General features: G+C 35.3%; 2 protein-coding genes across 6 annotated transcripts; both read right to left on the bottom strand.

The window, feature by feature from the left end:
- Nucleotides 1-754: 754 nt before the first annotated feature.
- Nucleotides 755-10,461, bottom strand: LOC138307131 (uncharacterized). The gene is made up of 5 exons (XM_069247761.1): nt 10,411-10,461; nt 4,578-4,832; nt 3,126-3,286; nt 2,194-2,384; nt 755-1,387 (listed from the first exon to the last, which is right to left on the bottom strand). The coding sequence occupies exons 1-5, from the start codon at nt 10,459-10,461 to the stop codon at nt 1,344-1,346; spliced, it is 702 nt and encodes a 233-aa protein (XP_069103862.1). The 3' UTR covers nt 755-1,343.
- Nucleotides 10,462-16,555: 6,094 nt separating this feature from the next.
- On the bottom strand, nt 16,556-68,974 carry LOC138308053 (cytosolic phospholipase A2-like). Of its 5 annotated transcripts, none has more exons than XM_069248999.1 (19): nt 68,723-68,974; nt 44,487-44,543; nt 37,450-37,587; nt 30,353-30,377; nt 27,129-27,207; nt 26,483-26,629; nt 25,884-26,002; nt 25,611-25,648; nt 25,127-25,259; nt 24,797-24,933; nt 24,035-24,257; nt 23,521-23,635; nt 23,010-23,147; nt 22,640-22,732; nt 22,052-22,307; nt 21,560-21,699; nt 20,916-21,094; nt 20,054-20,240; nt 16,556-19,197 (listed from the first exon to the last, which is right to left on the bottom strand). In XM_069248999.1, the coding sequence occupies exons 1-19, from the start codon at nt 68,749-68,751 to the stop codon at nt 18,494-18,496; spliced, it is 2,937 nt and encodes a 978-aa protein (XP_069105100.1). In that variant the 5' UTR covers nt 68,752-68,974; the 3' UTR covers nt 16,556-18,493. The 5 variants fall into 5 exon arrangements, with proteins under 5 accessions (XP_069105100.1, XP_069105103.1, XP_069105101.1 ...); XM_069249002.1 differs by lacking the exon at nt 68,723-68,974 and adding an exon at nt 57,449-57,576; XM_069249000.1 differs by lacking the exon at nt 68,723-68,974 and adding an exon at nt 46,129-46,229.
- Between the last annotated feature and the right edge of the window lie 3,115 nt (nt 68,975-72,089).

The following is a 72,089-nucleotide window of genomic DNA, read 5'->3' as shown; positions in this document are numbered from 1 at the left end:
GGGCGGATGATATTTGCCATTTTCCATGACCTCAGAGTGTTTCTGAGATGTTTGCGTTTAATGTTATTATCACTAAGACAATCAATTAAGTTTCCGTTCCGTATGGATCAGTTTTAATATTAGCAATGGTATGTATATGTAAGAATGGTATGTCAGCTTTAACTCTTCATTTGTTATTATAAAACTGTGTAGCAACAAACAGGAAAATTATATAAAATTATCATGAAGATCATGAAGCATTTTTCACCCCACGAAACACACCCGTACCCGTTATAAAAATACATGATGTGTATTGTGTTACTCTGTAGTCTTCGTAATAAGAGTAGGCCCTAGTAGCCGCTACAGAGACGCCTACTGCTACTGGCGATTGACAACGCAGTAAATAAATAAAAGTAAATAAAAAAATAAATAAAGATTGAATTGACCTTTGATAATCGAATGATTCGTATAGTCTCATAGTCTTAAGAGTCTCTTTAGATGTATCCGCCATAGTCTCTGCAATGAAATAAATTTAAAAATTAAAAAAAAAAAACAAAAACAAAACATTTGAATCAACGTCAACATACCTTAACAACACTTGAATCATTGCTAAAAACGATGTAAAAAAGATACACAGTTGACTGGCACCTAATTGTAAATAATTTAGTAATCGATGCAGTAAGTCGAAAAGGGGGATAAGCTGCACCAGATGGTATCATTTCGTCCATTTAGGACTCATCTGACAATCCGCACTCATAAAACCTTCTTTATCCCAACCGCAACAATCAATGACGTTACTTTTTTACTTTACATTTTCCGCAACCACGAAAAACTACTTTATGTCAACCGCAATAATGACGTTACTTTTACCGACACATTTTCAAAATCGTATCTCTCAATCATCCGGTATTAGATTTAGAAAATCTTTTGAGAGGCTGTTTACAAGGGTTCGAAATTATAATATAATCAGTTGATATTGGTCTAGACTCGATTTGTAAAGCAGCATGAGATCATGAACTTGACAATTGGCGAAAAGTGGCAAAAATTATGCACTGTACGTAGGTGTTTGAAATACTGGGGCCATACAGAAACAGGTTACCGCTTCCCGAATTTGGATATATGATCTCTGTTCTCCGTGCACACTTCAGATTTCTGAAAAAAGTTTCCTGATGAGAAATATGACATTTTCTCTTCCGACTTACCTCCGTTTTCCGGCTCATAACCGCAAACTCTGCGTTACTTCAACCGCAATCTCCAAAGTACGGTTGGACACGGTGGTTGAGGAATGTGTTATTTTTGAGTCAATGTTCTGACCCATTTCCCAACGCAACATCCACAACTAAATTGCTGTTTGTAAACACGGCTCAATTTTTAATAAATACAGCCAAGACATCTGCCAGTCCGTAATCTGTAAAGAAAATTAAGTCGGCTTAGATTTCATCTTAAACAGAAATTTCCCTTTCAAACTGATACATTAATATAAATCTATGCCGATTAATTATTAGGATGTACAAAAGATACATTTTGATCAGAAATAAGCTTTGATAATATTTTACTATCAAATATAACCATTTCTTTTCAGGAATTGTTATTTAAAAAAATATTTTGTTAGGATTGATTTATATAGGGGTATTGCTATTGATAGTAAATCGAGTAAAAAAGTGTAAAAGCAGACTTTCGAGGAATTTCTGAAGAAAATTAGTACAAAAATATCATGTGTTCGTGCATATTATAGCAATAATAACCTTTTACTGGAGATGTTTGCATTTAAATATAGCTGCGTGGTTTTTTTTCAATCTTACATGTCACTAAATGAGCATTACTTCGAAAATGTGAATCATTAATAGCGCAAATATATAGAAAATATACGTCTAAATGACTCCAACTATTGTTAGATTCGATATCACCTACTGTATTTTCATTATTAGTTCATATATATTTTGTATTTTATTTCGTTAATTAAATATTATTTTATGAATTAATATATTAAGCTAAATCTTTCTTTTTTAACCCTAGCTTCCAGTTTATCTGTATGTGGATGTATATGAGAGTATATTGAATAAAAAATATTGTTGAAAATAAACTTAAATGAAATTAAATTTGACGAAGGTGGTTTTTTTTTTTTTTTTTTTTATTTATTTTCTATATAGAATCGTTCTATATACGTAAAATATGAATGTTTTGACAAAAAATTAATTCCCGTTTTAACCTTACCAAATGTAGGATCTTGCCACAGCATGACATCCTCCCCTGGAGCATACAGAAATGCTGGAAAACCAGTATGATTATTGTCATAGTCACAGAACCACCTGGCAGTTGCATTGACATCAGCCACCATCATCCAGCCGCGATCAAGAGCACAGCCGCGGAATCTCTGGTTCATGTAAAACGTCCGCTCCCCTGCGCTAAACAGATAAAAATACTTCCTTTAGTCTAATTTTAAGATCTTTCCTCGCTGAGTATAATGTTTAAACGACACTCATTATTTGAACTAATGTTTAGTCTTGTATAATCAATGGAACCCACTTAATTTGAAATCGGCTACACTGAAATACTGCTTACAATTAATTTGAAAGGAATTATGATCGGTGCTATCACATATCCATAATGTTTCTCCTTATTGAAATCTGGATAATTTGAAAAGATTTCGGATTCCCCAAGGACTTCAATTTAACCGTGTTCCACTGTATGTGTCTAATTAAAATAATTAACACAAAAATATATTAAAATAATGCATTTTGTTTTTGGTACAAGGGTATTCAGTTTTTCGGTTTCCTAGCAACCACGAAAGCAACGACAGTTTCTACACAACACGCATTTCAAGTTATAGCATATGAACAAATATATAATTATATAATTTTGTGTAATGTAAGAATTGAATTCCATGCATTCCTTTAATACTTTGTAATGATGTATGTGATATTGTAGAATGAAACTACAAGAGAAATCATCAAAGAGATCAGGTCTTCAACATCATGAACGGTTTTAAGTTTAAACTTAGCCAATCACAGACGACGCTACAAAACGTTAGGTAATTTCTGAGGAGCTATTGCTGTTTCGTGATCTTAGGACCGTGTTTAAAGAATAAACAAAGCCAAAAGATTAACATTGACAACCTAAACTCAAAATGGCGTCGTTATACCTACCCACGAAGTTCAAAGAAATTAAACGTGCTGTTTTTATTCAGCTTACTCCAGCCACTGTCAATGAGCCTGCTAATGTCAAACCAATCGTCTATTGTCGATCCTATTCCGTCAAATCGAATATTAACAACACGTTGGCCATCTTTGTACATCTCCAGTTGGACCTGCAATTAAGAAAATTCTGTGACCAAACTTTTCCATCTTATGGCACTCACGGGTGTATTATAGATGCTACATGTAATGATATGTATTTCCTTTTATTGTTTAAAATTGCTGTATGGGCGGATTATATGCGAAATGTATAACGATGCCATTATTTTTAGATTAGTTACACAAAACCTCAAATCTGGAGTTTCTGCAGATACAATCAAAGTAGCATTATGCAAGTTACACGAATATCGGAGTTTTGTACGTAGTAATATCAGGACAGATGACCGGCGATAAATCACCACCAATATCGACTTGGTATCGCGAAATCGGCGTTAGCCTGACTACCCGCAGAAGACAACTATGCATTTATTTTTTTAAAACATCAAGACTAGATAAGAACTCATACTTATCGCCTGAAGTGGCCTGAAATGACGTAAAATATCATTCTAAAATTAATAAATGAACATTATGAAGAGTACATTATGTAGAGCATGGGTGACATTTGCATACGAATACTTCAACGAATTTTAAAGGCCAACATCATTTCCGAAAAGTCTTTATATTTTTTAAAAATGGAAATGCAAAACGAGATTGATAATTTTGTAGGTCGCAAAAGTTATTAACTTACCGCTAATACTACACTCATCATCACGTTCTGAACAATTAAATTAAGATATGTTTAGTTAATGTTTGTTTTCATAACGCGGGTCGTCTTATGTTTCCCGCCGTCATCCTAATTACCGCGTATTAGTTGACTATTACTGCGCAAGACGGTAAAACAGCGAAATGAATCTTCTGTCGTCCTTATCGGAGGGATAGATTTTGAAATAAAAATATATTAAGTGAAAATATTACCTTGAGGAGCATACTGGTTATAAAATAGCTCTCTCCATCTCCCTCTCATTCTCTATATTTCCCCTCTCTCTCCCTCTCTCTGTGTATAAAATACAACTTTATATATAGATACATTAATTATTTCTAATATTGTAAATGCCATCTTGTGTATGTAATTTGAAAGTTTTACTTTTGGGAACGGGAGTTATACAAGTTGTACAACTTGTGCCCAATCCCATTGCACATTTGGCAATAAAATATGTTTAAATAAAATCATTCTCACTGTAAGCATAGATTACGGAGATAATTTTGCATTATTTAGTTTTGAAATCTCATCCTAGGTCATCAATTTACATTTTCTCTTTATTTTTAAGAAAATTTAAATGTATGTTTCGGAAATGTAGTGGGCCTTTAAGTTCGTTAAACGTAAAAGCTAAGTATGAGTGTCATTTCATTAATTTGTTAACGTGCCTCAGACAAACTTTCTGACTCCCACAAATCCAGAATACCACTTCTATATATGGTAGTGCACGTGGACGTATTTGTCATGAGACGACACCCGTCCTCAGCAGGGGTAGGTAGAGACAGAGTTCCCATCCAAGCGTTGTATGGACTCAGATTATTGTAGGCCTGTGCTCTGAACACAAGTTCCCAGTCACTATCTGTGAATAGATTATAACATTTATATTGACAATTGGTATATTTGACAATAATGAAATAAATTTTCTATTGACTTCATTACATCTGTTTTAAATGCTAGTCTTACAATAAAAAGAATGATTATCCATATAGCTTTGCTTCCTGTAGTGTTATCAACATTCGATCAGCGTTCATCAGTTAATGAACTAAGTTATTGGACAACAGACGGTAACTTTATTAGTTCACTCTTAAAACTAACAGTTAATAATTATACACATGTTTTTACTATGCTACTAATATGCCTATTATATAGTATTCATCTATGCAATTTCGTTGCAATCTTCATTGTTAAAGATGCTTCTCCGCCGATAGAGCATTACAGGATACTAATTATTTTAAGAAGAATTAATGTTTAATTATTTTGTTTATATATATATATATGTGTGTGTGTCTAATTAACACAAAAAATGATATGATATATTTCTTTTGCTTTTGGTACATGAACAACCAGTACTGCATTCCATATAGTGCCACGGATTTTTTCGGGATGCAACTAAATATATATATATATTTTTAATCTTGAAGTAAAATTAGAAGATCAAACTTTTCAAATGTGGTAATAATGTAAAGTAAGTAACTTTTGTAACTGAAGTAAAATACTTATTCATCTGATCCTGTTTTTGATAGAGAAAAATTAGCATTGGTCAGCGGTGGATCATCTTTAATAGTGAGCTGGTATGTTTATTGTAAAACAAAATATATACACTGTCTTTGGTTGATTGATTGGGCGGTATATTTGCTTTTTTGTGTTTCATCATTCAATATTCTTTAGGGGCATTTGTGCTACCTCACTACAGCATGCCGATCAGGTACATATGTGACGTCACAAACCGAAGATTAGCGATCATCCGCTATCTTTTAGCAGCATATATCATTGCAGGTATCTCTGACGCCGCCTGCAGATTATAACCTACCTCTTTTTAGAGGTAAGATTGTCCTCTCTGACGCCTCCTGTCGATTTTCCCTTACCTCTTTGTAGATGGTATTTTGCCCACTATGACGCGTCCTGTAGATTGTTACCTACCTCTATATAGATCATAGATTACCCACTCTGACGCGTCCCGTAGATTGTTACCTACCTCTATATAGATCATAGATTGCCCACTCTGACGCCTCCTGTAGATTGTTACCTACCTCTATATAGATGGTAGATAGACTGCCCACTCTGACGCCACTTGTATATGGTATTACCTATCTCTATATAGATGGTTGATTGCCCACTCTGACGCCTCCTGTAGATTGTTACCTACCTCTATATAGATGGTAGATTGCCCACTCTGACGCCTCCTGTAGATTGTTACCTACCTCTATATAGATGGTAGATTGCCCACTCTGACGCCTCCTGTAGATTGTTACTACCTCTATATAGATGGTAGATTGCCCACTCTGACGCCTCCTGTAGATTGTGACCTATCTACATATAGATGGTAGATTGCCCACTCTGACGCCTCCTGTAGATTGTTACCTACCTCTATATAGATGGTAGATTGCCCACTCTGACGCCTCCTGTAGATTGTTACCTACCTCTATATAGATGAGTAGATTGCCCACTCTGACGCCTCCTAGATAGCCTCTATTGATGGTTACCTACCTCTATATATATGATGGTAGATTAGATTGCCCACTCTGACGCCTCCTGTAGATTGTTACCTACCTCTATATAGATGGTAGATTGCCCACTCTGACGCCTCCTGTAGATTGTAACCTACCTCTATATAGATGGTAGATTGCCCACTCTGACGCCTCCTGTAGATTGTAACCTACCTCTATATAGATGGTAGATTGCCCACTCTGACGCCTCCTGTAGATTGTTACTACCTATATAGATGTTACCCTCTGACGCCTCCTGTACCCTACCTATATATAGATGGTAGATTGCCCACTCTGACGCCTCCTGTAGATTGTTACCTACCTCTATATAGATGGTAGATTGCCCACTCTGACGCCTCCTGTAGATTGTAACCTACCTCTATATAGATGGTAGATTGCCCACTCTGACGCCTCTTGTAGATTGTTACCTACCTCTATATAGATGGTAGATTGCCCACTCTGACGCCTCCTGTAGATTGTAACCTACCTCTATATAGATGGTAGATTGCCCACTCTGACGCCTCCTGTAGATTGTTACCTACCTCTATATAGATGGTAGATTGCCCACTCTGACGCCTCCTGTAGATTGTTACCTACCTCTATATAGATGGTAGATTGCCCACTCTCATTGACGCCTCCTGTAGATTAGTAACCTCTGACCTCTATATAGCCTGGTAGATTGCTTTCCACTTTGACGCTCTCCTGTGATTGTAACTACCTCAATAGGATGGTAGATTGTTACCTGCTGTAAGATTGTTACTACCTCTATCTATAGATGGGGGTAGATTGCCCACTCTGACGCCTCCTGTAGATTGTAACCTACCTCTATATAGATGGTAGATTGCCCACTCTGACGCCTCCTGTAGATTGTTACCTACCTCTATATAGATGGTAGATTGCCCACTCTGACGCCTCCTGTAGATTGTTACCTACCTCTATATAGATGTTAGATTGCCCACTCTGACGCCTCCTGTAGATTGTTACCTACCTCTATATAGATGGTAGATTGCCCACTCTGACGCCTCCTGTAGATTGTAACCTACCTCTATATAGATGGTAGATTGCCCACTCTGACGCCTCCTGTAGATTGTTACCTACCTCTATATAGATGGTAGATTGCCCACTCTGACGCCTCCTGTAGATTGTAACCTACCTCTATATAGATGGTAGATTGCCCACTCTGACGCCTCCTGTAGATTGTTAACCTACCTCTTATATAGATGGTAGATTGCCCACTCTGACGCCTCCGGTAGATTGTTACCTACCTCTATATAGATGGTAGATTGCCCACTCTGACGCCTCCTGTAGATTGTTACCTACCTCTATATAGATGGTAGATTGCCCACTCTGACGCCTCCGGTAGATTGTTACCTACCTCTATATAGATGGTAGATTGCCCACTCTGACGCCTCCTGTAGATTGTTACCTACCTCTATATAGATGGTAGATTGCCCACTCTGACGCCTCCTGTAGATTGTTACCTACCTCTATATAGATGGTAGATTGCCCACTCTGACGCCTCCTGTAGATTGTTACCTACCTCTATATAGATGGTAGATTGCCCACTCTGACGCCTCCTGTAGATTGTTACCTACCTCTATATAGATGGTAGATTTCCCACTCTGACGCCTCCTGTAGATTGTAACCTACCTCTATATAGATGGTAGATTGCCCACTCTGACGCCTCCTGTAGATTGTTACCTACCTCTATATAGATGGTAGATTGCCCACTCTGACGCCTCCTGTAGATTGTTACCTACCTCTATATAGATGATAGATTGCCCACTCTGACGCCTCCTGTAGATTGTTACCTACCTCTATATAGATGGAGGATTGCCCACTCTGACGCCTCCTGTAGATTGTTACCTACCTCTATATAGATGGTAGATTGCCCACTCTGACGCCTCCTGTAGATTGTTACCTACCTCTATATAGATGGTAGATTGCCCACTCTGACGCCTCCTGTAGATTGTTACCTACCTCTATATAGATGGTAGATTGCCCACTCTGACGCCTCCTGTAGATTGTTACCTACCTCTATATAGATGGTAGATTGCCCACTCTGACGCCTCCTGTAGATTGTTACCTACCTCTATATATGTATGAAGATTGTAACCTGACCCTCCTGTAGATTGTACTTAAGATGTAATGCCACTCTGACGCCTCTGTAGATTGTTACCTACCTCTATTTATATTGTAGATTGACCCACTCTGACGCCTCCTGTAGATTGTAACCTACCTCTATATAGATGATGATAGATTGCCCATATCCCACTCTGACGCCTCTGTAGATTGTTACCTACCTCTATATAGATGGTAGATTGCCCACTCTGACGCCTCCTGTAGATTGTTACCTACCTCTATATAGATGGTAGATTGCCCACTCTGACGCCTCCTGTAGATTGTTACCTACCTCTATATAGATGGTAGATTGCCCACTCTGACGCCTCCTGTAGATTGTTTACCTACCTCTATATAGATGGTAAGATTGCCCACTCTGACGCCTCCTGTAGATTGTTACCTACCTCTATATAGATGGTAGATTGCCCACTCTGACGCCTCCTGTAGATTGTTACCTACCTCTATATAGATGGTAGATTGCCCACTCTGACGCCTCCTGTAGATTGTTACCTACTCTACGCCTCTGTAGATTGTACTCTATATAGATGGTAGATTGCCCACTCTGACGCCTCCTGTAGATTGTAACCTACCTCTATATAGATGGTAGATTGCCCACTCTGACGCCTCCTGTAGATTGTTACCGTACCTCTATATAGATGGTAGATTGCCCACTCTGACGCCTCCTGTAGATTGTTACCTACCTCTATATAGATGGTAGATTGCCCACTCTGACGCCTCCTGTAGATTGTAACCTACCTCTATATAGATGGTAGATTGCCCACTCTGACGCCTCCTCTGTAGATTGTAGATTTTACCTACCTCTATATAGATGGTAGATTGCCACTCTGACGCCTCCTGTAGATTGTTACCTACCTCTATATAGATGGTAGATTGCCCACTCTGACGCCTCCTGTAGATTGTTACCTACCTCTATATAGATGGTAGATTGTCCACTCTGACGCCTCCTGTAGATTGTTACCTACCTCTATATAGATGGTAGATTGCCCACTCTGACGCCTCCTGTAGATTGTTACCTACCTCTATATAGGATGGTAGATTGCCCACCTCTGACGCCTCCTGTAGATTGTAACCTACCTCTATATAGAAGGTAGATTGCCCACTCTGACGCCTCCTGTAGATTGTTACCTACCTCTAAATAGATGGTAGATTACCCACTCTTGACGCCTCCTGTAGATTGTTACCTACCTCTATATAGATGGTAGATTGCCCACTCTGACGCCTCGTGTAGATTGTTACCTACCTCTATATAGATGGTAGATTGCCCACTCTGACGCCTCCTGTAGATTGTTACCTACCTCTATATAGATGGTAGATTGCCCACTCTGACGCCTCCTGTAGATTGTACCTACCTCTATATAGATGGTAGATTGCCCACTCTGACGCCTCCTGTAGATTGTTACCTACCTCTATATAGATGGTAGATTGCCCACTCTGACGCCTCCTGTAGATTGTTACCTACCTCTATATACGATGGTTAGGATTGCCCACTCTGACGCCTCCTGTAGATTGTTACCTAACCTCTATATATATGATAGATTATCCACTCTGACAACCCTCCTGTAGATTGTAACCTACCTCTATATAGAATGGTAGGATTGCCCACACAGTCTGACGCCCTCCTGTAGATTGTTAACCTACCTCTAACAAAGAGAGATAGAATTTTCCACTCATGACCCTCCTGTAGATTGTTACCTACCTCTATATAAGATGGTAGATTGCCCACTCTGACGCCTGCTCTAAATTGTTTACCTACCTCTATATAGCGTGGTAGATATAGCCAACTCTGACGCCTTCCTGTATTGTAACCCTACCTCTATATAGATGGTAGAATATTCCCCCACTCTGACGGACTCCTGAAGATTGCGTTACCTACCTCTAATAAAGATGATAGATTTTCCACGTCTGACATGACGAAGAACACCATCCTGTAGATTGTTACTACCTCTATATTCGATGTAGATTGTCCACCTAACGCCCTACTGTAGATAACCTACCTACGTATATAGATGGAGTAGATTGCCGTCCCGCTCTGACGCCACCTCTACCTAACCTCCTATACTAATAATAGATTACCCCACTTGCGACGCCTCATTTTTCTACCTAACCTCTATATAAGATTGGTAGATTGCACACTTCTGACGCCTCCCGTCCGTAGAATGTACCCTACCTCCTAGTGTACTAGGGTAGATGACCCACACCTCTTAATACGTCCTCCCGAAATCTTGTTGCCCTACCATTTTTGTATAATAACAGATTGCCCACCTTTCTGAAGCGACTGTAGACTCACTTACCTACCTCTTTGTAGGATGGTAGATTTGCCCACCCAGACGACTCAGTACAGCTTAATGTGACTCAACTATGGGCGAATCTGCATCAACTGACATTCCTGATTCGCTGTTTTTGTAGTTAAAAATACACATCTTGCGATTTGAACAGCACATCAACGCACCATTTTCTGCAGAAAAATCATGAATTCAAAAAAAACCGCTCCACTTCCTTGCAAAAAAACAGCCATTTATGCGAATGAATTTTCCCGGTAGAACAACCAGAAAGCCCAAAAATATTGACATAACAGAAAGGTTCTTATTAGCAAAACACCATACTCCACACCCGCATACTATAGGACAGATCGGAACTTATGTGAAGATATCTCTGTATTTACCGATATGTAAAAAGACGATCGTTTTAATAACCAACATGAACCAACAAAAGCGTCTATCAAAGCATTTTACTAGCTTGGCCTGTTTTTAAGTGTCGAACGGCATGTCAGACCAAATACTGGGCCGAACACAATGAGATGGTACTATTTTGCCTGTAGTAAATATGATTGAAGACCCGGAGTAGGTGACGAAATTTTGCTTTTTGCTATGACTATCTTGCAGCTGATTTAACATGAATCGCCATGGTGTCGAGACCCCCCATAGATACCTGTCATTTTCTGCCAATATTACTCAACTCATCATGTTGAGCTGTCTTATTATTTGTTACATATAACACAAATTATGCTTTCGAAATGTTGGGTTCCCGAAATCCCACCCATGTGGGGAGCTTGGCCAAGGTACTGGCTCAGCTGGCCGCTGGGCCGGGAAACTCCGGCTTTTGTACCTCCACCTAAACAACTCTGTTTAAGAAGGTCCTTACATGTCCACTGCGGGCAGTCAAGTCGGATGCTGTAAATCTAGCAACAACACAAACGAATTTTGGGTGTAGTTTTTCCCAATCTTGAAAACTGTATTAGTGTCATAATCGTCAAAATTTTACGCGCATATACTACTCTTTAAAACAACAACATATTTTATTGTGAGAATTAAAACCATTAGGAATGTTTGTAAGGAATTGTTAATTATAAGAATAGACAATTTAACAGAACATTTACTTCAAAATGCTCCCCATAGCTCTCTAAAAATTGCCATAGCTACAGAACTGCTCTAATGACATGTCTCAAGTTTCAAAGTGAGAATGGTAGACACCGGACGCGCGTTCTAGTGTCATAACAGCTTGTTAATTTTTAAGGCCAACCATCTAACTAACTATAAGGTCCGAGTTGTCTTACGACTGCTATCTCACGTTAACCTTAATTAATCTTTTATAAAATCTAAACGCCCATACTCCTCCATAAACTTAAGAACTCGATCTCTGAGTCTATTTTTTTTTCTTTCTACATCTTTATTTTTACTCATGCTTTTTACTATTGTGTCTAGCTAATCCATTCAGACTTATAATATATGCACTTAGAGATTTTTGCGATAATTCAAATTTAACAGAGAAACACTTCAAAACAGTTTTTGGATTTTGGGGATATTTTTTGGAAGCTACTATCTGTTTCTAATCAGAAAATTTCATAAAAACTAAACATAAAAAATCACAAGAAAGCACGTGAAAATAACGTAGTATTTATCTGCGAAGTTTTTAAGTTCCTATGGAACCTGTTGTTATCATTTGCTCGATGCTACCATTTTTCGCGGAATTTCTTCGTGCAAAATTCAAACGCAAATAAATAATACACAAACTTGTACTGTCTTTAGGTATGTTTTGCGCACAAACGGTCAGTGGGTAGTGACTTCGCGATAGTATGGACTCACTGTTGAACATACTAGGAATACTGCACACTGGATTGGCAATCCGCATGTAACTGTAGTCTAGGCACAACCTACACTTAACCTCCAGAATTAATTACAACAGAATCCAATTTTCTCGTTAAAAAAGTATTTAATTATCTGACACCCAAATAAGGACAAATCACTCATTTGAAATCGAAATAAATTGACCCATCAATCGACAATGAGGGGATACATTGCATACTGAATTTTTTATATGAAATAAATTAATTTTTACCATAATCTTACATTGTGACTGAAACAACTCTACCGTCACTACACACAGATCAAATCTAAAACTTCGCCTTTTTTTTATATACCCTCACAAAGCAGAATAATCTATGAGACCATTGAGTGTTTGTTTATATCCATTAATTATTATAAATAAAAGTATTCTTCATCCATTAGACGCCATTTGAGTCGTATCCTTGAAAATCAATTTCAATATTAGTACTGAGCAGTGCATTATACATTGTATCAGAGTTTCCCCCGTGTATTGATCCTGAAACTGACCAATCTGATCCTACTCGATTATTCAACGCATGGTGAAGCGTGGTTAAGTCGCTCACGACAGCCTTTCACCTAAGCCGACCGGGGTTTCGGTACCCCGAGCACGGACGGTGAAAAAAAGGTCAAAAAAGTTAGGTAATCCACTATACCCGACTCACATCATAGTGTTATCTTTCTTTGGATCACTCCGGTTTTCCTCCGACAGACCCCTCACCAAAACGCGCTAACATCCGGGCCAGCGAGAGTGATTTATATAAGTTTTATAACTTGTTGTCCCTCTATCGATGTAAAATATAATAAAAGTTTATATTCTCTATATTCATCGATTTTTCTAGGTTTTAAAATAAATAAAATCTGTGTAAGTAAATAAGTATATATTCCAGTTGTATATTCGTTTGTTAATTAAACAGTCTCCACCCTGTTCTTTGCAACAGGACTACATTTTTTATTTTTTTTATTATAATGGTAACCCACTTTATTATTTTCACGCTTTAGGTACTCATCAATAACTTCAGTAGAAAAGATGATGGAGTTGTTATAAACAGTCTGTTTAACTCATTTAAAAGGTAACACTTATTCATCTGATCCAAAAAAAAACAAGAATCATTTATGATGTGTTACCAACCCAAACTTTACCACAAAACGCACGCCCTTTTTAATCGCAATATTGCATTTCAGCATGTTTCGATACCCATATTCCTGGTACACTAATTTTCATCGACAGTGTATGTCTAATTTTCATCCAATGGAGACTTGATATTATGTTTATAACGCAGCTAGTTGGGGGGTTTATAAATTCCATAATGACGTAGTCAAAATGGGTATTTGTGTGACACGTGCGGGTTGGTTTATAGATTCCATAGGCGTAGTAAGTGGGTATTTGTAGGAAGATGAAACGTAATAGGGGGAGGGGGTTTCAAATGTCCTCACAATTTCCTAACAACGCCCCCCCCCCCCCCCCACCCCCCTGCTCATACCGCTTCCTACGCCCCTGCATATTTGTATGAAAAGTATGGTCAGCCTGGGTGCTAATCTGGTCGATTATTTCAGACCCAAGTAAGTAATTCGTATTTTGCATTTATCACTTCACTCATATTAATAAATAAACATATTTGTCAAATACATCAACAAAGGATATGTCTTTTTTATCAGTCTGCCCTCTATCTACTCTTCTTACGTCAATTACGCGAATTGCAGTTCATGCACTGAACAATGCCAACTACGTTTGGTAATGTTACATAGTGGGATTGAATAGGAAATGCAAAATATTTTTTTTTTTTCAAATATCACATTATATTCATCATTTATTCCTAAGATATCCCCATGCATCCTTGGTGGCGCTTTTTAATGGAGCGACGACAAAATAACGGTTTTAGTTTAGTTTCAATTTGCACTACAATTTCACCCCACCAACATTGATTTCACTGTTTTGTCAAAATGGTCTGAACCAGATTTACTATATTTTAGTCTTATTTCTGCATGATTTTTTATTTAATTCGCCCCTCATTAGTGTCTTAATTATGACATATTTAAACACAAATATGCAATTGTGCCATAGCAAAATTCGCACCTGTGTTCATACCATTCTGTGAACTAATAATAAACTGTTTTTCAATTTAACAGAGAGCTTAAGAGAACAATTAACAGCCCAGACAGAAGCTTATGGCAAAACAGCGCTAACACACATCACTGTAATATAAGTGAGAGATAATGCTAAGACCACGATAAACAAACACACGTGGGTCACTATGGATTTATCTTTTGTTGTGTATTAATATCACCTCATTAATTTTAGTTCATCACATGATAATTAACAAGGAATGCGATTGGATAACAGCCATGGTCTATTTTGCGACAGTTCCATGTCCTTCTTGACTACGGGAGACTAAACCTGACTACGGGAACTATAGTAAAGTATATTCCCCCAGGACAGGAATGAGCACGCGACCAAATATATGACGTCATAATGAATGTCATGTGACGTACTAAATCTATTATGGCCCTTTCGATCGGGGAATTACCTCGCCAGACAACACTATATAGTAGAACAGTACACTTTGGAGAGTACCATAATAGAATAAAAGTATTTTCTAATAATATTTTCAAACAATTTAGCAAGAGTTAAAGTAAGGCGACTGTATCACAGTTTGCATTAAACCATGTATCACAGCAGTTTCGTAAATAATTGTTTCAGTGAGAGCCCATCGAAAAATAAGTTTGAGATATTTAAGTTCAGCGAGTTGTCTCCCGTATTACATGTGCATAAACCATGGGTTATATAGCAGGGGAGATAATTACGACACACATATGCCATTATTCTAAAATGACAATGGACAGGATTCATACCGAGGAGATTACCTATTCTTTATTTGCAAATTACAGAATTATCTGCCGTTGTGGGTAGCCTGTAACGTCAATATTTTCTTGAGTGAAACGTTATACATTTTAATAGGGACGACGCTTTTTTATTAATGAAATATAGATATATATAAGGGCAGCTAACTCTGTAATATGCAAAAACATAATATGGTTATCAAAATTAACAAGGTACGAATTGATTATTATTTTTATTTTACTTTATTTTTTTTATCTTATTTTTTTTTTTTTTTTGGGGGGGGGGATTGATAATCTTCGTTTAACATAAAGTCAAAGAATTTTCGTAATTTTTTAATTAAAACAATAGTGGCACCTTTTTTTCTCGGGATCCATTTAATTAGTTTTAAAATTTTTATCTTGAAGTAAAGTTACAAGCTCAAGCTTTTTTATTGAGAAAACTACTATTTGTTAGCGGTAGAGCATCTTTAAAGAATTTGTCAATTCTGCAAATAGCCATACGTATCATAGAACCAACTTGATTGAAACATATCGCTTTTAAAATGGGCTTTTTACGTGTATGGTCACTATAGTGATTTTTATTTTGTAAAAAAACATACGTCATGTCAAATAATTATCTTTGTATGACGATATTTAGAAATCAAACACGCCACATTGTGACCCCTCCCCAATTTTACCTCTGCTATTATCTCAAATTTCCATAGATATAAATTATCATAGAATAGTTCTGACATGTCAGAAGTTAAAATCCTTATTGTCTATTTGACTTGATTGTGACATATAGTCTGTATTGTTTCAAAATGTGTAATGTCTTCAGTACCATTTTCAATCTTAGCTACATCACATACATTTTAGGGTCAGTGTTAGGGTTAGGGTTAGTGTTAGGGTTAGAGTTAGGGTTAGGGTAAGGGTTAGGGTTAGGGTAAGGGTTAGAGTTAGGGTTAGGGTAAGGGTTAGAAATAAAGAAGTAAATGTATCCATTAATACTGGAGTTCATTAAAAGTTCATTGAAACACAAAGTTAAATACTTAAATACACTCAGTAAAATTTGAAAATAAACCAGACGACTAAACAAAATAATGTTTAGCTTCATGTTTATTTGAGAACATTGGTAATAAATGTAAATTGTAAATACAAAACGAAATGTTTTTACGACATACAAATGTATATTTATGAAAATAACTTAATGATTAAAGGAATATTCTTGTCATTTGGTTCTTTTTCTCGATTGTGTAATAACTTCTATGTAATCTATATCACTAGAGCTATTATCTTTTGATCGATCTTGTCCTTTCTATCTTTGACAGGTTACTGCAGACATATCCCAATTTGCTCTTTTTTTCAACCTCTCTCTCAGATACAATTTATGCATACTTGTTGACAACTATACTTAGGTTACACATACTTAATCCAATCACTTTCACGGAACTAACAATTCTTAAAACCTAAAGCCTCAAAGACACATGTACCCCAATCCGTCCTCCATTCCGCTTCTATTGATATTGGTACAACCAAACCTGACTTAGCGACCACCTCTGTGTAAAGGCCACATGATTACCTGATTATGAAGACAACTTCCTCGGGGTATCTCTGGGTCATTTATAACTCAATTTGACCTGTGTATAACGACCACTTGGGTGAAGAGACCACTTCCCCTTGTTTCCTTGGTGGCCTTTATAGACAGGGTTGACTGTTTGTTCCTATCCATATACACTGTGCTCCGTACATCATATCATCCGACAGACTCTCTTACTCTCAAACCAAATAACATACTTCCCTTATTACATACTCTCTAAACAAAAGCTGACATACATAAATGGATGATATTCCGCGTGTTTTTATAACGGTTTTGTACGAGTTTGTGAAACTAGTACAATCGTGCAATTAACATCATGTCTTTTTATACAAGTGTATAAAATAAACAAAGTTTGACTAGGCAAGTAAACATATACATTTTTGTAGACACTCTACAAAAATCCAAAATAAAATCAAAACATAAGCTCTTCCACATCAATCGCCACGTGCAGTGAGCAATACACTTTACTATCCTAAAATACTGCAGTATTCATGCCTCTGAAATCTCCATGCAGTCCAACCTGCTTTAACGATCACATCTGTGTAAAGATCCCCTGCGTATAAAGACTGTTTCTTACGGTATCAAATGGCCATATACATATATTACTCAATTTGACCTCAGTATAATGGCCACTTGACTATAAGGACAAATTGCCCTTTGCTCCCTGTGTGGTTTTTATTGACAGGGTTGACTGTACAATTCTTTAATGTTCACATTTCGTAGTTCCAAGCCAGTTTGTGTAAAGAAGTTAAAGCACTTCTCCATTTCATTACTTGAAGGCACAGGCAAAACATATAATTTCTTCTGTCCTTTAACAAATACTTCCAAAAGGCATCTAACAGTGATAATGGAACACATTTTTCAATAGCAGTTCAAGTGTACCAGCGATTGACAAATCTATGATGGAAAACGTACAGATCAGCGATGAAGAGAATGGCAAAAATGAACTCCTATATGTGTTACTGACTAGGAACAAAGTATTCTAATCCACATCTCAACCATTCCACAACACGTGTGTGCATCTTCATAATGTTGGAAACGATGTCTAGTTAATGAAGGCAATACTAATTGTATTCCTTTAGGCAAATGCAATAAATCAAATGGAAGTAGAATGACCTTCATATAAATATTCCATCGCCTGGTCCCAATGAGTGTTGTCCTTTCGTAAAATCACAAAGCTTATAGCAAATGCAGAGTAAAATGTCCCTTTCCTCCTCAAACGAACGGGTAGATTCTTTGGAATGAAATCGTGTGTTATGTTGGTGATTTCATGATGATCTGAGACAACGTCAGAAGTCTCCTGCAGTGGCGTACTTTGATTTCAGCTGAATGGAATTTCTCGTTGAAACGGTGCCCATTCATAATTGGTGTTTCGGGAAAAACACAGAACTGCTTAATGCAATTTCGGATTGTCAATGGTGTACAATGCTAGAGAACTTTCAGAGTGGTTCTGACCTGACAGAGAAAAATTGCTCATCGTCACTGTCCTCATCTATAGAATCACATGTAGCATCCTCCCACTGTTCTTCACCTTCCGCTCTCGTGTTTGTTTTCACGAGTCGTCCCGGTCTACTCCTTAGCGTTGCGTCTTTCGGTTTTCCGTCGTATTCGTCGTCTTCCAGGGGAGACGACAAACCTCCGAGCGCCGCGAAGTCATTGCGTCGTGTTCCCGCGAGCTTTCGTTTGCTTTTAGTCATTGGTTTCCTTTCTGGCACGTTTCTGCGGAAGCCTGACTCGCTTTCAGATTTAGATAGGTTCATATGTGGACTCGGACTAGAAGGAGAACCACCACTACTTGATAGAACTTCCCCAGAGCTTGTGACACGTGACCGTCTCGTGCCTAACTGTGACAAGTACCTGCTGAGCCTCTGTCTGTTTTTCACACTCACGCGTCTTAGGTTGTTTACTTCTTTAAGAGAGCAGGGTAATTTTGTGGGATTTTCTCTCTTTTTCTGGACCTGTTCTGCGATAACAGTTTTTATGTCTTCAATATGAAGTAACGTGTTGAATTCGGTAAGCTTTGACAACTTCATAAATGCATCATGGGAATATTTGAAATTGAATGTTGAATATGGAGTTGCGGCATCGTCGAATATGTCAAAGTTTGCAAATTCTAGTTCCTCTTCCGTGACTCTTGGTACGCCTAGTAAAGAAAGAACATAATAGTTAAAATAAGTTGCTTTAAAACCCCAGAAAAGACGTATCCAAGTAATCTTGTTCGTAGTTTTCGTAGTTTCCCAAGCATAAATCTTTCAGTTGTGTTAAATTAATCTTGCTTGTCAAAGTTTTGAGACAAAGGTTAATTTGTAAAGAAGCTCGCAACACCAGAATTGTTTGTAAGTTTTCAAAGATAGATAAATCAATTAAATGAAAATAAAAATCCATATAATAAAACAGCATGTTCACAGCTAGATAACATTTTCAGATAGATTTCGCTTGTTATGTTAATGCTATTTTATCCAACGTCAGATTAAACGGCATACATCGATTTTTTCAGAAGTTACAAATGAAAGTTACACTGAATTGCACAATAAAAAGGGGACTTGTTGTCTAATATGACTCTTGTTCTAAAAAAATCAGAAAATATGAGGAGCCTGTTACCCGTATCATATAATATATCACAAAGATATCCAGTCAAACATACGCCTGAATATGACATCAATTTCATAACATATTTTCGTATTTTACTGATAATATTGACACCAATTTCATAGCATATTTTTCGTATTTTACTGATAGTATTGACATCAATTTCATAGCATATTTTTCGTATTTTACTGATAGTATTGACATCAATTTCATAGCATATTTTTCGTATTTTACTGATAGTATTGACATCAATTTCATAGCATATTTTCGTATTTTACTGATAGTATTGATATCAATTTCAAAGCATATTTTCATATTTTATTGATAGTATTGATATTTTCGTATTTTATTGATAGTATTGATATCAATTTAAAAGCATATTTTCATATTTTACTTATGGTATACCTTACCTGGACTGATGAATTGTCTGAACTCGATGTTGACCAGAACGAAGTGAAGGACGACTGGGCAGTACGGGTCGTTTGGATGCTTGAAGATGTAAAGTTCTTTCATGCCTTCTCTATCAAATACGGTAGTGTCGATGGGTGGAAAAGACAACTTGTTCAGCTTGGCCCATTTCTCCGCTAACAGAAGTTCCTACAGAATAAAACACGTATCTTAGATGTAAATAGTTTTTTGAATTACATTACAATATCTTTTTTATTTATGCATTCATGACATAAGAATATATTATGTCTGTTTTATGTCGAGAAAAATATCAAATCCCACATATTATGTTCATTTTGTTGATTTTTATGAATGATGTTTAATGTATATCTTACAGAAACACAAATATTACCTTCTTAGTAATTAAAACGTTTGTGTAGCTTGTAACACCAGATAAAATATCGATACCATCTTAGTTACAAGCATTATGAGAGTATTGCTGAATCAATACGTGTCCTATGGAGCTCCCCAAATGCTATCATATTCATCTTATCTTAAAAGCAGTGATACTTTCCTTAGTTTATCTATTTTCACCTGAAATACAGCCGTTAATATTACTTCTTTGACCCATAACACGTTTACATATATAATTTCCAATAGCACGGGTTTATCTTTTTGTGTGTGATTTTTAACCTTGAATAGACGAGCTGAATTTCCTTACTGATAATCATCTTTCTGTGTTTTTGTGATAATTTACCTTGAATAGACGAGCTGAATTTCCTTACTGATAATCATCTTTCTGTGTTTTTGTGATAATTTACCTTGAATAGACGAGCTGAATTTCCTTACTGATAATCATTTTTCTGTGTTTTTGTGATAATTTACCTTGAATGGACGAGTCGAATCTCCTGGTCTGGCACTAAAGTCGAAGGACAGAATGATGTTACAACATCGTTGGGGACGTAGGACTAGAGGGTAGGGTGAGTTAAAGGTAAGCCCTGCGTCAACCATGTATAAGTGTTTCACATTGGTCGGGTGCATTTCCAGTAGCCCACTGAAGTCATCTGTGGACATATCATCAACAGTGAACATGGGCAGACAGAGCAACGCAAACCTTATCATATATCATGATTAGATAGAAACATTATTATGTTTTCTATTTCACGCAATCTCATTGTGCCTGTTTTTTTAAATGACATTCATAGTGAATTCGGGTCTTATTGAGAGTTATCGATTTAAATATTAGTTCAAAAGCTTATATACCTTACTCAGCATTATAATCTTACTGGTTAAATATAAAGAAAATTTCATTCAAATTGTATATGTTTGTAAAAAACAAAACTTTCGCGGCAGATTAACTTCATATTTTTCTACTTGATATCTTCTCCACTAATCCAAATCGATGATTCTGAAGTCTTTAATTTTTCACGGTGGTTAATATTCGCGGATTTTTTCTGCACGAGACACTGCAAAATTCAATCGCAAGCGAATATAATTTGGTGTGTATTCAACAACACAAAGAAACTTACCACTGACTCTGGTGTCTGCGACACTGTCTCCTGGGGTGAAAGGGGACAGCGGAAATGTTTGCTGCAGGGATAGCCCCCTCATGAAATTATGTACAACGCCTGCACGACCAGCTCGGGTATTCAGTACTTCAACCTTTTTGCTAAAACACAAAAATGTCAAAATATTAGTAACATCGGCAATTCAACAGTTAAAAATGGCCGGATATACGTTGTTTATTTTTTTCTGTTGTTTATGTTTTTCGTAGTAGTTGTTGTTGTTTCTATGGTTTGTTATTTATTTTTGTTTTGCTTTTTCTTTATCTGTTTTTATTAAAAAGTCAACCAAAATCCTAATATGATTATTCATTAACAATTGATACAGACCGTTTATCGTATTTAAGTACGGATATAATGACATAAAAAAAATTTCATTATTTTGTAATGTAATTAAACCATTTCCGTGGTATTTATATCAATGCATAATGATAAAACATTACATAATAGTTTGCTTACTCTAGAATCCCCGTAAGGAATGATTGCCAGTATGTTTTCTGTTTTGTACGCCTGACAGTCTGTTTGCGGTTAATTTTCCTATTTGGTCCATTTCCGTTCTGCATGGCAAGTCTTTTCTGTGCCTCATCGCTGAACGAGAAACGGTTGCGAGCAGCTGCGTCACGTCGATTCTTCACTTCATCTGGAGTCTCATCTTCTTCTTCGTCTTCACTGCTGTCACTACTCTCATCTTCCTGATTCACTTCGATCTGTTTTACTGTAATAGATATGAAAAATATTACTTAGTTACCCTTTTTGTGCAAAATTTGCTAATGTCTATATGCACAAGATGTGACAGATGTGAAAAGTGTAGTATATAAATTTCTTTTTTTGGTTTCTTTTACTAACAAGTGCATGTTTGATACTACGCATGGAACTGAGTACAAGTTATAAACATCAACTTGCATACGCCTTCATATCTATACATGTAGCTTCATTAAACATGCTCCACCGCCAACAGAGCATAACATATATTACAATAGGGTCAGAAAAGAAGCTGGATATTACAGCTTAAGTGTGTAACAAAGAAAACTTGAATATATTAATTACCCATTTCCTGACGAATCATCTCCACAGGATCCAGCTTTCTGTTGTCATCGAGCAGGCGCTTGAAAAGGATACAGAAGGCACTTCCCCATATACCTACCGAAAATATATATATTGGATCACCAAGACGTTTATATCTAGAAGATGCTTGAAAAAAATACAAGTCACTTCCCCAATTTGTTATACTATCATAAATATGTATATATGTCAACTAATTGCATTCGTCGATATGCTGATAAACCGTATTCCATTGATTTAATTAAGTTTGTTTTAATACCTGCCGTAAACGTTGCTAATTCAGTTTACGATAACTTATTTTCCCCCTCATATTTCCATATTTCTGATATCATGTCAAACAATTTATTTGCCTTACCTTGAAGAAAATGGAGTGGGGGCTCCGGAAACTGCTTGCAAAGTTTCCCCATGAAGAACTTGCAGCCGAACATTTCGGATTTCATAAATGTTCCATATTTTGGCATCCCGATCTCAAACGGTGAAAACTCCACCCATTCTTAACAAAAATATGAAAAAGTCAGAATTTTAATTTAAGAAGCAAATATACAATATAATAAATATTAACGAAGCGTTGTAAATAATACCTTAACGCTCTTCTACAAAATATGCATTACTTGATTATTTTTTTTTGCTAACTACAACGGTCAGTAGTATTTTTGTGAAAATCTCAAGTTGCTAGTGGTATTTACGTATATCATACTTCTTCCAAGATTGCTACATTAGTCATACATGTACCATTCAGAAATGATTTTATTAAGTATGTATGACTATATTTCACAAATGCATTTGTTTATTTGAATACTACAATTTTACTGTAGTAGACACATTTACGGTAGATAAATAAATGAATTGGAAATAATATGAATTACCTTGGAAACTTCTGGCAGATCTGTCCATTTTCACGTTAACACATGTCATCAAAGGCATGGGTCTTTGTCCATCTGATATCTTTTCTTTCATGTCGGTCAACTTGAAGTCCAACCTCTGAGTGTGATATAAATGTTTAAAATGTATTGGAAAAAATGGCTTTTTATTTTGAAGTATGTCTTGTGTAGTACTCCTGTCTAAGGTCTTTCGAGATTGTGTCGTTTACTAACTAGTTTGCATCATTGGTACATAAATACTAACATCCTTATTAGAATTATATACACTGCTATTTATAATCTTAATTCAATACCACGTTCCATTCTATGGCTCAGAAAGGAAAAGATCATAAGTATACCACAATTAATATTTTACAAATCAAAACGGGGAAAAGAACATATTTTGCTCGTCGCATAAGTAATTCTCTTAGTGTTAAAAAAACAAAACAATTAATAGCAAAAATAACGAGTATCAAATTATCAAAGAAAAACATACACAATTTGTCAGAAATCTACTTACATCTTTTATGAGAGTTTCTCCAACAAGATGTCCGAATATGTCGGTGAAGCTGATTGGCTGTCCGTTTTTCCGTTTCTGTAGAATCAGGTCAAGGTTTCTATAAATACTTTGTGGTGACAGGAACCACATCAGACTAGAATCAATGTTATGTTTTAGTTCTTCCTGCATGTCTCCAGGGTTCATCTCTGGCCAGTTCTTATGTGAGTATAAAGTTGATATATACCTGAAGCAGGATATGTTATCCATGTCAACTCATGTTATCACATCAAACTGTACCAATGATCAGTGTTATGCCAACAGTTTAAATTGCGACATAACTATATGTATGATAAAAATACCATTTAAAATTAATTAAACTCTGTTCTAAGGGTTTTTATTTTGAAAAACTTTCTAAATGTTGAAATAAATAATAACACAATGGCAGGTAAATGACAGGGATGGGTTGAAAGTTAATTTATTCTATTGTAATTTCGATACAAATAACATTGACGGAAAACATAAGTACAGTCAATCAGTCAGACCTCCAAGATCATTTATGTGAGATTCAATTTATCATTTTGTATTTGAATTTGTTGCTTCAAAAGCAAAACGCCACTGAGATGACATCAATAGTGTACAGAAAAAAAATCCGAAATTTGCTTTTTACACACATGACATGAATCTTTATTTTTCGAAATTTCCCAAAATACAAAAAAAAAAAAAAAGAATTATATTCCAGTATATAAGAACAGTTCTCCATATTTTTGTTGATAACCAACCTACCATGAAGACCCTGAGAGACCAGCCATGTATGTTGCGCAGTCTAAGATTCCAGTATCCGCTAAAGCTTTAGTGACCCCACTGTAGCCAACCATCGCCCGGAATCCACCGCCTGATCCGATTACCCCTATCACAGGGACCTGTGTTAATAAAAAAAATATGGAAAATATTCTGATGTGTTCAGTTACCTGTGTGAATAATAAAATATGAGGATAATTCAGATGTTTCCATGGTTAATCTGATTACATTTATCCCTATTACGTGGATCTTTACTACCTATAAAAAATCAGATCCACAAATGTTGTTGCCTCCATGTGTAACCGTTGTATTTACCTCGTCCACAGACATTGGACCTTTGTCGCCAAGGATATCCGCCATCCTCTCGCGCACGCGCTCTTTTCTTCGCATTATGAATTCCTTTTCTTCATCACATAGACACAGACTGTACCGTAACGTAGGATCTTGGCTGAAAGTCAATCATGCATGACCAATTAAGACTTCATAAGAATCCATATTCCACTTCGTGAATGTGACAATAACACATTTTGATTCAGGAATGACTTCCATGTGATTTGATTAGATTTATTTTGAAAATATGGTAATTTCAACATATTGCTCATAACAAACTTCCATTTTTACCGAATCATTTGCTAATCATAAAAACAACATTGTAGAGAGTGATAATTTAAGGCACACTTTTATCGCTAGATATAATTCCTTTGAAGTGAATCTGGAATATATGTCAAATAAAGACTGTGAGACAATGTATATATAATCTAAAGTTGAAAAAATCCAATTATTTGAAGACAAAACTTACTCAATGTGGGTTTCGAACTCCATGTCGATTTCAGATACCTGAAGACAAAGTCATTTCAATCATTAATATTTTACCTTTAGAGTATGAAAAACAATTTCAATAATTATAATAAGCTATTTCAAAAATAAAATTTAGCTTAAAACCTTATTTTGATCAACAGAAAAACAAAAACAAAACAAATATATCTCATAATCTGTAAGTTTTGAGAACAGAAAGCGAAATTAGAAGATAAACTAGTGGGCATTATTATAATCAAGCTTCAAAGTCACTCACATCATTAAAGATGAACGTTTTCTGCACTAGTCTGCCCTTTGGTATCTCTGAGAGGTCGAACCAGACATCCCCGATCTTCTGGTCAAATTGGCCTGGATTAGCCTCCATAAGTGCTATGTCTGAAATGGGATTAACACAAATTCAATACAGCGCACTATTTCTAAATATACAGTCACTGAGTATACAGGTTATCCGTAAAACAATTTGTACCACAATTACGGAAAGCATTTAGAGTCCTCCTTGGTTATCTGTTTAAGCCTTTTGCATCAAGTACGATTGAGAAATTGGGGGTAGGATGCAATTCAATTCTACAAACTGTGAACGTAATCAAATTGCAAAGCACAACTGATTTTGAACAAATTTGCGCTTTGATGAAATCATGCCTTCACACTATTGCTGTATCAAATACTCAAAGACATGTAAAATTAGCGGACTTATATTTCAGCACTGAGTTTTGAGCGCGAAATGCGCTAAATATGATTACCGCTTAAATATGCACTTTTAAAGTATCAGATATGAAAAACATAGTTATAAGTCTGTCCCATTCTTATGGAAATCGAATGAAATTACCCTGTGCAAATCACCATAGTTAAACTTACGGATTTCATTGTGTTCCTGCTCGTCCAGCAGATAGGTGAATTCCTCTGCCCAGACGGGATTCACTTCATTGTCAATAGTAGCAGTCCGCCGCCGGCCTTCGGGGGCTGTCCGGATTCTTAAAACAATGTACGGGTCTGGAGTGTCCACTTAAAAAAATCATATATCTTACATTAAAAAGATGCCACGTTATATCAGGTTTTACCAGTTTCGAGGGTTGATAAATCACCGTGTCAACCTGCAAACAGGTCAATAGCTGTTTTATTATTTGAGATTTACATAATGCTAATCCTTTCACAGAGACTATACTACAATCGACAGGATGATATTGAACAAACATTTCCTTTCCAAACTCTTTGCCCAAGGGTAGTTTATCCATATTAGTATATGCCAAATATACTGTATAGTGTATCATAATTTCCTGATTATCTTAAATTAGTATGGCGCAGTGGTATGAGCGGCATTTATGTTTGGTTAGGCTTTTGTTGCACCGTAGATTGTGAGTTCGAGGGCCAGAAGGGCATGAGTCACACAAAGGTTATCTTCATTCGTCATTTGTCATTGTGGGATAATATATTAAGGAGACGATGTAATTCTAATTAAGTGAGCGTAACGATATGTGGCAAGAAATGTGAAGTTATTACTTACACATGTCCATCCATCCTTTTGTGATGTTGCGTCCACACAAGACCCGAACTGTAAGTATAAGGCATGGTTTGTGTTCCACCTAAAGAAAATCAAAATAGAGGTCATATTAAGGTCACTAATACATACGGAGTAATTTTGGAGGTCATAAGCAGACCCTATTTTAACAAAAACCTATTTTTAAATTCCTGTCAATCGTTGTCGGATGTCCAATATTTGTAAATCAAAATCTCCAAAACAAAACGTAAAATGACAAAGTAGTAAATAGGATGAGAGAAATTCCCTTTCAAAGCAATGTGTTATTTTCTTGTAGAAATAAACAGTTTTTCACGTATTCTTACACCTAAATCTTATTTTACGACTTTTTTATGAGATGAATTGCAACGAAGCAATACAATCCTATTACGAAAAGTAGAACCTGTTATGTAAAACCTTGCGAAATACCCATTTCATGTTAGTCACGTCTTTGCAACATTAAAACGTCTAGAACACACAGATCTATTTTTAAACAACCCCTCAAAACACAAGGCATATGTGATGATATTTTAGTTTACAATGATATTGATATAATACCATATGACCAGTTATTTTGCGGGGAATAAAGCTATTTTCACGGGATATTGCTATGGTCGCGGAAATCGCAAAAATGTTAACCCGCAAAGTAAAACGGTAATATTTCTCCAATATATAGTTGACTCGTCTAAGGAACGTCAAGTATTCTAATGGACCTACATGTATAAAGTGTATTTTGACACCGCCCTCTTCAGGATGTACCTATATATCTTAGTCGTGTTGCTTAAGTAGGACATACCTTGTTACCTGTATATAGCATTATCGACAGGTGTGACTCTCTGCTCTACCTCATCGTTAACTACATAGTGTCTAACGGTAAATATGACACACCTCATTAACCTCGGCAGGTAACAGTATGATTAGCGTAGCATTGTATTTGTATAGGGCATTATAAATTACCTCGGGGTAGATAGCTATATTGATAGACAGCATCTACTTAAGCAACGTAGTGTATATGTGTCCACTGTAGAGACTGTTGAGGAAGATATTTTCGTGGTTTCTTGCGACAGTTTTATCCGCGATGTGCACACAGTTCGTTCAGCATTCATTAAATTTAAGAAACCCCTTCACTTGAAATCCCCCATAGGAGGCATCAATGAAAAATTAAATAGAAATCGTAATTTAAAAAAAATGTTTATATACCTTGGGGTCAGCCTTCACATAAAAATAATGTCCCCTCACAGTGGGGGACTCTCACACATAAAAGTCTTAAGTTACTAAACCTTCCTTAACATCGATAAGGCTTTCCTATAGAGAAATTTAAGTGAAGGAATGTTCGGGAATTGGGCGCTGCCTTTATGATCAATAACATATTGCCCTTCAGTTTTGACTTAAGAAATCACAGAAAGAAGTTTTCCACAACTTGACAATGTGTGACAGGGGATTTTATATAACTAAGGAAATGTTTGTTTAATCGATTTGTCTCGGCCTTTTGACCCACTTTCTGTACTCCTGGTTGGAATCACCCCGGCCGTTACGTTTTCAAAATAAATATTGTTTAGGATCGGATAGATAGTAGATTTAATGTCCGGGCCCAGTTGCTCAAAAGGTGATTACGTTCATCACATTTTTTTCAAATCAGGAAAAAACAAGTTCTAGCTCAAATAAATTGACAAATATTTACAAACTTGTAAAGCAGTCCATTCTTTACCTACTTGCCCATTTTAGTAAAGATGTTCCCACACATTTAGTAAAGATATTAACACAAGTTTTGCAGCAAATGGGAAATCAAAACTTTTAAGCTAATCACCTTTTCAATAACCGAGCCCAGCTGATCGAGACTATTCCTGTCATAAATATACTGAAATATACTATTCTAATACCGCCCTCGCTATACAGTCTGTAAATATTTAATTGAATATAGCGTAGCATTAATCCTTCAGTGAACTCTCAATGGGAACAGGTTCATTTAATTAAAATTAATAGGCCTACAATGAAGTGATTGTGAATGATGGTGATGTGGCACATTTTTCTACACAGTTCGTTATATATAATAAACAATGCTTTAATTTTAATATACGGTATTACATTAACAAAATTTCCTACATAGTTACATACGTATTCACAATGCTAATGTAACGTATCAAAACTTATAAAAAATTGCTTTCAGACCAATATATAGATTCTCTCCATGGAACTTAATTCAATGAGCATTAAAACCTTGTGACTTTATAATTTTAAGGCGTTTGAAGGCTAAAATATACATTTAATATTGTGAATTATATTGATACGTTCATATATGGTTTGGTTTGATAGTTTACCGTCATTTACATAAACATGGTCTTTTAAGGACGTTTATTTGCAGATGAAAGCCGGAGTACCCAAACAAAAACCATTCACCAGTCGTCAGTAACTGGCAACATTTGAATCGACCTAGAGGGGAGAGTGTTTGGTGTTCCTATGTTGAGACAGTCATCAATTAACATGTCACTCTATATCAAATCAAATTATATATCACCAACGGGGTTTGTTCAAATGTTTGTGTGATAAATTAGACTAAAATTATGTCATCCAGTACGAAGTCCCATGTCCCCCAGTATCATAACGCTGAACGGCCTTTTAACAAGTGTTTATAGCACAGCTTACACTTTTATAAGTGCCTATTTCCGACTGAGACTTTCTATCATTTATAGAGTACATAGCCTCGATATGTTAACTTTAACTGTATCATATTACATTCAAAAGTGTATACATTGATGCATGTTTTCCTACTCATGACCTGTATGTGTAGTTTAAGCCACAGTTAACATATTACGATTTCATTCCGGTAACATGTTTATATGTGATGTCCGGACTTCTGCCTTGCGCAGCTTTGTTTTGCACGGTTTTTTCCGTCCCTATATCGTCCGTATAGCGTAGCTAGGTTCCAGTTCCTGTAGTGGGTCGCTAATTGATCGCCTTGCTAACTGACCCTTAAAAAGCTCTGACCGTAAAACCACACTGACCAACTGGCCCCAGCATCCTCATTCACTAATATGCACACTGGGATATTATGTTTAAACAATTATATAATTCCTCAGGGTATCATTTATAAGTTATGGTATCTGGCGACGAGGTGAACTTTGATTTGGATATCAAAATGGTAACAACTCGTCGAGAACTATCTTATTTCTGGTTACATGAAATACTGTTAGTGTATGAAAATTACTACTCACCTCAAATACTTGGTAGGGATCAAACCTGTTTGGAAGAAAAAGCATATAGAAGTTAAATCGATATTATCAAAATAATTAATTCAAGATAAAAGTTTCAACCTTTCAAATTCTGTTCGACTAAATGCAAATCATACTATTATAGTTTGTTGATATGATTTATGAGGTATAGCTTTGTAAGTTATTTGGTATGATAAAACAATGGTATTACCAATATATGCCAGCATTTCTTTATATAAGAAACATAAAAGTTCGTAATTTCTATATCTTCAAAAATTCTTTGATATGCATAGTAAGTAAAAGAAAACCGTTGGTCAAAGAACGGCACCCTGAAGAATGCAGCGTTTCTGCAATAAAGTTCACAAAAGGAATATTGACTCGGCGTTTCTAAAATGGAAACAACGAGTCAATATGCTATATATTGAACGTCAAGTGACCATGTATTATTAGCCAAGGAAATTAGTTGAAAATCTAAGCTTATTTAATATCATAATTTGATAACCATGTATTTTTATTGCCACAATAATCTGATTTACAGAATATACAGTGAACAAGATTCCGTGGTCCAGTAATACAAAGTATTTCAAAAGGCTGAAAAAACATGTTTCACAACGGATTGAAATGATGGCTATTGATTACCAAGGCGGACATATGTTTGTACCTGTTCTGTATTGTAGGTAATACATTTATAACATATACACTTCATGACGTTAACTATCTGTTATATATACAACAATAGCAATAAAAGCACAAGGAAATGTTTGTGTAAAAGTATCACATTCAGCTACAACACAAAACACAGCAATCGCCTGTTTTAAACGCTCGACCTTCAACGCATAAGAGCTCAACAAAAATATGGTGCCTGGATTTGCGAACAGGTAAATAGTGAGATTTTTTATTTGCCTTAATATCAAACAAGTATATCTGGTCTTTTCTTTCTCATTGAATGCGTACACTTTTTTAACTTCCTGAATCTAAATATATGTATATATATATATGTGTGTGTGTAACAATGGGTACTGTGCGTAAGCCTTCATACTAGAAAGACTAGATATATCCCAGATCAACTAGCCCTATCAAAAAGGCTGGCTACAGTACGGACACCTACAAATGTATAGGATTTACATATGTCGGCTACCTTACTAAATCCTCACACAACTATGAATAGATATATCAATGATCAACTACCCCTATCAAAAAGGCTTGCTACAGTACGACACCTACAAATGTATAGGATTTACATCTGTCGGCTTCCTTACTAAATCTTCACACAACTATGACTAGATATATCAATGATCAACTACCCCTATCAAAAAGGCTTGCTACAGTACGACACCTACAAATGTATAGGATTTACATCTGTCGACTACCTTACTAAATCTTCACACAACTATGACGATCAACTACCTCTCTCAAAAAGGATTGCTACAGTACGGACACCTACAAATGTATAGGATTTACATCTGTCGGCTACCTTACTAAACCTCCAGAAAAAAAAGACTAGATATATCTTAGCCGACTACTAAGAACCCCAGTGGTTGCCCGTGCAACATGTACGAAACCAGATCTTCTTTATATACAGTATATATAAAGCTTATTGATAAGAGTGTTTATTGTTAAACGTGAAATGTGTGTGTCTGTATAAAAAGTTACCATGTGTTTTATTTGACAGATGACCTTAATCTATCATTCAGAGAAAACGGTTGTCAGGTATTTTAAAAGCCCGCTCTACCTGAGTCTGTATACCAAACAATCTATTCTCAGTTTGGTGTAGTTGATAGAGACAAGGCTTATGTAAACACCGTCTACGTTCAACGGTAGACAAAAGGTTAAAATATGGACCTTTACGATATCAAAGTTTCTTAAGTACCCTTATAGAAATATCTGAGTCTAAAAACTTGTCCTTTGACGTTAAAATACTCTTAAGTGTCGTTAAATATTTATTATTCTGGAAATTATAAATAATTTATCTTGCTCTAGCATAAGCTAGCTTTCGATGTTTCGATGTTAAAATACTCCAAGTGCCGTTAGATATAAATTAACATGGAAACATATGAAAGATGATTTGTCTTGTTCTAACAGAATCTAGTTTTCGATGTTTGGGGTATCACCTTACAACACAGACCATAGCTTTATCTGGATTTTCTTAAATATTAACATTACATATATGTATTGGCGCTCGTTCTAATAAATCTCAAATAATTGTTTCTGCAAACCAAATTACCTTTGGAGGCGGCAATATTTGAATTTTCTTTTCTAAGGAAATTGTCTAGTCTATCTTATTGTCTAATTGTCTAATTTACTGTCATTTAATACTGTATCTACAGCTTAATTTCAGCAAATACTTTTGATATTCTACAATGTAGTAAATTTATTAAAATTATTGGTTAAATTTATTTTGGTCGGCGTGACCAATTATCCACTTGCGTTCAGTCTCAAAGTTACCAATATATCAGTTGACTTTTTGTGATACTTTAAGCCATTGAACAGATGTTATGACATGAACTCGAGCGAAGAACTCATTAAATATTTAATGAAATAGAGCTACTTATCTCAAACACCAAATACACACATAATGGAAGTTTATTTTAACATTTAAACATAAGATTATCCCCAAACTGATACATAAACCCGTACATAATGTACACAAACACAACCCCTAGCTATACCACCGAATATGTCTGGTATTTATACTGGGGTTTTCAGCCTGTTTTATCAGATTGAATGATAACGTGTGTCTTTACGAATGATACTTAGAGAAGACATTTGTAATTAGCGCGAACTTACAGGTAAATTCACAGGTGCTTGACACATTTGTGGGTACTTGCTAAGCGTACCATGCGTACGTCTACCGATACTATATAACAGTTTTAGTTTTGTGGAAAGTTGAGTTGTTAACGTAGTTGTTATAGAACCGCAATCAAAAAAAAAACTCAACGGAATAAATTTTACACAATGTCATCATTATTATAGTTGTTATATCGACTAACTACAAAAATGTCTATCCACAAACACTACAAAATGATTTGAAAGCTTCATCCACAAACAAGAAATTACCCACGAATAATTAATGCTATACAGACATTATTGTTTTAAGACAATTTTCTAAAATACACAACCGTAAAGTGTCCAATAAACAGTAACCTATTATGGGGTATTTTTGATTTTTGAAATCATAGCGACTTTATACACCTCACTAAGCAATCGGTAATATAATATTAATGATTTTTATTGCATGTGAAACTTGTGCTTGTTCCACGACTAAAAAGATTATTTTACTGACCTCTTGTGTTAGCTAGGTACCGATGCGTGTTGCCGGCCATAATATTATTTTTTGCTGTTTAAATTTTTCAATGCTAGCGTAAATCCGCTTAGGCGATCGTAAACACCGAATCTAACATATATAATGTTTAGGTTACTTATATCAAGGATGGCGGATCATCAATGTAGTTTTGACAGGTGTCGATGTCTTGCTGGGAAATAAGATCTGGGTATTTTCACTCTAAATATAGCGCATTGCGACATAACGCATCATTAGATATTTTCACAAGTATTCAATTTCGCGGATTGCACGGATAAAACATTAGCGGTGGTGTTATTTTCACGATAGATATACATTCAGAATTTTAGCTACACCGTTCATACATTAATAAAAGATGACGCTTTGGGGAAATAATCACATTCAAGCGCCCTTCGCGCTTGCACTATGTAATATGGTGTGCTCAGGTAATGATTTGAAATAAAAGTTACATTCTTCATTACGTAATATCTGGCTCTAATGTTTTACGTCAATTGTTAAACTGAACTTCGTGACAATTTATACCACAGGACAAAGGTTGTAATACGGTATGTACATACACAAGTCCTTAAGTTCACACCCGTGTTAACAATGTGTCGACATATGATGTAAATAAATTAAGAAGAAAAAAACGGAGGAAAAGATGAATAACACAACAACTGAATGACCATATTACGAAGTCTCACTGCTAAATCATCCCATTCTAGTCGTGCCCATCCAAACCAATAGTGTGAAACCTGCCCTAGCGACGACCACCTTTGTATAAAGACCATCTTCTTATTTCTTTCTAGCGTTCCAAATGGTCAGTTATAACACAATTTGACTCGGCTAAAGAGACCACTTTTTTCAAAGGGGAATGGGTCTTTCTGGGCCAAGTTTATCAGTAGTGTGAGCGTAAACCGGACATTGAAGCAGTAGCAAAATAATGTTTTAACTACGCACTTCCGAAATAAATGTACAGGATTACACTAGGCCTTGCACATGTGAAGTACCGGTAGCCTGGTAAGTTCATTAGCTTTCATAGGGAAATCCGTCCCATTTTCTCACACTAAACCAGAGTTTCGTAACATTTTATCACCAGCAATTCATTGAAATGTTTTCTTAACTTTTTTGTCCATGTATTGTGCTGACTAATCGAGTCATTTAATTTAAATTTTAATTTAACGTCAACCAGATTAGCATCTTTATTATTCTATTTACGTCTCGCATTTTATTATACACACGAATAATTTCATCAAATTAAAGAAGATATTAGTTCCCTTGATACATTAATATCGTATTTAAATGAATACGGCATCTTAAATTGATGTAAGTTCAAAGTTTCTTTTAAATTAACGATTTTAATAAAGGGCGAAAAATATTGCCGTTGTATCGTTTTGATGTGAAAATTCCTTTACTGTAAAGGTTAACATTAGGGTTCAAGGATACGTTGGTCAAGGTTAATTTGGATATAAACATACGACTTTTATAAAGTTGTTCATGCGTATCAATGTCAAGGCCGTTGCGGTGTTCAGAGTACACCATTATTGAGAACTTTTAACAACAATTGTAGATATCAAATTGATATACAAGGTGGAAAAGATTGATTATTCAGACCAGTTATGCGTGACGACAGACGTATGTGAATTGCCTATTTTCTTTTTTTTTCTCGAATACAATGGACTGTACTTTTATCTTATACACATCTCTACGATGGCACTCGAAAACCTCAGGGCGCTCTGATCTGAGATAAAATGTATAACTATTGACTTCACAGGTAGAAGTATTCGTACATTAACATGATAGGATCAGCAGTGGTCAATAGTGCCCACCTGTAATGGCTAGCTTGGACTGGACAGTGCTCAGTGAGTTTACTTAGTTGGAAAAAGATGCTGCTATACACAGTTATATCATTCAAGCTTCTAGTCCGTAATACGTGGTAACTATAACTCTATAATCAGACAGATTAAGATAAAAAAAAAAACTGAAACTTCAGCCTTAGGCAAATCTATATATAATCTTTCTACTTTTAAATCAACCGTATTTCATTTTAAACTGATTTTCATAAACAACTAGTTAGAACTCAGTTTGTTTTAAAGTGTATTTTGTCCACTTAACTTTAATTACATATAATTGTATACGCCTGTTTAAAACACCCTTTGGATCTGTTGAGTCAAGTCTAAATTTTCATAGGTCTTGTTAGAGTCATTTTCCTCTAACATTGCTCCCATTGTGTAAATATGTGGAAACTCAATTTAAATAAGGCAGATAAACATTGGCGTATGACCTAAATATAGATACCTTGAGTTGTGCCATTCAGTGTACTCTTCAATGTAAGTAGACATTTAAATATCAGTATGTTTACTTACAATATGTGGAGAAGGGGGACTTAGATGTCGCATGGCGATTATGGAAACTATCAGATAACGGACCCGGTAACGTCAAACTTCCTCTATCTCTAGTTATACCAAGATACTACACAAAACTTCTCTCTTCATTTCTCTTGTAATGACGAGGTTTGGAAACAATTGAAACAAGTGTAGTATTACGGTATGGATTTTTAGTTTAACGTCCTATTAACAGCCAGTGTCATTTAAGGACATGCAAAGTTTGTTGGAGGAGGAAAGTCGGAGTACCCAGAGAAAAACCACTGGTATTACGGTGACTTACATATACTTTTAACATTGACATTTTATAAGTTTATGACGAATCTATATATCCCTATATACCATACCAATCAAAATGCAGCCTTATTTACTGTTAAGCTTGCACATGTCTTCACTCAAGCATTCTTCTCACCTGTTCATCCTTCCCCGACTCATATTATAAATTCGTCCCCAATGCATTTACATTTACCATATAGCTACCACCCCATCCCCTTAACAATACATTTAATGTACTAGAAATTGCGCGACGTGACTTTGACGTTACCATGGCTACGGCACCTCCACTCAAGTAGACTAGTTCTCCACATGGATAACATCATATCTCCTTTTCATACCCTACTACAAACGTATGTCTCTTCAAATACAGATCACAAAGTATCCCCATATCTATTTAACCCCTTCTCTTTTCTTTAAGCTCAAAAAGTATACAGTAAATTCAAACTGCCAAGGAGATCACCTCTGTATAATGACTACCTTTGTCATAAGTTAGCTTTTTGAGGGTCCCAAATATTAAAGTTCAATCTATTTTCCTTGATATACAGACCACTAAAAAGACACATTTTCCTTGGTGTCTTTGGTGAAGTTTATAAACTTTTTTGAGTATAGAATCAAAGTCAACACAGTCTTCTCGGTGTGTAAAAAACACTTTGATAAAAAGATTCTTTTCCTTCACATCTTAGGTGGTCTTTATTGACAGGTTTGACTGAATTGTCAATTTCAATACAATTTTCCCTCTGTATTAAGACCACTTCAGTTGGTATTTAAGGTGGTTGCTTATATTCCAACATCATCTACAGGAACTAGCGAATGTCCCTATATCGACCGTAGTCATATGTAGTAGTGCAAACATCAGCTTAATTTAATTCCTGGAAAGTTTATGAAGGTGTGTAAGTACTAGCAGGATATCGACATTTCCTCATTACCAAAAATGATAGATGTACAGATTATGTTCATGTCAAAAACATGATTCATATTCATAAGGTGTATGTCGTGAGGTAAATGCATTCATGTAATCATAAATAGCATTTTAAACGTTCACGCAAAATTACATGCAATTTAAGTAAAGATTGAAAACATATCTAAAAATAGCAACATGAGCTTTAACAGGTTATGATAAGTATACAGACAAAATAAGGGTGAAAAAGGTATCTACTTACACCTTGTCGAATGACATTTCCTTCGGTCTGTGCTTGCTGTGTTTGGGTGAATGTGAACTCGGTGTGGGGGAGAAGGGGTCCCCATCCACTACATCGCTGTTTAGACTGTACTGTGGAACTTTCCGAACGAGCGGCTGTCTGTCGAAATAGAAACGTTGACAATCTCTTTACATCTCCATTGGACACATAACTATACACCTTAGCTTTAAAACCGTCACAAAAGAAGGTGCAAATGATTTAGATTTCGTTTTAGAGTGAAAGGACTTCTTATCAGTAAATCTGGGCAATAAAGAATGCTGTTACCAGGTGTCGTCTGTTTGGCGGTAATGCTAGTACGTAAAAATCCGTCCTAATATGTTGTCCCATGTAGGTTCAAGCTGTCACTGTAAAACTCCGGCGAAACTGACGTCACCGAACCGGAACCAGACCCTTACCCGATATCGGTTGCCCCTCGTCGGTACACAGGGACCGTCTCGACAACTTTTAGTGTCTACACAAGAGAGTATTTTATTGTTTCTTTCACATCCATCTGACAAAGTGGGACAATAACAAATAGTGTAACCTCATTAGGTCATATCTGACAAATGCAAATGTCATTATGAAACGGAAGGTCGCCTAACACACAAAAACTACATTATAACAGAAGGACAGCGACTTCTGCCTTGTTGTAAGTCACCAGACGATATAAAGGTAGGTCGGAGCGGGGGTTGCTGTTTTACTGCTTCAACGTGAAATAGTAAAATTTATGACATGCAACAGGATGGACGTCTACGTCAGATTGTCTATATGTGGTTTCTATTAAAGTCGTTTGTCAACTGATGTCTTCTTTTTTTGGCACGGAGATGAACCCAATATGTGGTCTGCGTCCTATTTTAGATGCATAACTTCATTTACGTCACGCCTCTACGCAAACCGAGAATCACTTGTGCTCAATTGTTTCAGAAAGCTTACCATGTGCCCCTAGCATTATCAGGTAGATAGTAAATACGGTACCCATGCTTGGTCCTTCATGTCGAACACATCAATCTACATGTACATGACATAACATAATATCGTTTATATAGTTGTTTTATGTACAATTGTATAGTCGTACTTGAGTGTATTTAAAGTAAATTACTGCATGTGCAACTTCCCTTCGTTCGTTTACAAAAAATTACTTTTCAATTTATTTTTTTATTTAGAATGAATTACTTTGAACTCTCCCAGTTCCAGAAAAGAAAATATTTATATAGTATTTTGTACAACGCGCAACAAGATCATAGCGGTTTCCAGCATGAGTTTAACTGTTAGCCTTTAATGAACATCTGCAGAATATATTTGAAAAAGATCCCGGTCTTTATGGAAAAAAACAAGTGAAAATCGTTTCTCCGAGCTTTGGAAAACATCTTTTTACGTGTTCACACATGGAATGCAAATGACCGAATTTTCCTATTAAATGCTTCGTCAATACGATTTTTTGTTTGAATAACATAACAAGAGATTTCAAACAAAAATCAACAAGGACATAGTCGTTCAGATCCCCCGCCAATGGAGATATCAAAGCTGAAGTAAGTTTGATTGTGGAGACTTATGTGTATGAGAAAAAAAAACAGGAAAAAGGAAGTTGAGCTAAAGAAAGATGGAGTATAATTCAAGTAGAGCGGGGCTGCAATTGTTGAATCAGGTATACAGCCTTGACATTTATATTAGACTATATACACAAAGATGGGTGGAGTTTTGCAAAGTAACATTTACCATTTACCATGATATTTTCAGCAATGTTTCCATGGTAACGGAAAAAGTGCAAAAAATGAAAACCTAAAAATAGCAAAAGGTACTACTAGACTATAAAAATGTGTCTATGAAGTTTCGTGGAAATATCTCTGCTGGTTTTAGAGTTATGCTCCGGAAATGAACCTGCTACAAAAATATGATATTTTCAGCAATGTTTCTATGTTTACAGAAAAAAGCACAAAAAGTGAAAACCTAGAAATAGCAAAAGGCACTACTAGACCATAAGACTAATGTGCCTATGGAGTTCCGTGCATATATCTCAATCGGTTTTCCAGTTATGCTGCGGAAACGAACCTGGTACAAAAATATGATATTTTCAGCAATGTTTCCATAGTTACGGAAAAAGTGCAAAAAATGAAAACCTCAAAATAGCAAAAGGCACTACTAGACCATAAGAACAATGTGTCTATGAAGTTTCATGGAAACATCTCTGCTGGTTTTAGAGTTGTGCTCCGGAAACGATTCTTACACAAAAATCTGCCATTTTCAGCAATGTTTCCATGGTTACAGAAAAAAAGAACAAAAAGTGAAAACCTTATAATAGCAAAAGGCACTACTAGACCATAAGACCAATGTGTCTATGCAGTTTCGTGGAAATATCTCTTCTGGTTTTACAGTTATGCACCGGAAACGAACCTGGTACAAAAATATGATATTTTCAGCAATGTTTCCATGGTTACGGAAAAAATGCAAAAACTGAAAACCTTAAAATAGGAAAAGGCACTACTAGACCATAAGACCAATGTGTGTATGAAGTTTCGTGGAAATATCTCTACTGGTTTTAGAGTTATGCTCCGGAAACCATTCGTACGGACGGACGGACGGACGGACGGACGGAAACCATTTGTATATCCCCCGCCAACTTTGTTGGGCGGGGGATGATTATTAATTAAACCTGAAGAAGTAGATCACGTGGAAAAAGATATCTTGTAATGGACTGTTTGACTCTTTATGACCAAACAGACGAACGACAATTTCAGATATGGCAAACTTCGAGATTTTTCCCCACAAACATTAACCATCACCAATTGTCTATACCTACAAGAGTCTGCGCCGTAAGCAGGGAAATGACACATGAGGCAAATATATAACTAATGTCACTTGAGTATGGATAAGAGATCGAAAAACTCCAAAAGAAAAAAAATCTTATTGATTTGTTTGTGTAACTTTTCCGTTTGAAGAACAACTATGTGAAATCGAAGATTGAACATCTAGTAATGCTTACCTACCTTCCGATATATCGTTTTACATAATACTTCATTCGCATGTTTAGTCCATGCATTTAGGATAAACACATAATAGTTTCCTTTGTTTTACTAAGCGTTGTTTAGTCGGATTATAACGACTGGTCTCACTTCCTCGTCACAAGGAAACATATACAGCTGGTCCCCACAGAAACATTTACCGTGAATTCCACCTAAGTTCTCATTAAATATCCATGGATCCGGACTACACGCTAAGCTTTAAGCGCGGTCCCCGCGCTCCATCGCGTTTGTGACGTTCTAACTTTATACGGATATGAACACAATTCGTCTTCATCGTTCATTGATAGATACGTACAAGTATTTGATATCATTACCTATGAATATTTCATGTAAATCAATCAACCAAAAATTTTTCATTTCGCGCATGAATGATAAGTGAATTTTCTGGAAATCATGTCGTGATTTGCTGTTTACCATCGGGCCGAGCGGGTGATGTCACGAACCTCCCACCATTGTTCGTAATGAAAAGCGTCACGCATAATTGATTTCACTTAATATGTTTTTAATACATTTAGTGATTTTTAACAAAATTCTCTTTACATTCGTATTTTATTTATTTTCAAGATTGTATTTACTTTCATGCAGAGAGTAAATAGTATTTTATACATAAATAGATGAATATAATATTATCCCAGATAAATTGTCATTTCATCAAATTGTCGTTTCTTTGAACATTCCCAGTTACAGATCAAGTAAGAAGGGAGACAACTCGAAATGGAGATACGAACAAAGCCCAGAACATTCTAAACGTGACTTCCGTTTGACGAGTTCCAATGATAACCAGTGCGGAGGTGTAAATATAAACATGTTATCGAACCACAGGACGTGGGGTGTACACGGTCCCCAATTACGTCAACCGTATATATATGGATATCACGCATTTTTATTTCTATTATATATTAATGACATAACTAATATTGTTACAAGTGATTGCAAATTGTTTGCAGATGACACTTCGATTAGTGAAGTAATTGATAATAACCAAATCTATGCTGCCCATACACTTTCACAAAATCTTTCGAATATAAGTACCTGGGCTCTGAAATGGGACATAAAGTTTAACCCCACTAAAACTGAATCATTAATATTTTCAAGGAAACGAAACGTCATTCATCCCGATATATACTTTGACAATAACACGGTTCATACAGCTAGCACACATAGACATTTAGGAGTTCTACTTTCTGACGACTGTAAATGGACTCACCACATAGATTATGTATACCAGAAAGCATTTAAAAGATTAAATATTTTAAAAACATTAAAAAAAAGAGTGTGTCACGTAAAACTCTTTTAAACATTTATAAAAGTTATATTTTACCTATTTTAGAATATGCTGATGTTTTATGGGATAACTGTACTGAACAATGTAAACTTCTGTTAGAGTCTGTCCACTTAGAAGCCGCTAGGATTATAACGGGATTGCGCAGAGGTACCTCCCATGATACACTTTATAAAGAACTAGCTTGGGAATCTCTTTCTGATCGGCGTCAAAAACACAAACTTATTCTTATGTTTAAGATACTCCGTGGATTTGCTCCACAGCATTTGATTGAAATTGTACAACCATTTTTATATCAGCCTGAAAATGAGAGATATCCACTAAGGATGACAAGATATTTTAATATTCCTATGTGCAGAACTGCAAGTTACTATACTAGTTTTTTTCCAAGTACCTGTAGAGAATTTAATTCTTTCGCTTTAAACTTTGACTTATCGAATGTTAATACTGTTGCACAATTTAAAACACTCCTTTTTAACATTAATAAAATGGAACCTGATATAACAAATACCTTTATAAACAAAGGTTCTCGAATTATAAATATTACTCTGTGCCAGCTCAGAAATTCCTCTAGCAATCTAAATTCTGACCTATTTCGCGATCATTTGAGAGATTCTCCAATTTGTTCTTGTGGCCTTGGTGATGAAACAGCCGAACACTATCTTTTTTCATATGTCCTTTATTTAATGAACAAAGATCATCACTCAGAACCAAAATACATAACTCTAATATCCCCCACTCGCATTTTAACGCAAAAACTCTACTGCATGGCTGTGACAATTGTGATGAAGAAAAAAATACATATTTATTGCAATGCATATCAGAATATATATCTGAAACTAAAAGATTTTTTTAGATTTTTCTACTATGATAGGTTGGGGAGATACACTAATAATAATATTCATTCATAATGTAATGTTAAATGTTAAAATATTTTGTTGATAATTGTACTATACCGGATTTGTTTGGAGATGGCTAATATAGGCTTTGCCTGTTGCCAAATCCATTTGCATATTATTTGCAATAAAATATATATGGATATCACGCTGTGTTGGGAACAGGTGACACTATATGACCATCACTCCGCGATTGAAACATCCATTTTGATGTACAATGTAGCCCTGTGTTACATGTAGAAGCCGCAGTTGGCTAGGCAATCAGAGGTCGTATATCGTGCGTTCGAGGGCCCGATAGGACCTATCGAGTTTGAATTATTTTTGATTCGTTACCTATGAAAGCACAATGTTGTTTAACCGAAGCCGAAGGCTGGAGTTTTAATTTCCTGTCGAAATTGCGCTCAGTTGATGAAATGTTTTATTATGTAATATCTCGGATGAAGTGACAACGAATGAATACTTTTTAACTCGTGACCTATCCGGGTCTCGAACGCAAGATCAACGACACCCAATCGCTTTGCCAAATAAATGTCTGGGACTCCTAAAAAGTGGGCGTTTCAACATGACGTAATGATGGTCAGCCCGATGTCCTGACAAGATCATAGCGCCAGTTTGAGGTTTCATGTTCATCTACAACATTGTTAGAGGAAACCATATGCATGGTGTCCGGTTTTATTTCGGTAAATCAAAATGGCTTGACTTCTAATTCAAATTCAACTTAAACGCAATGACAATGTATACGCCGGCGCTTAACTCGGTTGTTATGATAGTACTTGTACTGTAAATATATATATAAGGATAGGGAAACAGTAAACAAAAATAACATACACTATCCATTTTGTGTTATTTTGTTTTCCTGTTTCAACAAAAAAAACATTGCGTCAACTTTTGAATGGATGCATTAATGCTGCTTTTGTATACATTTTGTTCCTTTATCGGAAGCGGAACAAGGCGATTTTACTCACCATTGAACATTGACGATAAACAAACAATCGTTCTTCATGCATTAATTGAAATGTTGTATGTTTGAACTTTCTATATTCAAGGAAATTTTATTATTATGTGCATGACAAGAAGAAACACTCTATATCAACGAAAAGTTTAAATAAATATCAATATGCTGTTATGCTATTATGCATATATACTAAGTGAAAGTTAGATAATGTATTGCATTCAGCGCTTGATAAAATACAATCTAAGTAAAATGAGGCTTGCTATTCTGCTCCACTACGTTGCTCTACGTTGCGCTCAAATACAAGAAGAGCATCAAAGTGGAGTGGAATTACATGTCTTATTTTAATTAGGTTGTTCATTTATGTGTTCTAGTATCACAAGGAAACTATATATAGTATATATATAGGCTATGCACCTTGTGATAGCTTTTATATATATATGAGTTGTCTCGCTTTGTTGGTAATGAAAACTATGGGAAAGGCGATGACTTTAAACTGCCAGTATAAAACAAGAAGTTGATTTCGGTCCTTCGGATTACTTCTTAAACACCATCTTCTATATGAAATATCACTTTAATCCGAATGACTAAAAACAATGCATTATCGTTTAATATCACTCTAAATGACGAAATAAAGATTTTATATACAAAGCAGAATTATCAGCTAATTTTAAGAGTTCGTGACGGAAAATAACACAGCTGCTAATAGTATGTTGACTTCTGTTTGCTGTAGTTGTTTTAACATGCTACACCACTGACGAATTGGGTTATTCTCTAACAGAAAAACGGAAACAGACGAATAATTATTTTTCTTCAGATAAAAATTGACATTTTTTTTTTTGTAAATGATAAAAAGAGATAGCACTTACTTTGGTTTCCATTCTTCCCAGTACCATGGGAAAGGGGGGATTCCTTGCATTCCGTATCTGTGTAAAAAATAAACCAACAATAATTTATAAATCACACCGTACACATCCGGATGTTTACTCATGCACCCCTGAAGACACGTTTGAACTCTTCGAATTCAAAGACTGGGAGAGCTCATTAAAGATATTCGGGGTGGATGAGTTGAACTATCCAACGGAAAGTTGAAGTTTTCAACAGAATATCAATTCTACGTTAATTATAAGTTTTAGTTTCATTAAAACACGTTTATAAAGAACACGTTTAAAGCAAATTCATAGTTACAACGTAGTAAATGGTATTCCCCGTCAAGATTCCGATAAGACATCTAGGTGTTTTGTTTTGTTTTAAGGAATTAAAATGATGAGGGGATCGATCGCCAGGTGTAATATAGCCACGCCTCATGCTCACAAACGCACGTGTTTCTATTCAATGCCGGAGCAAACATCGTAGCCCACACAATACAAAATTCAAAGTCATGTGCGGTTTGATTGACAGCTGGCGATCCGTCAGTGATGTGTGAATTATGTAATCTTGACGCAATGATTTCAGTAGTCTCCTGAGGTTATAAAACGTGTTTAAGTAATGCATTGCATATCAAATGCACTGTAACAATATAAACCGAAATAAAGCATTAAATAACCTTTTGAAGTTACTTTCAACACTCAAACTGACAAATCAAGATCCACTTCAAAATATATTTAAAATCGAATTCGTGACTAGTTTTCCTAAACCAACGGTTTAAATACATTATAAAGGACATCGAATTCTAATCACTTATCGCGTCATATTTACTGGACATGTGCGGCTTTTAAAACAATAGTGACGACGTCTAACTCACTTGATGGGAAGAGGGTCCAGTTTTACCGACGTTTTATGAATACCTTACAATGTAATTTGAAATTCTCTGTAGAAAACAGCATGCAAAATGACATAGAAGTTAAAGGGGGAAATGTAATGGGTTTTTTCTTTCTTCTTTATACATGTATGGAAAAAGTTATTGCATGATGCTGAGGAATATTGATTAAACTTGCTCTAGGGTATAGTTAACATATCTTTTCTTTTCCATTTCACTTGGATAACCTCGATCGCTTCAACACTATAAATTCAGGAACTGATTAAAATGACAATTGTACGCTGGGATATATATATTTTTTTTTGATAATGTAAGACTACCACATTAATTAGTTAAATATGAATTTAGTTACTGGCTAACACCTATACACGACTCGGCCTAATGCTATACAATGTAGACATCGTATGTCTGAATGAATGGTGCGTACTGATACATATAGTACAAATGTAAAGCCTCTAATACAGTATTATAGTATCATTGGGAGTCAAATATAGTCTTTAGAAAAATAAGTAAATAATTTACATTTCGATGTTTATTAAAACATTTTTACGTGGAAGCAGTTTTGTATAAAACTGCACTAACAAATTGCAAGCCAATATATCACCAGTAAAACTACGTTTCTAATGCTTTGCACGTAGGAAGAATCAAATTGATCTTGTCATGGCTATGATAATTGTATTTAAACATTTAGGTTAAATAACAAATTACAAAAATCACATAATAATAAACATGTGAATTATTCAAACACTTACGCTGGCATTTTGTAGTATATCCTAAATCTACCGGAGCGATGTGTGTTTGCCGGAATTAAACTTTAAAATGAACTGACTTGCTGTTTATATACAGTGATAAAATGGCCTGACCGAAAACGGTCGCGCCTCAGTGAACCCGGATCTTGTTTACTACGCTTACTACAGGGATAGCGAATAAGAAATTTATGAATGAAAAATAAATATGTCAAATGCGGAGGTGTGGAAAATTAACTGAGGAATTCCCATATCATTGGAGATATAAACTGTTAGTTGACTTCCCACATTTCGGATCGTATTTCGTGACACTTGGATACAAGCATGGTGTACATGTACTTATCTAGCTCCTCAAATAATGAAAAGAAAAAATAATCTAAAATATTTCATGCTTATCATAAGAATGACTTGTTGAAATAATTCGATGGGAAAACGAGAAAATTCCAAAATTATTATTTAAATGATTTTGGTATATTTTGTGTTCTTCGTTTTTAGTTTAAACGGCATTTTATTTATCGTTCAGAAATTTTTTTTATAGAAAAACAAAGCAAATACCTAAGATCGGTAATCTAGCTTAAACACTGATTTTTTTTTTCATTCTTCCTGATAATAAATGCGCTTTGATTGTATGTCTTTTTTAATAGCTAGTGAGATCACATTCGGTAGACTTCGCGTGGTAGACAACCACGAAGTGGTTTATAATGAGAGCCCACTCAGGGTTTCTTTTTATGTCTATAATAAAATAACCAGATTATTCAAATTAATCTTTATGAATGAATCTACCATAGACTATCTCTTAAAAAATGCTAATTTATTTAGGGACTCTTTTTTTCTGTAAACTAGTTACGCATGTGTGCGTATCATCCAATGTTTTTGCTTTGGTTTTTTTTTCAAAATTCTGCTAAATCACGAAAAAAACCAGAGAGATGCATGTACATGTATATTATAAATAGGCCTACTGAAGGTTTAAGATAAACCGTGTACCATATATTGGTTCGCTGCATGTACGTAAATGTATATCTATAAGACGGTACAAGTTTTCAGTTTACGTATGTACATATACTGTACAAAAATGAGCATTGAAGTCACATTTATATCATATACATAATTTGCATAAGTTGACCAATCCCCTATATTTGTTGTGTATTCAATAGCTTAATATACAACAGGTCAGGAAACATTAGTAGATGAATTACACTTTGTAAATACTTGGTTAATATTATGATCGTTTAATCATGATAGAGAATTGTATCATCAAACAAAATTATCTTTTTTTTTCGTTAACGAATATATCATCGACTCCAAAATATTACAGATAATCATTTCTAAATACACTCCAATCCCCTCCCCTTTTCATTCGCATTGCCCCCCCCCCCCCCCATTCGCCCCTCTCTCTCCATGTCTCTCTCTCTCTCTCTCTCCATGTATCTCTCTCTCTCTCTCTCTCTCTCTCTCTCTCTCTCTCTCTATTTCTCTCTCCCTATCCCCTCTCTCTTTTTTGTCATGGAATGTTTGTGTGAGTGAGAATGTGTTTGTTATTCTAATTGTCATGTATATATTGTATTGTCGTATGTGTCTAGGAGATCATCTAGTTCCCCTAGGACTGTAAGAAATAAAGAATTAAAACATTCAATGGATCGAGTACTGTGTAAACTGTTCATGTTATTATCGTTCAATGAATATACTAAATCCACGTCAAATCAATATGACGTTAATTTTATATAAGCTTGGTTTAAATTTGAGTTGGTTCATTGTTTGGTGAACCCATTGTTTCAATACAACAGACCATCTGTTGGTTTCTTATTCGACATATGATCATTTTGTTATTGTTTAAGGTTTTTTCAGAACGAATGTGACGTGACGTAATACTCATAAATGAACAATGGTCCTTGATCGCCTGTGTATTGTTATAACATAGAGATATCATCATAAATATTATGTAATGTCGCTTTTAATTGGACGACACAGTCGCACATTAATTTCGAAGGACGCAAATGGAGAAACGAAAAAAAAGAAATCATAGCGTCATTGAAAAGTATTTTTTTTAAAACAGTAAATACCGGTTTCAATACATTACAATGCGTGAAAACAGGAAAGCATTAGGATCAAGTTTTTAAAAATTCCTAATATATCATCAAAAATAAATATATATATTTTCGTCTTATAGTATTACATGTATATAAACACGCAGAGGTACATGTATACTTCTCTTACAGATAACTCTTTGAAATTGTTATTGAGTCAATACGTGAACAATTTATTGTAAGATATATGCATACACAATGTATCATGTTACTATGTTTCTTGTTGTTTTGTTTGTTTGTTTTGTTTGTTGAAGTGTCGAGTCACTGATATCATTGCTGTACTGTAACAAAACAATGATGCAGTGTAGGATGCACAGATGCTAAACCGACTACGGGTCCGGGATACGGTTACCACAGCACAATAACTCAAGTTGAATGGTCTTTGATATCGATACAACAAACAGATCTGCATGTTATTTTTTATTGGTATTTTAACAAACTAATGGTATCGCAAGGTGGACTTGTGTAATATACACAATAGATACAGCTAGGCTTGTACGCATATCGTTTCTACATAGCAATGACGAAGCGTTGCGATTTGGCCAATGGCGAGTAAAGCAACCCTGAGTTCAGCCGGAATATACTGATGAACATGGAACGTGACACCACAAATCGATTGTATATAAGTCATATTCAACGAATGTCTATTTTTATATTACAACTATTATCTATATAAATGTAATCTGCACTTGAAAATAGAAAAAATTGACATATTTCAACAAACCTAGTTGTCTTTAAGTCAGTCTTGTCACGTTTTCGGTAACTAGTTTCTACCAGTGAGATTGTATCAGTGAGATTATGAAATTTTGGACAAATTCCGGAAATGTAAATCCGATAATTTCCGAAGACTGACGGAAATTTCTCCGAAATGACGCGATTATATAAAGATGATAACAGTTCACGCTATAGCAAGAAGACATCATAGGGTAAATGGAGTTCTGCTGGAAATGACAAAAGTTGTTGACAATTTTTTTAACAAGGTCACATACGTTTTGTAATTGTTACATTATAAGCTACATTGTACATCATCCTCGAATCCAGAGGTTACAATTACTGACGTTATAACCACCCCCGAAATATACAGTAAAACTGAACAACAAAAAATACATGTCTAATTCTACATTTCCGTTGAACTTCTAAGTGATTTGCTTCTTAGTGCAGTTGTGTACATTATATCAGAAGACGCCTTAACCTTTGGGGGTGTGTCATTGAACTGATTGAAATTTCATCTCGATGTGTCATTTAATTGATAAATTGCTAAAAATGCCTAACTGTACTGTAAGTCAAGTATTACTAAAGCCAACTGCAGTACATATACATGTATATGGCCCGGCGCCACATTCACTGCCCAATATGACGATCAAAGACCAGGCTAATCCCTATTAACTGGATACAAGGTGGTGGATACATTTGTCTGTTAATCACAAAGTGACCAGATGGTAGTTTTGCCGCATAACCTTTTTTCATACGTAACGGACACTAAAAACACCTTTAAATCGTGTATCTTCACCCTTTCGCGCAATATCTTTGCACCCATTGACCCTCGCATAACCCCCACAAGAATTAATTAGGAAAAGACATAATAGCTTACATGCTATCTGACTTAGCCACTGTTCAACTGTTAATAGTTTGTTGTTGTTGCATTCATGCTTAGAGGCCGAGGTGTGAGCAATTGCCAGGTATTGACCGCTGGTCGATGTTTTTCTCAAGAGTACTCAGGCTTCCCCCTGCCGTCTTAGCCCAGCGCGTTCTTAATTGAACTTGGCTGTTAGTGGCACGTTAAAGAGACCAAACTAAACATTTGTGCGGGGGGAGGGGGGAGGTTAGTTGTTTGTTTCGGTATAAAATTTCTAAACATATCATATATCTGGTTACTAATATATACCTGTACAAGTGTACTGATAAATCTGCTGGAACAAAGATAGAAAAGTTTATGTGTCCCTATTGAAGCCAATCCAGCTATATACATGTACATGTACTTTCAGACAGATTTATGTATACGAAACAGACATTTTTGTGAGATATACATGTATATGTTAGTGAGACAATCTACATGTAAATCCCACATAGCGTGAACTTTACAAAAAGACAATAGTTTTTGTACTTACTTGTTTATGTTCATGTCCAGGTAAGACTTAGGCAGACATTACTATATAAATACCTTGTACACAACTTATGTAAAGCTTTAGCCTGTCCTACATATACATACAATACAAGGTTGGTCAGTTCTGGATTAACCGTAAGTCATACTAATATTTGTGCATATCCTATGTTCATATATGGTCAGCTTACGATTTCGAAATGAACTTAACACAAAAAGCATTACACACATTCATTATAAGGATGATTGCAATAAAACTATAACCAAAATGACAAGAATTTATCCTCTTGGCAATTCTGCACTTGTCTTTTGAACGGTCACCCTTAATACCGACAACAAACGACAAGAACGACAAAAAAACGACAACACGTTTATATATATATGTATATGGTGGAAACCTATAAAGTCCTAAATAAAATAGACATTGTTAACAGTGAAAATATGTTCACCCCAACGAAACACGCTTTAAGAAACCCTTCCGTCTTAACACAGCAAAGTATGTTTTTAGTAACAGAATCATTGAGTCCTGGAATTCCCTTCCCAGAGAGGTGGTCAACGCAGAAAACATTAACATCTTTAAGTACAGACTGAACAACCACTGGAAGAACCACGTCCTGAAATTCCAACCATCAACCTAGTGCACTACTGATATATACATAAATCTTACTAGAAACTAGGAATACTATTATACATGTATACATATGCTAACGCAATCACACGTATAATTTTTTAACCGTTTATGTAAATATTACCATATATCTATATAAGCAAATATGGCTTTCAACTAAGAGAAACTGAAGAGTATATGAATAAGGACTATAGGTAAGGGTCTTTTGTGGCCCCCAAATCCCCTATTTTTAAAGTCTGTTATTTTAAGATGATAATCTTGAATTTCAAATATCTACTTCATACCTGACATATTTGATAGTGCTTATTAGGTAGTGTAGCAGTTGCCATGGCGACCATTTTCATTATACATAAATTGTGCAAAATGCGAAAATTTCATCACAATTGGCCTTTTTATGCAGTTTTTTTTATCTAGTTAACATAGAGCGCATTATAGAACAAACTATATATTTCTCAAAACGATGTATTCTTCGTGTCTGGTAATTCCCTTGAAATACAATGTATAAAGTTTGTTCTAGGTTGTGCTTTTGCTTTAAAAGAAAAAATATTAGAAATATGCAAAATTGACCAAATTTTGAAATTTGCATAATTTATGCAAAGTTACCATGGTTATATAGCAAAAACATTTTTCTGTCAACAAAAATATAATTAAGTTTTTATCAGGGGCGTATTCAATATTTCAAACGTAGCAATTTAATTTCTAAATACTTAAGATGTTATTTGTAATTTGGTAGATTTAGGGGCCAAAAAGGGCCATTACCATATATCTAGTCCTTTAGTGATAACACAAGATATGTTATTCAGTACATTTTCTACCAAGTTTTTTGAAGATCGAAAAAAAAATTAGACAGCTTTGTATATTCTGAAATCGGCAGCTGGTCAACGATAGATCAAGTGACAGAGGTGTGTCGTGCTGACAACACATCGTAACATATTTTTTTTTTTTCTAAGTTCCGGTCAGTTCAAAACGAATTTTGTGCGTCATATGGAATCGTTGCTGGTACAGTTGTGTATTTGTGGAAACCCTATTGAGGTTATAGTACAACTCACTGAAATATGCCGATAAAGACACTGAAAAGCGCATCATATACATGTCATTTCTTCTATATGATGTTATAAATGTATATTCTTACTAAAAATATATATGCAAAACGCTTGACCACAATCAAATCCATTGAAAACGTATTAAGAATTGTGAAATGAGAGAAAATGCGCGATGTTACATCAATAATTTTGAACTATTCAAGGAGGTAAAGATACAAAAACGAAATCCAAAAATTTATTAAGACCAGATAGTACATCTAATAGTATAAAATGTATATATATATATATATATATATATATACGGAGTACTTTAAGAAGGCAAATTAAGAAGTGATTAGGATAGGAATTTATGCATTAAGCTCTAAGCGTGCTTTCCAATTCTCAAATATGATTATATTTTGTATAGTAAGTATATATATCAACATATAAATTAAATACTGTTTAAACTAATGTATGGATCATATATACTTACATAGCTTCCGTCATGGTACAATGTGGTTGTCTCAATTCGGAAGAATCACATGTACACATACACTTCACTGCGGCATTTTATGAATTAAACAATATCAATCCGGACACAGAAGTAACTATAATGGAATGATGTCAAAAACTGTGTTTATAAAAACGTGATGTCAAATTATAAACTGAGCAAAAATGTACTGACTAGGGTTGTTTGTCTTGTTCGACGGAGAGAACAAAGGGCGATAATTACGGCCGAGTCGCTGTTCCGTGATAATTACAGGGTAGGGTAATTAAGCGTGGATGACTGTCTCTGATGTTGTGATGATTTCTCAATGACAATGACAGTTCAATTAACTGGTCTCAATTAGTGCAGACTAATTACGTGTTTTTATTTCCCACCTTTATCTTAATCAAACGAATAAGAAATAATTAATTCGTCTTATATAACTGTCGGTACCAGGTAGATGTAAACCCTTCTTTTGACAATTTGGTATGATCGAGAGTTAATGTAAGCCGAAGGTGTTACTAAGAGTAAAAGCTATCACACCATTTCGTGAATAATTTCCCATAGACAACGGTGACATCTGTACAGTCCTATTTTTAGCAGTGTCTATTGATACACATATGTCATTGGTTTGCAGATACAAAGTAATTCGTCTCCATTTCGAAGACGTTGACATAAATCACAGCAGGTGTTTCTTTATTAGTATAAGCATATAAATGTTTTGATTTTCCTTGTGTTTTTGTATAAGCATATAAATGTTTTGATTTTCCTTGTGTTTTTGTATAAGCATATAAATGTTTTGATTTTCCTTGTAGAGACAATTTATTTTTTTAATAAACATGATTTAATACAGCCATTGAGAGTCAAGGTCATAGACAACGAAAAATGGTGACCGACAGAAGTCAAAGCCGTATAAAAATGTACAGCCAGGACTGATGTCCGGGATGAGCTAAGGTCATATACAACGAATAATGGGTGACCGGGAGAGGTCATGGCCATACGCAACGAGAAATGACCATATGCAACGAGAAATGGTGACCGGTAGAGGTCAATGCCATATGCAACGAGAAATGGTGTGCGGTAGAGGTCAAGGTCATGTAAATACATTCTAGTCCTTGTCCATTGTTGTACTTTTAGAGTGCCGAAACTATATCCTAATGATCTTAAAATTGAGCGACACATAAAATTCACAGAAACACTACATGTAATATGTCAATACTACATGTATTACCCTCTATTCATTGCTATCTATAAACTGGCACCACAATGGTGACAACCCATCGTCAACACAGACGGTAAGTACAGTACATCATGTATACAGCGTTATATAGGCTTTTGTTTAAGTATTCACACTTGACATTTGTACAAACATAATTAGGAGAGCATGGTTCTTAGATGTACATGTATGAAACAGCCCCCGGTTTCTCACACTAGCGTTACTTCTCAGCTTACTGACTTATATTAGAATTATTAACATATATTTACCCCATAAAACATCCTTCAAGTGCGAGAGAATATTCAAAATGACTACCGAAATTGCATTTCCGTATAATTCTAAACTCGTATCTCGGAACATCCTCCGGATCCAACAACACAACTTTCTATATCATTGATTTGATAAGGCATTTGAGTCGGATACATCCATAGATTAAAGCATGTACTTACAATTACATATGTTTCTCATTCTGGTAACTGTTTGAAACCTACATGTATAGTTACTGATAACGTCGATCGCTTTGAAGTTTTGCCCCTACTGTTCACACACAATGCTTTGGACCATTAGTAAGTGTTTTTGTAACCTAAACCAACCAAGCGTGGTGTTTTAGAGTTAAACCAATTGGTTATATGTCTGTGTTTATTTCACACGTGTACGGGCGATGTGGAACAATTCTTAGAGGGGAAGAGAAATTGGTAACTGCCCCCTACCCAGAGGTCAAGGTCAATCTAAATCACACACGTGCGTGGTGTGTTTTTGAGATAAAATTTGGTTTAGATTATTAAAGCTCCTGCTGCCCATGGTTACAGATGGAAACTAAAAGACCTTTCAGTAAGAAGTTTTTATAACTTGATACACTTCTGAATTTACATATGTTTAAAGTCGAAATTTGATCGTCGCCTGTATCGAAATAAAGTCCCGCTTTTTATCCTTTTCTATCTGTACATGGATTTGGAACAAGCTATTCATTTTCATTACTATTTAATGATCTGGACACATTGTATATACGCTATAAACTTGATATAATGAAATTTCAAATCAAACAGATACATCGACAATAATCTTATGCCAAATAAAATTGGGAGTACACGAAGAAAAAATACCGATCAACGGTTGGTACATGTCCCTAGTATGTAACGCGTGGATTGCGAACTCTCAGGTTGGAGGTCAGCGTACCATAAGACCTTGGATCACCATAAAATCTTGAAGCACCATATGACCAAGAAACACCATAAGATATCGGAGTACCATACGCTCTTTGAGCACCCAAAGCTCCACAAGATAGCGGAGCACCATAAAGTCTAGGAACACCAAAAGATATAGGAGCATCATAAGATCTGGGAGCACCACGACATCTCGGACATTGTGGTGATACAGGGTGATCATAAAGGTATTGCAAAACTGAATTATGAAATATCTGTTATTTGGGAGCAGCTAGTTGTCATACCAGGACGACAAGACATTTATAGGCCAGACACGGCGTGTTATGCTAAGCTAATATATGATGTATGAGAAAATGTGAAGAGCGTTTGTCGTGTAAATATGAACGACCTTGACCCTCTCTTCAGGTGTACTGTCCCATTGTTTAGTTATTTACATACAGTAATATAAGACCAAGATACACAAGTGTGTAAACCTCGATAATCTCACGAGATTTAGTTCCCGTGACCCCGTCAAAGTCTCAACCCCTCGCAGTACGTGTTGAAAAATTCACCAAACGCGTGTTTTGTAGTCTTCATTCTAGAAGTATTATAATTAGACCGTCGACCCGCTTCTGAGCAAGTTTCTTTTTTTTCACACCGGGGACATAGGTTTGATTCCTGTTCGGGGCGTACGACAGGAATCATGTGTATCTCCCCTGTTCTTCTACAGAAGCTTATATAGATTCCTATATATACACGTGCATGTATATAACGTTATATCATAGATACCTAAAATATTTTTTTAAGTTCAAAATCGTGATGGAGAACGTTATATACAGGTAAAGAGGCGTTCTTTATATACATGTAACATATACTGTTCATGAAATTGTGTATATCAAAATGTGAAACATGGTGACATAATTTCAAAATCTGACATCTTTTTTACAATCATTAAAGCAGGCACCAGTTCCATTTAAGTTCCTTAACGTTTGTAATCCTTCATTACAGAAGTCAAAGGAATAGTTTTGGTTACGGAGTTCTGTAATGCTTTTCTAAGGAGAATTTTCCTTATATTCTGTAATGATTTCCAAAGGGGTGTTTCTTTTCAACTTCTGTAACGCTTTTCTATGGAGAGTTTTTCTTAGCTTGTGTGATCACAGGGACCTGGCACGATTTTTTTAAACTAACAGTATACATATATACATATATACATATTATAGTATAATATATATATATATGTATACTGTTGGTTAAAATTTTCGTGCCAGGTCCCTGTGTGTGTGATGCATAGGTCGTATGGAGAATTATAAATTATGGGATTTATTAATTTATTAGCTAAAATTAAGAAACCATCGGAATGTTAATACGTTACGTTTTTGTAAAACTTGGCCATGTTAATCTAGGAAAGAGTTTACACCCCCACCCCCCAAAAAACAAAAAACAAAACAAAACAAAAGCAACAAAAAACCACCACCACCGAACAAGGTTCATTGACACGCGAAATTCTAATGTAAAACAATACCGTACCATATATGACCTATATCCTGATAATGAATGTTTTATCACTACAAGGCAGAGAAACAGCTGCCTCGGCTAGAAACTTATAAAGTGTAACTGGCCTATATTGTGTACGGGGTCAATTTATAGAATATAATTAATTCAAAATGTCACATCAAAACGGCAATTAGTTCCGCATACTCGTATCGTTGATAGAATTAATGTAATTTCTAACCGCAGGATAAACCAGAAATAAAGCGTTAACTTATAAGTCTGTTAAAAATAGCATAATAGTATTTCTTTTATCATATATACAGTTGTACATCCTTGTACGAATCCAGGGAACTTTTCTTTTAGGCGTGAGGAAGGGAGGGGATGGGGTCGGACCGTTGGGTTATACGAGTGTAAATATGGTAAAGATACATAGCTTTTTCGAGACAATTAAGTGGATAAGGTGGTCACTGGGGCCAAAAAAAAACCACGCGATCTTCTACTACATGTATAGCATCGCTTCGTAAGAAATAGTACAGAATGACTTGTAATATTGTGTTCTAAATCTGGGGTATATGACATGACAACAAACTGCATTACAAACACTGCGTATACGTAATATACCAAAATATGACATCATCGATCTAGTAAGTAACCTGTCAATAGACCACACCTTGTTTAAACACATACATTTAAGACTAAAACAATGCCATTATATTAATAGAAAAACACTACTTTTTTTGACAATTATTGCCTGGCCACAAACATACGACGCTCTTGGAACTTCTAAGCGTATACTAGCCCATGCCCAGTCTTGCATCCTTAAAACTTATAACCCTACATGTATACACATCTGTATATAACATATGGTTTCATGTAGATTCATCACAAAATTAAGCACTCAGACATAAGACATTAGCCTTAAAGTCATCATGTGAAACATAATAACGGAATTATAGAAATATATAAATCATACCCTCGCGTCATGTAAAGTACAGCGTTTACAACGCCAAGCATGATATATCACTGTAAATGTATACAGAAACGAATTAATTTTCACTGTAAATATCAGAAAAAATACTGTACTTCACATCTTTAATCCTTTTTCTGTAAATTAACATTATGATGAAATGATTAAAGGAATAGACATTATCTTACCTTTATATAACGTTAATCCACACACAATCCAGGTAATATCACTTTAAGTCCTACACGTACACACGTGAATATATACAACATTTATAAATAGCCAGCCACTCCACGCTAGCGCTGCAGACTACAACAGTACTACCGGTTCCGGGCCGGTGTGTTCCTTCGCCATGGTTTATTTGGCTCTACCTTAGAGCGCGTGCAGACCTACTCTAGATCTATATCGACACGTAAACTACTGGTGTGTGAAGAATTACATATCAAAATGTAGTGGTGTGTGTAACGATGGAAGTTTCATCAAATATTCACTTAGACGATCAAATATCATTGGATATTAGAAAAAGGACTACATTTAGTATTTATTGAAACGTGTGCATTAGTTGTATGACAATTACAGGAAAGTTGATATTCATGAATATCAATAATTATGTAGTATTTGTTGAGGAAATTATGACAGATTTATTATTCTCGTGTGTGGATTTATGCTGTGGTCGATATATATGAATATCAAAGTGTATGTTCTTGTTCTAGTGAAATATGAAAATGCCATGACAGGCAGTGAATTGCTTGTTACCAGGTAAATACAGGTAACTTCACTATCCTATCTCAGTATGAGATATCGGATTTATTAGAGAAAGAGTTTTATAATATTTAAAAATGGCCATGTAGTGATGTAAAACTAAGAGTCGAAAAACTCTCATTTTAGGCCATAATGGAAACAAGCTAGTGTTCAACCACCTTACCATTTTTATGTGGGTTTACAAAATTGTAAAATCAGAATTTCAAACAGAGGCCAGAATGAACAAATAGGCATCGTTCATCTTGCACTTTTGTATAGGGCGTAACCCCACTGTACTGCTCCACTGCTTTCTTACCCCGGATATCAATGCCATTTACAACCAGAAATAAAACTGCCACCCATTGATAAGACTTGGATTATGTGTAGCATTACACACACTCTTGTAAACACTTTGTGTATCCAGCCTATTGAAATATCTATTTAATTACAATAAATAAAGCTATTTCAGTCAAACGTGATGACAGATGGACTCGATACGAGAAGAAAGGGGAAGTTGAGTCACATGGGTTGTTGTTATATATAGAACACCCATTGCGTGACCAAGCCGGTGAGGAATCTCATTTATAGCACGTCAACGCATCATTCATTTTGTATTTTGGGAGTTAGTGAAAAAGGTTATGAAGCAAACATTGCACGGATGTCAACAAATTACATGAATCAAACTAAACACCCAAGTTAAGAAACATTAAGATTATCCCCGTGACAAGCCCTCCGTCTGCCATGAAGAATGCACAGTAAACACTACCTACCCGTATAGTATCCAGGAAAAAAACCAGCTCAAATCTCAGTCACTGTCCCTCTTTCCTGGTATTTCACGGTGAGATGAACGCAATGATAACAGCTATGCCAGTATTTTGTATGTTGTCAGACACTGCAATCTGTACAACAAATTCATTAACCTTGTGTGTTATCAGCGAAACGCCGCATACTCAATGCTCTTATCGATTTTGTCCATGGATGGCTGAATCTGCCACATTTAAAAGGATAGTATATATGTTATAGAGTAGTTGGTATAGTCCCAATCAAGAAGAATTTCCGTAGGAATATTTTAACGGGAGAACATTTAGGTACAAAACGGGGATCGAACTCAGGACCTCCGAACACAAATGGGGTGCTCTACCGATTGAGATACATGTACATGGTCACCGATGATCGACCCAGTGCGATATTGCGACATTCCTCCTTCCTGTCTCCAAATCGTCTCCCCGAAGACACAACAGTTCACACATTTGCATACCTACTGCAAAGTCCATCATTCCCAATGACTGTTGGCGAGATCGCTCCGAACACAAGCCAAATTCTCTATAGATTGAACTAACTGATCGCCGATGATCGACCCGGTCCAATCCCACTACATACACCAGTGATAGGATTATCATCCATCTACCATGTTCACTCAAAACAATACATGTAATACCATCTGCAATCACAATGACTTCTAAAGGTGGTTTTCATATAAAAGACAAATGTATCATTTCATTTGAAATATTTACACATCAACTCCGCTTCACCTCAATGAAACTATTTAACACCAACCACTTCCTTCCTTTCTCAGTTTCTCCGCAGTTCACTTTATTTGAACAAGGTTGACTTCCCCCACTTAGGCAAAAGAAGCAAGGTAATTGATATTCAATCCATATATGAACTGAACGTTTAGCAGTTTAGCAGCATTCAGCTACATTTACTAGCTAGGCTCATTTAAGGTTTGTCGACCAGAAGACAAAACTAGAAGCCTTCTTCACGTGAGCAAACGCTCAATTGGAAGCCAAATATTAAGCGATTTCAATTGAAGTGGTGTCAGGTGAGTCGTTTGGATAAAGAAAACAAGTTAGAAAGAAGAGAAAACATAACATTCCAAATTTAGTCGCCTTTTACGGTAATGCAATGGGGATAAAAGGAACAACACTAAAGCTCTACTTAGAGATCAGGGCTTTGTTAACGTTTCAGTAAATTCTAGACATTACAATTTGAAAAATAACAACGAAGTACTACAATGTCTCAAACGTACATCACACCCATCACATTGTATAAAGAGAGATGTACTCATGTTTTCCATATTGTATACTTATCTTAATGTAGACTTTTGTATCGCATGTCCTCTTTTAACCTTCTCTCTCGGTAAATATAACATTTCTTAACATTTAAGAACTTTCGGAATTTCCATATTTTGAACATTGTTCCTTTTCTCACATTCATTTTCTGGTACATAACTGTTCACGATCTCCCTCGTTCTTCCCAGATCTTTTCACAAGATTAACTAGTTTCCAATTCGCCTAGTTGTGCTATATTTCGTATGACGAAATGGTTGATATATGGCATGCTAAGATTTGAAATGGAGGAAAGTCGAAGCACACAAATTAAAACCATCAACCTATAACCAGTTGTCAGCAACAGCATATCGCGAGATTTGAATGATTGTTTTTGGATTCTTGACCACAAATGTCCCTGTTTGATTGTTGAGCGTTCTGTAGTGAATTTCATATTCGGTTTAGGGCTCTGTGATTTTTTTTTACATATTTACAGTTAATGTTTTGTTTACAAAGTGAACGCGAAGAAAGATCTCAAAGATTCCTTACCATTGAAACAGTTTATTTATGTTTAGCTTGTTTACAATGTCTCCTTAACAAAGTCCTAACTCCTAGCTTTGTTCCGTATACGTATTTGGAAGTAAACTGATCGGGAATATTTGTAAACAGCGTTTACGTGTGTATGATGGCAATGGAATCGCGTCACGGTTTTAAATTTGTTATCGAATGTCTTCTGATGACGTAGAAAAACTTACTTATACTCTATATTGACATTAGAGAAAACTGGTACGTGTTTTAATTATTATAGCAAAGTACGACTCCTATGTTCAATATTGACCTGGACACCCCAATCTGATACACTGAACGGAATCCAACTTATCAATAGAATAAGTATTTTCCCAGTTCACGTTACAACAGAAAGATTAAAATACGGCGTGTTTATATAAGAATGTAGGATCGGCGAGTACTGAAAGTGATTTAAGCAAACACCACTTGATTATTTAGCTGTCACGTCGAACCCAGCTTTATAGTTCTCTAGCAATATAAACCTGTACTGGTCAAAGGGTTTAAACCATTTAATCCTATTGTAAGAGAATCATAATACCAACAGAGGTCTCGAATTGGAATGTGTTAATGTCCTCCTGCTGACGCGCGTGCACCAATAAATAGAATGGTCTGATGTCAACAGTTGGCAAATAATATTGGAGAATTACATAAATGTTTGAACATAATATTTATACTTTTAGACAATCAGATGACGTCATTATCAATTCTTAGGTGTACCTTTAAGTGAAAGTAGAATAAGAATGGTCTGAATATCATAACTGAAATGTTAATAGTTAAATTTATCTTAACTTATTGATGCTTATCAATAAAACATGTTTTACATCAAACTTGAATATTAGAGAAATCATTAGTAAATGACATTGAAAACAACTGTTGTCTCCAGTATTATTCTTTTGAGTACATTAAACATACCTTCGGTTTCTTTACTTAATGTTACGAAATAGAGACGACATCAATACGTGTCAATACTAAAATGATGTATTTAAATATTTGATATGCTTTTTATCACAATTCTTCTCCTTTCCCATAAAGGACTTGTTCTCATAAGTAATCGCATGCAGTGTATCTCCAAGTCTGAGATGATCATATAAAGGACGAACGACTCAAATGATGAGGTTTGACGTATAGCAGAGGTATTGAAGAGAAAAAAGTGCTTTTTCGTATTTGCCACAATTGTGGTTTTGATTTTTGGTTTTCATAATTCCTGCATCTTTTCACGAGCTTCATTGACTTAATTCAACTTCACTGGTAGATTGTGTATGGTTAGTCTGTTGGTTGATTATATTGCCATCTATGAACAGCTAGGACAATTTCAGGACGTCCTCCAGTATATGTAATATATTCTCTGTGTGTAACGTGTGCATGTTTTAGGAGACTGCAGTATGTCCTTTTTGTAATAGTGGATCGCTTGTCAAGAGTATAGTGTTGTCACACTGAAGCAAGCGGCCAGAGACACAGACCAAGTACATCATACTCTAGCGCATTACTGACAACGGACAAACCAGTCGTCCTACTCCTATTATGCTGAACGCTAAACAGGAGTAGACATCAGTTTATGGCGATTGTTTGAGTGATTGATTTAATCACACCATACTCTAAACACTAATATTTTAGTAGCCATTTTTATTCTTTCTATCCTGATGTTGTCGGAATGTATTGTTTCTAAATGCCTACTGTGATGAATCTGTTCGCTTCGTCAGGATCTAACTCATTTAGTTGCACCCGATATGCACGTAAGAAAAAACATGGTATATTTCATAGCAATGGATTTGGTTTTATACGTTTATCGTCCTATGAACAGCCAGGGCCATTTAAGAACGTTCCGGATTTGTCAGGTGGAGGAAAGCCGGCGTTTCCGTAGAAAAACACTGACCCGCAGTCAGTACCTGGCAACTGGCCAACGTGAGTTTTTCGCAACCAAATGGTGGTTGACTTGTGGTAATATATCGGAACATCTAAACCATTCGGCCACCGCGACCCCATTTTTCGAAAACAACAGTCGTAAGAGAAAATTACATCATTATGCGTATAAAGTGTCCAACCCAAATTTTTCAATTGATTTTAAATTCATTAAACGAAGCATTTGATGAGATTAGAAATACATACATGTACAAAAACACGCGATTTTGTGGACATTAGTTCAATGTTAATGGAGGGAAAACTAATGTAATAGAAAACTGCGGGAAGGATATTTTGTTACGGATAGGAAGAAGAACTTAAAAACACATTAAAGTATATGCCTCACTTCGTGTTCACGTTCTGAGACACCGTTGTGGTAAAATGGATACTTGGTAACTGTAAATTGTATGCCTCACTTTGTGTTCACCGTTCGGAGGTACAATTATGATAAAAATGGATACAAGCCCATAAATTTACTCATTAATTTTCTTTGTTTTCAAACTTAATCCGACTTTCTGATTTGCCAGTTATTTTTGTCACTACTCTACATGTATAAAGAAAACGTTCGAGAATGGCGCGGAAACACGACGTAATCGTGACGTAATTGCAGAGACATCGACGTTATGGATTTGGGAAATCGTACGTTCAAACGTATACCGTTTTGTCAAGTAGTCTGAAAAAATAATCATGAACATTGATGTACGCGGATTCATACATTTTGCAAAATGTATTTCATACCCTGATGAAATATATAAAATTGTAGTTACAGCATTACTGAATGTATTCCCACACTCAGTAACAGTTTAAGATCTCGTCCTACCACTCGAGACTGCAGATACAGTGTATCACAATGATAGGAAGGTCAAGTAGCAGTATCCGCACTGTAGTTTAAACGTAGATCATAATAAGGATGCCGACCTCCTTGTCATAAGACCACGACCTTTATATGACAATCTCCGCATGTTGAAATTCACTGAGACACTTCCTATACAGTTCAAGTAGGTGTGTAAACAAAAATCCAAATAAATTTCCATATACTTGGTAGATAATAAAACGATGTTTAATGCCAATTGAATGTCAATTCACTTACAGTTTCAACAGTCTCAGTAATTATACAAAATTCGCTGTATTTATGGCAAAACGGCTCATTCATGATACCCATTTTGTCTTGATGTTTCCATTTTTTTTTTAGAAATTGTTTTGTTATGATTTTGTTTACTAATATATATGTTTGTTTTTAAGATTGTCGTAGCTCCATCTGTATTTCTGTCATTGTCATAAAACAGTTACCGTTTGATGTTTAATCTCTTTACGTTTATTTCCCGTTGATTACTCATCTAGCACAAAAAATAAATTCTGATGTTTCTCTGATTTTTGGTTAACGACAAATGATTTATATCAAATAGATTGAGATGAACCAGACAACGTTGACAGTGTATAGTTGTATATGGATCAATCGCCTAAATTCTGAATATGACGAGTTTTCTTTCATGGTCTGTGTTTGTATAATATAAAATAAATCTTTTGTTTTTGTTTTACTTTATCTAGTCTCATAGCAGCTCGTATGTATCTCACTCTGTACTTTGCGGATATCCCTTTGGTAGGTTTCCATGTGATCCTAGCTATTGCGAATAACAATCATTCCAAATCTCATATCAAATCTTCCCAAAGACGTAGATTTTCTCGAAAATCCGGACATAACTCAAAGTAATTTGCTAATTTGTCTGTCAGACAGTTGCAATGCGATTTCCTGTTATCTGATGTTTGTCTCCCGGTCACTTGAAACGCTAATTGTTGCGAGGACTAAACAGTGGAATTCTTCTACCCAACCTTAAGCATTTTCTTGGAACTGACGATAACTTTCAGCTTGATACTGAAATCTACAATATAAGACCAAGGTGACTTCCTGATGTCTATTCTCATTTAAATGCTCTATATTTAGGATGGTATGCTCAGTCTACTTCCTTGTGGTTTGTTTGTGGTATTGTCTATATTAAATTCATTAATTTCAATGTCAGTTTTGTTAACTTTGTTTAGTGCACTAAGTCAAGGCATGAGTCCAGACGTTCTGTATAGACAGGACGGACGTGTACTCGTGGAATAAATCAAAATTAAAGAATGTATTTAAGTTAAAAATAAATGATGGACTCTAATATTATTAACAAGATACTTGTTATTTGTAAAAAAAAATACCAAAAAACTGTTGATATTAAAGTTCGCTACTAATTTATTACTAGGTGAATGCCTACATATACACAGACAATTAACCGTACATGTGGGTATATGTTTATACTTTTGAGACGAACCCCATTTACGCTCCCGTCTACGGGAATATGCCTAAAGCAAAAATGTCTGTTTAGGGTTACATTGGCAAAATAGGGCTAGTAGATCGGGAGGAACTTTTTAATGTCTTTCACTCTAAAATAATGGCCGGAACCGGAGTCTGAGATCGAAATCCCGACTTTATTTTTTTTCGTAGAAAAGTGTGAAATATTAGGGTCGGGGGTAAAAAAATTAGGGTCGGTCGGGTAACCCTAAACACATATTTGTTTTTGGCTTAATACACTAGCTTAGTTTAACCATCAATATTTGATCAAGTCTATTCACAGCTGTGGTAACGGTAATCCAACGGCTGTAATAATTTACAATTAAAGCACAAATACGTATGGCGACATTAATGGCATCATCAATTTAAACGTAATTTAAACAAAATGTACTTATAATATTGCTTTCGATAGGAACAAAACCGCCATTAGGACGCCTTTCGCGTTTGTATGATTAAATTAACGTCCTATTAACGTTCAAGGTCGTGTAAAGACAGCTTCCCGTGTATACAGTGTGTTGCATTGTGAAGGGCGTCAATGTTTTGGGAGGCTGCAGTGTGTTCGGGTTGGGTCTCAATATTATAGGGCCAAAATATATGTCTGCTACATTGGGGAAAAAAGGATCGGTAGGTCGACATATTTCTTTTTTTCAGTGTCTTTCACTCAAAAATAATGGCCGGAATCGGAGTCGTAGATCGAAATCCCGACTTTATTTTTTTTTGTAGTAAAGTGGAAAAAATAGGGTCGGGGGTAAAAAATCAGGGTCGGTCAGGTTACCCTAAAAAGACATATATTTTGTTGGCCTAATTGAACTTTTTTATAGTGCCCTCTCAGTGAAGCATGCTAGTAGAGACTCAGAATAATCACGGCCCAGCATGGTGTTTAATTGCAGGGATTAACCTTAAGATATGTTATGCATATTTTAACGAATATCTTATTCACTTATAAGACAACAACAAAATGGAAAACGCTTATTTATGACACTGCTTACTGTTGAACAAATGCACGTTGAAACGACACACGAAATTAGCCAATGTACAATAGACTTGATGTCTTTAACATGGACAAAGTCAATCTCATAAATTGAAAACTCGATACAGCTAAGTACGGAATAAACGATACAAACTGTTCACAACGCTCTTTGATATCGTTAAACAAATGACGTTTTTGTCAAAAGAAATAGTTGCAGATATAATCTCTAAGTTAAAAAAATTTCAAAAGATTCGTTTTTAATTGTTTTGAACATTGATTTCACTATTTTTAATTCCATCGGAGTATGAAAAAAATGTTTGCAAACTGTGTGGATCCGCGTTGTGACATCAACTCTTATTATTAATCTCTTGACTATTTGTTAAATGAAATAAGTTTTGAGGTACGATTCCATTGGTTCTACAAGGGATTATTTATTTTCAAAATTATTTACGAAATTTCAATGTTTCTATTGTTACATTATGATAACGTCGGTTTTTCGCCCCATATTCGATTTTCTTTTTCAAAGTGATTTGCAAAATAAGAATTTGCCAATCAGAAAGCCAGATTTAATATGAAAACAAAGAAAAAATATTTGTTTATATCATATATCAAATTTTTTATTATAATATATTGGCGTTGAGCTGTCCTACTCTTAGTAACAGTGACGTCACTTAATTTCAACGAACTTCCTACTTTAAACTGTCTCTATTTGTGAAATCCCCTAGAAGATTATCTTGCTACATGTACTTAAAACCAGTTTCTCCATCAGGAAGCGCACGTTTACTGTCGATTAGCAAATCCCGCATCCCTAACAGAAAAAAACAAAGATGTTATTAACGTTTACCAACCAATTTGTAACATAGCAGACCTTACTATACAATGAAATCGTCATTTTCGATTTAGAAAATGTGGTTATTTCTAAATATGTTTTTCACAGAAATGCAACAATCTCTGTATTATACATACAGTATCACAAAATAATATACAAATGTAGAACCGAGCTCACGTCTCTTTCTTCTGCGATGCTCAGACCTTGTAGCAGTCATGAACTTCAGGGAAAGACAGAGATGTAAGGAAAAACAAGAAAGATGATCAGAAGGTACAATAGGGCATCAAAAGAATAATTGTCTTGAATACTGAAGGACTCACACGTCTTTACTGTAATGTTGTGTATTTGCGAGAGAAAATTTTCACGGTATTATACGCGGAGGGATATTAGCGCGAATTTCCCAATTTCTCAAAGTACATTATATTGCATGTCATGTTTTTCCCTTTTATTTGTGAGTTTAAAATTTCGTGATCATTAATTGACCACGGATATGGCGAAATTTCGAACCAACAAGTAAATCAGGAATGTGCTAAATATTTCTAATACAACATATTAATTTCGTAACAATAAGTTAAAAAATTGATGGAATTTGGGGGCCTGATGTACATAGTCCTTATTTTATGACAATGGATACTTTAGTAATAATGAAAATAAATTACACCAGGGAGATATAGTTTTCGTTACATTCTTGATTCATGAATCGACACATGCACATGGTGTCCCAAAACATATCCCGATTCTGGCACTTTATAAAAAGTGTTTCAATAGACGGAATTAGCTATTTATACTATTAAACATGTAATGATCCACTTTTCTCAACGAGATATAATAACATGGCAAATGATTGTTTTCCTAATACTTGTATTGAATAACATCTCAAAAGACAAATTTATAACAATACGACAGTCTATAATAAATTTAATATTGATTAGACAATGGAGGATACGAATATGAGACTCATGCACCTTCAATGTAGTCTTATAAAAATAACGATACTTGAAAACGTCATCTGGAGCCGAGTAAACTGTAGATACACAATATTAGAATGACGAATGCAGTAGCTACAGTAAGAATATATAGTACGATAGTTCGATATACAAAAAAATCAAATAATATAATTTGAGACAATGTATGTCATTGTACAACACATACTGGTTTAGCAATTTAGAGATGTATGCTGATGTCGCGATAAATATTGTTAATTTCAAATGCTAGTTTCAAGTTTATGATATAGGTTTCGGTCAATAGGTTATACCATTACGAAGTTTATACCAAATGTTTTATCTGGTATAACATATGTGATGATTCACTTTATCTGACATGAATTACCCATACGTGGATTTCTTAAATCTCACAAAACAGATATTTACGTGAGTTTCACTCTAAAATCTGACATTACATATGTTTACGTGAATTTCACTCTGAAATCTGACATTACATATGTTTACGTGAATTTCACACTGAAATCTGACATTACATATGTTTACGTGAATTTCACTCTGAAATCTGACATTACATATGTTTACGTGAATTTCACTCTGAAATCTGACATTACATATGTTTACGTGAATTTCACTTTTAAATCTGACATGACATATGTTTACGTGAATTTCACTTTTAAATTTGACATGACATATGTTTACGTGAATTTCACTCGGAAATCTGACATTACATATGCTTACGTGAATTTCACTCTTAAATCCGACATTACAAATGTTTACGTGAATTTTACTCTTAAATCTGACATTACATATGCTTACGTGAATTTCAGTGACATGTCTCACCATTAAGTAATATGGGACAAGGCACAATGGCATAAAAGACGGTTCCTTGTTTATTTGTAATGTCGTAAATAAATTATATGTAGTACGGTATCCAGATAGATGGTGTCTAGAACGAGAAACTCTGACTTTTCTCGAATTTTCGACACGGTTACCTAGTCACCAGTCACCTACCTTAAACGTTTATCCTTACAAAATACGACAATAAGAAATGTACATGCATGTATCAACGCAATTAATGGTCAACTATCAAATTGATAGCTGGAAAATTAAACATAGGAAAATCAAAGAAAATGTGACGTACCTGAACATGTTGTCTGGGGCCAGTGGCATACCTACAGGACCTTAACGTATGTTCTTCTGACGTAAACCAACTATTCACTGTACGTAACGATAATTAACGATTACTCCGGTTGAGGATGACATTTCTGCATTAATTAAACGATATACTTATGTTCTTGTCATTACACTGACGTGCAGAATAGAGGTTTTTTTCCACATAAACAGAGCTTTATGTCAAATTGGAAAGTTTCCCATATTTTCATCTGATGTGCTCGACGTCAGTTACAACTAAGTATAGAGGAAACCGTTGTTGAAAATATCCGGAAGTGACCTTCTGTCCGACATTCGGGAAATATTTGCTGAGTGAAACAAGCATACTTATGAAATATATTTAGTATGTCGAGCAATAGGATTTTGTGATATCGACACCCCCATACAACTTCATTCATAATTCTGTTTGGTTAGACATACAGGAAATGGAGCGTGGTGCGGACGGAATAAAACGGAAATATCTTAAAAATAATAGTATTTTGCAAATAGAGTGCTTAAAGATTTGTGTTCGCTTTGTAGCATACCGGATAAACTGTAAACGCCATATTTGACAAGTCAGGTTATAGATGAATTAGCTAGTGCTACAAAAAATGTAGCGGCCAGACCGGATCGCTTGTAACAGGAGATTGAAAATAGCAATACCACCCATATGTATTAATCTAACGAGTCAGATCACATGAAATTGTGTGATGGAAAATACCACAATTGTCTCTGTAGACGGAAACCTTAAATTCTAGCCTGATTTTGCGTCTCTTATATAGAGACAAAATTGATTATTTCGTCTGTTTATTCATAGATACTACATACGATAATTAAAATCTTAAACTTATGTCTAGGTATATACGTAGTATACTCCTGGATATTTATCAAATATGGACCTTTTCGAAAAACCAGAACATATCTAATATAAACGAATATCGCATACAGAATCATTAATATACCTCACTTATAGATAACTGTTACTGATTTGTCACCCTCGGGAAATAAGACATTATTTGGGTTAACAAATCCTTATATCTCCCCATCGCCATGACAATAACTGTATATACATTTATTGTTATAGTTATGGTGTAACATTTTCACCTAAGACATAATACAGGTGAACAGGTATGGTGAATTTGTTGAGATATTGATTTTTCAAAAATATTTTTAGTTTGCCTTTGGCATAGCCTTGTCAGAATTTGAGTGTAAACTTCATAAATCCTGTTAACTACATGAATGTATTACCGATGAAAGCATTCAGACTTCAAATGATTCCAGCGTGATAAAGGATGGTGAGTCGAATATTCAGTGATGTTAATATTTACGTATAATACCTTTTCATCCCGTCTATAGCATTTTCTACCCAATACAGATCAAAACGCATGCATCTTAGTAGCAATGCTTTGTATAACCTTACTAATAACTTCAGTATGTGTTTGAAGAAACTTGTAAAGCTATTACAAATACAATTATTTTCTTTCTGGTAGTCATATTGACTAGGCAGTGAGAATGAGTAGGAGTAAATCTGAGCTAAACGATAAGGTATTTCATAGAAAATGTCAAAGTCTATCGATCCTAATCGAATAATAAAGAATTACACATGGCCAAAGCATGTGAGCTTCGACCAATCCTCCTATTTCTTGCGGTTTGAATATATTTTTTTCTAAACTAAAAATGATATAAAGTATGAATAATTCAATTTTGCTTATACCAGCATTTATATTGGCTTAAAATCACCTTCATCAGTCAATTAATGAAAAAAAAAGTTGTCTTTGTGATTTTGAAATAGAAATTCAGGATTTCATAATAGTACATTAAACTGAACATATATATGTCGGTAGTCTTAGCTGATGTCCGATAAGTAAGTGGTTTGGGTGTCTCACATGGTACCAAAGGCCTTGTTTTCCATGTTGCGTTTGGAATGGTATCCGACAACCTACTACTATTCTCGTCATATTACAGAGTTAGCTCCCTTGCGGGTAGGTATCCATTGTGACGTCATTACTTTGGGAGCGCAATTCACGTGGTTTTCTCCGAAAACTTTTATATTACACTCGCAAACACATGACGTCACAATCAATATCTACCAGCAAGGGCAGATAACTTTGTAATATGCAAATACAGAATATTTTCATCTAAATGTTAATATTAGTGATACTTCAGGCAGCGATCATTGTTAGTAGTTTTCCACTACAAGTTATCTCAACCAACAACAGTATAAAAGTATATCATGTAGCCGGTCATTTCCGCGGGTCAATTCTTTTTTTGGCAAATTGAACTAAAAACGAGGAAATTAAACTTTGCCGTTTCATATTTTCGCAATCTGGCTTCAAGGATATTTATAAATCATAAACTATTTCTCAATATTTCACGGATCAAATATTCGCAATCATAGCAATGCCTCGCAAAATTAAAGTATATCATTCCCGCGTATATAACCAACTATACGATACCAGTTAAAATCACATAATATCGAACATCCAACTTTAGATTTGCAATTACTTATAGTGTAAAAAGTCATTAAATAAAGCAATGAATAAAATAGGTCAAAGAAGGTCAGGTATAAGTAATGCAATATACATGTATATGAACCGAAAAAAAGAAATATTTCATATTTGCAAATACCATTAATGATATGGTTTTCGCAAGCAACAGTGTACCCTACACATAGGATTTTTCACCTCTGTTAGTCATTCAATCACTGTAATTTCAGGAAGAAATTTTGAATGTTCGCGCTAATTTAAAGAAATTATGTAATGTATCAATCGTTCTTCTATTAGTTAGAAATTTGTTTGCCTGGAGAGTAAATAAAAAACATATATTTATTTTCTATTTTCATAATACAAGATCGATGCATAAAGATCAATCACCATACACACACATACACACCCCCTCCCACACTCATACAAAACGGTTCTTAAATCCTTTTCCATCACTATTTTTGGTATAAATGCAACATGCACTTAAAACTTTTAAAAAATATGTCATCATAATGTATTATATAGATATACAATGGATAGAGAAAATATGCAAATAGTTCTAAATAATTGTAATAAACATGTCCTTAGATCACTAATAATAAAGACAAAATATGTTATAGATATTCAGGTAATATAAATTATTATAATTTTTTAAGGCATTTGCTTCAAACAAATAGCGGTTAACACGTAAGAAGTTTGTTAATACCACTATCCTCGTCTGCGCTAAGTAATAAATCGCTTAGTCAGGATAAGTGTATGTCTCAGGTTCTGGCTTGGTGGCAATATGTGACAGTCAGTGAATGTCTGCCCTACTTTGTACATTATGAAGTAGTGTCTATTTCTGAAGCCTTGAGCTGTATAAATGTAAATTTGGCA

Source organism: Argopecten irradians, chromosome 14, assembly GCF_041381155.1.
Source record: "Argopecten irradians isolate NY chromosome 14, Ai_NY, whole genome shotgun sequence".
Taxonomy (NCBI): Eukaryota; Metazoa; Mollusca; class Bivalvia; order Pectinida; family Pectinidae; genus Argopecten; species Argopecten irradians.
The sequence above is the reverse complement of the archived record's forward strand: the minus strand, read 5'-3'. Positions and strand labels throughout refer to the sequence as shown.

What these genes read in the sequence shown, in the direction of transcription:
- LOC138308053 (XM_069248999.1), bottom strand. Translation starts at nt 68,751, where the DNA reads ATGCCACTGGCCCCAGACAACATGTTCAG. An exon ending in GCCCCAGACAACATGTTCAG is followed by an intron (nt 44,544 to 68,722) that starts GTACGTCACATT and finishes TTTTTTACACAG; the next exon opens with ATACGGAATGCAAGGAATCC. An exon ending in CCCACTCCATTTTCTTCAAG is followed by an intron (nt 22,733 to 23,009) that starts GTAAGGCAAATA and finishes TATTTTCGGTAG; the next exon opens with GTATATGGGGAAGTGCCTTC.
- LOC138307131 (XM_069247761.1), bottom strand. Translation starts at nt 10,461, where the DNA reads ATGGTGTTCTTCGTCATGTCAGACGTGGAAAATCTATCATCTTTATTA. An exon ending in AGTCAGAAAGTTTGTCTGAG is followed by an intron (nt 3,287 to 4,577) that starts GCACGTTAACAA and finishes TCTTAATTGCAG; the next exon opens with GTCCAACTGGAGATGTACAA. An exon ending in AATTTCTTTGAACTTCGTGG is followed by an intron (nt 2,385 to 3,125) that starts GTAGGTATAACG and finishes TTATCTGTTTAG; the next exon opens with CGCAGGGGAGCGGACGTTTT.